Source organism: Mesoplodon bidens, assembly GCF_964165515.1.
Source record: "Mesoplodon bidens genome assembly, chromosome: 2".
In the NCBI taxonomy this organism is placed as follows: Eukaryota; Metazoa; Chordata; class Mammalia; order Artiodactyla; family Ziphiidae; genus Mesoplodon; species Mesoplodon bidens.
In genome coordinates, this window is record NC_138177.1 from 135,656,023 (window position 1) to 135,728,111 (window position 72,089).

General features: G+C 40.1%; 1 protein-coding gene across 4 annotated transcripts; it reads left to right on the plus strand.

The window, feature by feature from the left end:
- Window positions 1-10,580: 10,580 nt before the first annotated feature.
- CYP2J2 (cytochrome P450 family 2 subfamily J member 2) lies at window positions 10,581-48,829 on the plus strand. Of its 4 annotated transcripts, XR_014015154.1 has the most exons (10): window positions 10,581-10,805; window positions 21,052-21,214; window positions 24,001-24,150; window positions 24,544-24,704; window positions 27,288-27,464; window positions 29,278-29,419; window positions 32,424-32,611; window positions 35,668-35,806; window positions 41,268-41,635; window positions 48,390-48,829. XR_014015154.1 is itself a non-coding variant. In XM_081225675.1 (9 exons), the coding sequence occupies exons 1-9, from the start codon at window positions 10,596-10,598 to the stop codon at window positions 41,444-41,446; spliced, it is 1,509 nt and encodes a 502-aa protein (XP_081081801.1). In that variant the 5' UTR covers window positions 10,581-10,595; the 3' UTR covers window positions 41,447-41,738. The 4 variants fall into 4 exon arrangements, 3 of the variants coding, with proteins under 3 accessions (XP_081081801.1, XP_081081802.1, XP_081081803.1); XM_081225675.1 differs by lacking the exon at window positions 48,390-48,829 and having other exon boundaries at window positions 41,268-41,738; XM_081225676.1 differs by lacking the exon at window positions 48,390-48,829 and having other exon boundaries at window positions 41,353-41,738.
- The last annotated feature ends 23,260 nt before the right edge of the window (window positions 48,830-72,089 follow it).

Consider the following 72,089-nt stretch of genomic DNA (forward strand, 5'->3'; position numbering starts at 1 on the left):
ACCCCAAAACACACCACCAGACATGGACCTGCCCACCAGAAAGACAAGACCCAGCCTCATCCACCAGAACATGGGCACTAGTCCCCTCCACCAGGAAGCCTACACAACCCACTAAACCAATCTTAGCCACTGGGGACAGACACCAAAAACAACGGGAAATACAAACCTGCAGCCTGCAAAAAGCAGACCCCCAAACACAGTAAGATAAGCAAAGTGAGAAGACAGAAAAACACACAACAGGTGAAGGAGCAAGATAAAAACCCACCAGACCTAACAAATGAAGAGGAAATAGGCAGTCTACCTGAAAAAGAATTCAGAATAATGATAGTAGAGATTAACCAAAATCTTGAAAATAGAATAGGCAAAATGCAAGAAACATTTAACAAGGACCTAGAAGAACTAAAGATGAAAAAGCAATGATGAACAACACAATAAATGAAATTAAAAATACTCTAGATGGGCTCAATAGCAGAATAACTGAGGGGGAAGAACGGATAAGTGACGTGGAAGATAAAATAGTGGAAATAACTACTGTAGAGAAGAATAAAGAAAAAAAAATGAAAAGAACGGAGGACAGTCTCAGAGGCCTCTGGGACAACATTAAATGCACCAACATTCGAATTATAGGGGTTCCAGAAGAAGAAGAGAAAAAGAAAGGGACTGAGAAAATATTTTAAAAGACTATAGTTGAAAACTTCCCTAATATGGAAAAGGAAATAGTTAATCAAGTCCAGGAGGCACAGAGACTCTCATATAGAATAAATCCAAGGAGAAATACGCCAACACACATATTAATCAAACTGTCAAAAATTAAATACAAAGAAAACATATTAAAAGCAGCAAGGGAAAAACAACAAATAACCCACAAGGGAATCCCCATCAGGTTAACAGCTGATCTCTCAGCAGAAACTCTGCAAGCCAGAAGGGAGTGGCAGGACATAGTTAAAGTGATGAAGGAGAAAAATCTGCAACCAAGATTACTCTACCCAGCAAGTATCTCATTCAGATTTGATGGAGAAATTAAAACCTTCACAGACAAGCAAAAGCTGAGAGGGTTGAGCACCACCAAACCAGCTTTACAACAAATGCTAAAGGAACTTCTCTAGGCAAGAAACACAACAGAAGGAAAACACCTACAATAATGAACCCAAAACAATTAAGAAAATGGGAATAGGAACATACATATTGATAATTACCTTAAATGTAAATGGACTAAATGCTCCCACCAAAAGACACAGATTGGCTGAATGGATACAAAAACAAGACCCATATATATGCTGTCTACAAGAGACCCACTTCAGACCTAGAGACACATACAGACTGAAAGTAAGGGGATGGAAAAAGATATTCCATGCAAATGGAAACCAAAAGAAAGCTGGAGTAGCAATTCTCATATAAGACAAAATAGACCTTAAAATAAAGACTATTAGAAGAGACAAAGAAGGTCACTACATAATGATCAAGGGATCAATCCAAGAAGAAGATATAACAATTGTAAATATTTATGCACCCAACATGGGAGCACCTCAATACATAAGGCAAACACTAACAGCCGTAAAAAGGGAAATTGACAGCAACACATTCATAGTAGGGGACTTTAACATCCCACTTTCACCAATAGACAGATCATGCAAAATGAAAATAAATAAGGAAACACAAACTTTAAATGATACATTAAACAAGATGGACTTAATTGATATTTAGAGGACATTCCATCCAAAAACAACAGAATACACATTTTTCTCAAGTGCTCATGGAACATTCTCCAGGATAGATCATACCTTGGGTCACAAATCAAGCCTTGGTAAATTTAAGAAAATTGAAATTGTATCAAGTATCTTTTCCGACCACAATGGTATGAGATGAGAAATCAATTACAGGAAAAGATCTGTAAAAAATACAAACACATGGAGGCTAAATAATACACTACTTAATAACCAAGTGATCACTGAAGAAATCAAAGAGGAAATTTAAAAATACCTAGAAACAAATGACAATGGAGACACGACAACCCAAAACCTATGGGACACAGCAAAAGCAGTTCTAAGAGGGAAGTTTATAGCCATACAATCCCACCTTAAGAAACAGGAAACATCTCGAATAAACAACCTGACCTTGCACCTAAAACAATTAGAGAAAAAAGAACAAAAAAACCCCAAAGTTAGTAGAAGGAAAGAAATCATAAAAATCAGATCAGAAATCAATGAAAAAGAAATGAAGGAAACGATAGCAGAGATCAATAAAACTAAAAGCTGGTTTTTGAGAAGATAAACAAAATTGATTAACCATTAGCCAGACTCATCAAGATAAACAGGAAGAAGACTCAAATCAATAGAATTAGAAATGAAAGAGAAGTAACAACTGACACTGCAGAAATACAAAAGATCATGAGAGATTACTACAAGCAGCTCTATGCCAATAAAATGGACAACCTGGAAGAAATGGACAAATTCTTAGACATGCACAACCTGCCAAGACTGAATCAGGAAGATAGAGAAAATATGAACAGACCAATCACAAGCACTGAAATTGAAACTGTGATTAAAAATCTTCCAACAAACAAAAGCCCAGGACCAGATGGCTTCACAGGCGAATTCTATCAAGCACTTAGAGAAGAGCTAACACCTATCCTTCTCAAACTCTTCCAAAATATAGCAGAGGGAGGAACACTCCCAAACTCATTCTACGAGGCCACCATCACCTTGATACCAAAACCAGACAAGGATGTCACAAAGAAAGAAAACTACAAGCCAATATCACTGATGAACATAGATGCAAAAATCCTCAACAAAATACTAGCAAACAGAATCCAACAGCACATTAAAAAGATCATACACCATGATCAAGTGGGGTTTATTCCAGGAATGCAAGGATTCTTCAATATACGCAAATCAATCAACGTGATACACCATATTAACAAATTGAAGGAGAAAAACCATATGATCATCTCAATAGATGCAGAGAAAGCTTTTGACAAAATTCAACACCCATTTATAGTAAAAACCCTCCAGAAAGTAGGCATAGAGGGAACTTTCCTCAACATAATAAAGGCTATATATGACAAACCCACAGCCAACAGCGTGCTCAATGGTGAAAAACTGAAAGATTTTCCACTGAGATCAGGAACAGGACAAGGTTGCCCACTCTCACCACTCTTACTCAACACAGTTTGGGAAGTTTTACACACAGCAATCAGAGAAGAAAAGGAAATAAAAGGAATCCAAATTGGAAAAGAAGAAGTAAAGCTGTCACTGTTTGCAGATGACATGATACTATACATAGAGAATCCTAAAGATGCTACCAGAAAACTACTAGAGCTCATCAATGAATTTGGTAAAGTAGCAGGATACAAAATTAATGCACAGAAATCTCTTGCACTCCTATATACTAATGATGAAAAATCTGAAAGTGAAATCAAGAAAACACTCCCATTTACCATTGCAACAAAAAGAATAAAATATCTAGGAATAAACCTACCTAAGGAGACAAAAGACCTGTGTGCAGAAAATTATAAGACACTGATGAAAAAAATTAAAGATGATACAAATAGATGGAGAGATATACCATTTTCTTGGATAGGAAGAATTAGCATTGTGAAAATGACTCTACTACCCAAAGCGATCTATAGATTCAATGCAATCCCTATCAAACTACCACTGGCATTTTTCACAGAACTAGAACAAAAAATTTCAAAATTTGTATGGAAACACAGAAGACCCCGAATAGCCAAAGCAATATTGAGAACGAAAAACGGAGCTGGAGGAATCAGGCTCCCTGACTTCGGACTATACTACAAATCTACAGTAATCAAGACAATATGGTACTGGCACAAAAACAGAAAGATAGATCAATGGAACAGGATAGAAAGCCCAGAGATAAACCCACGCACACATGGTCACCTTATCTTTGATAAAGGAGGCAGGAATGTACAGTGGAGAAAGGACAGCCTCTTCAATAAGTGGTGCTGGGAAAACTGGACAGGGACATGTAAAAGTATGAGATTAGATCACTCCCTAACACCATACACAAAAATAAGCTCAAAATGGATTAAAGAACTAAATGTAAGGCCAGAAACTATCAAACTCTTAGAGGAAAACATAGGCAGAACACTCTATGACATAAATCACAGCAACATCCTTTTTGACCCACCTCCTAGAGAAATGGAAACAAAAACAAAAATAAACAAATGGGACCTAATGAAACTTCAAAGCTTTTGCATAGCAAAGGAAACCATAAATAAGACCAAAAGACAACCCTCAGAATGGGAGAAAATATTTGCAAATGAAGCAACTGACAAACGATTAATCTCCAAAATTTATAAGCAGCTCATGCAGCTCAATAACAAAAAAACAAACAACCCAATCCCAAAATGGGCAGAAGACCTAAATAGACATTTCTCCAAAGAAGATATACCACCTGCCCACAAACACATGAAAGAATGCTCAACATCATTAATCATTAGAGAAATGCAAATCAAAACACAATGAGATCACCTCACACCAGTCAGAATAGCCATCATCTGAAATTCTAGAAACAATAAATGCTGGAGAGGGTGTGGAGAAAATGGAACACTCTTGCACTGCTGGTGGGAATGTGAATTGGTACAGCCACTATGGGGGACAGTATGGAGGTTCCTTAAAAATCTCCAAGTAGAACTACCATATGACCCAGCAATCCCACTACTGGGCGTATACCCTGAGAAAACCATAATTCCAAAAGAGTCATGTATCAAAATGTTCATTGCAGCTCTATTTACAATAGCCTGGAGATGGAAACAACCGAAGTGTCCATCATCGGATGAATGGATAAAGAAGATGTGGCACATATATACAATGGAATATTACTCATCCATAAAAAGAAACGAAACTGAGCTATTTGTAGTGAGGTGGATAGACCTAGAGTCTGTCAGAGTGAAGTAAGTCAGAAAGAGAAAGACAAGTACCATATGCTAACACATATATATGGAATTTAAGAAAAAAATGTCATGAAGAACCTAGGGGTATAACAGGAATAAAGACACACACCTACTTGAGAATGGACTTGAGTATATGGGGAGGGGGAAGGGTAAGCTGTGACAAAGCGAGCAAGAGGCATGGACATATATACATTACGAAATGTAAGGTAGATAGCTAGTGGGAAGCAGTCGCATAGCACAGGGAGATCAGCTCAGTGCTTTGTGACTGCCTGGAGGGGTGGGATAGGGAGGGTGGGAGGGAGGGAGATGCAAGAGGGAAGGGATATGGGAACAGATGTATATGTATAACTGATTCACTTTGTTATAAAGTAGAAAACTAACACACCATTGTGAAGCAATTATACTCCAATGAAGTTGTTTTAAAAAATTGATGGAAGATCTAAATAGACATTCAGACTTTTCTTCAAAGGAGACATACAGATGGTCAAGAAGCACATGAAAAGATGCTCAACATCACTAATTGTTAGAGAAGTGCAATCAAAACTACAATGAAATACCACTTCACACTGGTCAGAATAGTCATCATCAAAAAAATCTACAAAAAATAAACGCTGGAGAGGGTGTGGAGAAAAGGGAACCCTCTTACAGTGTTGGTAGGATGTTAATTGATATAGCCACTGTGGAAAACAGTATAGAGTTTCCTTAAAAACTAAAAATAAACTACCATATGATCCAGCAATCCTATTCCTTGGCATATATCTGGAGAAAACCATAATTCAAAAAGATACATTCACCCCAATGTTCACTGCAGCACCATTTACAATAGCCAGGACATGGAAGCAACCTAACTGTCTTCTCTGGGTTTAACTCAGTCTTTTATATAATTCCATTTTGTCTTCTGTCTTAGCATATTGATTAAATTTTTCTTTTTCTAAATTTGTCCAGCAGTTGCCCTAGAGTTCATAATACACATTTTCTAGTGACCCAAATCCACTTTCAGGTAATATCAAACTGCCTCATCAGTAGTGAAAGTATACTTTATAACAGAGTATTCCTAATTCCTTCCTTCTGTCCCTTACAACATTCATATCACTTATTTATAAGCTATAATCACTGAATACATGGTTAATATTTTTATTTTGAACAAACTTATTTATCAGATCAATTAAGAAAAAGAAAACAAAATATTTATTTTACTTTGTTTTTTCTAATGCTTTTTTTTCCTTTATACAGTTCTGATTTTCTGACCTGTATTTTTTTCCTTCTTTCTGAAGAACTACTTTTTACCTTTCTTGTAAGGCAGATCTACTAGCAACAGATTCCCTCAATGTTTGAGAAAATCTTTACTTCTCCTTAACTTACAAAAAAAAATTAGATATTTAGGATTTCTTCTACAAAACCATTTTGGCAAATATTAAAATGTTATACAGTTCTGCATCTGTGGATTCAACCATCTGTGGATTCAACCAACCAAGGATTGTGTAGTGCTGTAGTATTTACTATTGAAAAAAATCTGTGTATAAGCAGACCCTTACAGTTCAAACCCATGTTGTTGTTCAAGGGTCAGCTGTACTTGCAATTTGAACATAATAATATAAACACAAAAGACAAAATATCCACTGTTAAACACTGATCCTCCATGACTAACTATTTAAATATTGTGTGTTTTATAGAAAAGGTTTTTCAGATTTTTGTCAATACTTGTAGTACGTACTTTTATTCTTCACCAAAATCTTCAACAAATCTAAAAGGCTGATATAAAAAGCAGTTGTTTTTTTTCTTCTTGGATATTCTAAAACATGTTAGCTTAGATTACCCTTTAGATTTTCAGGGCATTAAAGATATACAAATAAAGTACAGAAGAATATTTGTTAACACATTTAGATTAAGTTTGTTCACAATTATTACAGGAAGCCCTTCAACTCTCAGATAATGAGAAAAAAAAATCCTGATGGGCCAAGTTATTTCTTTCTAAAAATAATATACCACATCAATTTTTAAAATAAATCCTTGGACTTCCCTAGTGGCCCAGTGGTTAAGAATCCGCCTGCCAATGCAGGGGACTCACGTTCAATCCCGGGTCCGGGAAGATCCCACATGCTGCAGAGCAACTAAGCCTGTGTACCACAACTACTGAGCCCATGTGCCACAACTACTGAAGCCCGTGCGCCACGACGAAGAGTAGCTCCTGCTTGCAACAACTAGAGAGAAAGCCCACGCACAGCAACGAAGACCCAGTGCACCCAAAAATAAAGTTAAATAAATAAAATAAAATAAATACTTAAAAGCATTCAGAAAACATTTGTCTTTTAAATGTCAAACAATGTATTTATGTGGTGGAAGAAGATATAAAAGACAACTATAGAATTTTAAAATTTCAAAATAAGAAATTTTCAAATTAAGAATTTATTACTGTCATTTAGGAAATATGCCTTACTTTTAAACTCAAATTCACTTCAAGTACTTGACATATAATTTAATACCAAAAATAATCTAGCTAAAGTACTTCTTAATATTTATACAGTGTAACCTCTGGATAGACAGGTTTCACATAAGAGTTTTCAATTAATGCTGAAATAAATCACTTTATAGTAGTAATCACAATTAACTCATAATCAATTACCAATTTATCTAGGAATTCATGTGGCATAAGAATAAATGAAGGGACTAATCTGATAATTTCCCAGCATGCAATTAATATTCCACTTAGTTGCTTTACATGCTTTCATGTGTGTGACTTGATCGACAAAAAATATGTACACAATATCAACATTTTTCTTTTTCTTTCTTCCTTTTCTTTCTTTCTTTTTTTATTTTGTTGTTGTTTTTAAAGAGCAACTCAGTGATTTGGGGGATCAGTTGGTACAAGACAGAGAACATAAAGGGAAAAGTATAAAGTACAAAATAACACTGAACACCAATACCAGTAATCACCTCATTATTGTTATAACTAAGGATATTATTAATTTTGTGTTATTCACTTTTCTTTAGAACATAAAGTCAGTAACTTGAACCTGAGGTATAGACACAATACACACACAACCTTATACAAAATACTTTTTAAAGTCATACTACATTTTAAAATATTAGGAACCAAATACCTGTGTTGACTTGTATTTTAACTTAATGGAACAAGAAGAGAACAATATTCAACCAGGGAAGGTCATACTGATCATGGTAAAAGCTCTTAAGGTGGAAAATGTCTTTTTTTCCCTTTGTACTTACCACAGGCTATACAATGTCCTAAGAGTATTCATTATATGAAAAAATATTAATCACAGCTTTGAGACCTTACTTCAGAAGGAACCAAGGAGAAAGCAAATTAGGTGAAGCTTCATCTTTGTTTTCAAAGAAGTGTTCTTAATCTTTCTTCTTGTAGAAGAAGTTTAAATCAGTTTATTATAAATATATCGAAACCATTACCTTTTTAGGTAAAGTCCAGCACTTGATTTATACAAAGTCCATGAAAAGAAGTCAGTAGAGATCAGCTAATCTTAAATGTTACATCATCCATTCCAGCCCATGGCAGAATCTCTCACTTGCAGCATTGTTTAAATGCAAACAAAACAAAACAAGACAAACAACCCTGCCAAAAAAAAAAACCACAGAAGACAAAAACAAACAAAAAAGGGAAGGAAGGAGATAACAAACCTAAATGTTCATTGATATGGAAATGGGTAAATAAATTGTGGTGTAAAAATAGAACTAGCATGTGATCCAGGAATTCCACTTCTGGGTATTTATCTGAATAAAATGAAAATACAGAAGATGATGGCATCCCCAAATTGCTTGCCGCACTATTTACAATATCGGAAATACGGAAACAATCTAACACCCATCAATGGATGAATGAATAAGAAAAATGTGGGATCTATATATATTTTTAAGGAAATCTTACCATTTGCAACAATGTGGTTGGACCTCAAGGGTATTATGCTATGTGAAATGTCAGACAGAGAAAGACAAATATTATATGATCTCACTTATATGTAGAACCTGAAAACAGAGACAAAAACAAACAGAGCTCATAGATACAGACTGGAGGTTGCCAAAGGCCAGGAGAAGGGGATGGGTGAAATCGATGAAGGGGGTCAAAAGGTACAAACTTCCAGTAATAAAATAATCATCTGTATGTAAACTATTGCACGGTGACTGTAGTTAATACCGTATTGCAAATTTGAAAGTCGCTAAGAGAGTATATCTCAAAAGCGCTCATCACAAGAAAAAAAAAATTGTAACTGTGTATATAGTATTGGTTGTTAGCTAGACCTTTTGGGTGATCATTTTGCTCAGATGAATCATTGTGCTGTACACCCAAAACTAATACAATGTTATATGTCAATTATACCCCCCAAAAAATTGTGGGGTAGTGATAGAACTACATAGCTGTTAAAGTGAATAAACTAAAGCCACGTGTATCAACCCAGATAGGCTCTCAAACGCAAAGTACTGAGAAAAAAAATCGATTGTAGAATTATTTTAGAAACAGCATTTATATAAATATTAGAAACACTGCATGGATGCATAACAACTATAGTGAAACAGGAAGATGTGGACTGGAAGGATAAAAACTTAAAAACTAAGCTCTGACTAGTATCTCCCTATAGACTTTGGAAGATAGAAAAGAGACTTGAATGCTCTTTTCTTTTCTTTTTAAAGAAATATTTTAAGCAGGTTGTCTATATATATGTTGAGAATCTGAGTGTGTGCTATACTATTCCAGTACTATGCTTCACGTTTTGAGTATCTCACAAATGGTGAGACACAGGTAGGCACACAGGATAGCATAGAAGGTTGGAACCTGGGGTCCTACACCATCTTGAGGCTTCAGAGGAAGAATCTCACTACGCAAACCAAAAAGGACAAGGACTAAGACACCTACCTTCAATGTTCATTAAGCACCTATTAAAGACTAGCCTCAGTGTTAGAGCTTTGATGTAATGCTTCTTAAACTTCGAAACAGTTACAAATACAGGGCCTCCTTTAAATGTGCTGCAGACCGGTGGATTCATTTATTTACCACGTATTTGATATTAACCTCTGTCTCAGTTTCTGCAACTGCAAGATGGAACGAAGCGTATCTGTATAAATTGTCAGAATTAAGCTATTCATCTAAAGAAGTCTGGTATTATAGTAAGCGCCCAGGAAATATCAGGTGCTGCTGTTTTCCTATTTTATTACCAGGCGCGGTTCCAGTCCTTTGGTGAGACGGTGATAGAAAAACACAGAGCTCAAGTGTCCGCGGCCCTCTCTGAGATGCGATGACATAAACCCAGGAGCCCCGGTGGTCTCACAGAGAGACAGGCTCTCTAACTAGCTAATAAAAACGCTTGTAGCCAGGCCATTTCCGAGACCCTTGCTGTTCTCCCAGGAATCCGGCCACAGGCATCTGGTGGGCGGCAGGCGGGCTGGGAGAAGGCAGAGGGAGTAGAGGACCGGGTGGAGGCGGGTTGGGGGCGCGGCAGGAGGCGCGGCCTGAGGAAGAGCCCAGACGGGTCATGCAGACCAGGTTCCCAGGGTAGGGGCGCGGCGGAGTGAGGGTTGGAGAGGGGGGGCGGGGCAGGGCGGGGCGGGGCCGAGGGCAGGCGGGGAAGGAGGGCAGTGCTGGCAGCTTAGAGGCTGAGAGCCGCCGGGACCTTCGCTGGACCAGACCGCGGAAGAGCGAGCCGAGGTCGCCGCCATGCTCGCGGCGGTGGGCTCCCTGGCGGCTGCCTTCTGGACCGCTCTCCGTGCCCGCACTGTCCTGTTGGGGGCCGTCGCCTTTCTCTTCTTTGCTGATTTCCTCAAAAGGCGGCGCCCGAAGAACTACCCGCCGGGACCCCCGCGCCTGCCCTTCGTAGGCAACTTCTTCCATCTGGACTTTGAGAAGGGGCACCTGTCGCTTCAGAGGGTAGGAGTGGGCGAAGGTGCCAGGGCCGCGTCCTGACCCTGATCTGCAGGACAAGGGCCATTCCGGGTACCGAGGGCGGGAGGCTGGGGGGCTCTGAGGCTAAAGAGGGCACCCGGGTAGCTTTGAGCCTCGCTCTCCTCACCAGCCACCGGCATGATTCCACTTCTAGGGATGAAATTTTGTTAACTGTTTACTATTTAAGTGTGCCAGACACGATATGTTCTTTAAGTCATTTAATTGTGTGTCTTGTTACATATTATTGGGACATTATATTTATAATATAATCACTTTGTATTTTTAATATTATTATCCTTGGGGGGAAAAATCCGGTACTTTCCCTCTCGGAGGCTCCGTTTCCCATGTGTGAAATGGTGATACTTCTACCTAAATCCTCACCGCTTTTCAACTGAATTGCTCCCATCCCCACAAGGAATGAGCCCCTCACATTCAGCCTTCTCGCCCTGCAATCCAGTCTCACTAAAGTAATCATTTTAAAATGTCATTCTTCTGCTTAGGCTTTCTCAAGGCTTCTTGCTGCTTCCCAGCTTTCAGACTCCTTAGGGAGCCACTTGGAAATCTTGCTGTAGCCTCTTTCCACTTCTTTATAATCATCTTCCATCAGGGCTGCCTAACTGTGGCCACTCTGAATTCCTTAGAATTCCCTCCAACATCCAGCACTTTCTCAAGCATTTTCAGCTGCTTCCCTGACTCTCAGCACAGGTACCTTGCTGATAGACAACACTGTGATAGGTGGGTGTGAACATTAAATAAAACAATGAATGGTCAATATTAATACAGCTTATTATAGGTGCCCAACAAATAATAGTTCCCCTTTCCCTAGAAATGCCTGGAACACTTTAAACACAAGCCTATAATATAAAGTCAGATCAGATGGAGAAGGTTTTTATCACTTTCTGGGAGAAACACACATTTGGTACAGGATTAGTCTACAGAATTTTAAAGCTAGGCACCTAAACCCATACCCTTCTTTAATAAATGTGTTGTTTAATTTCCAATATTGGGAGATTTTCCTGTTTTCTTTCTGTTAGTGATTTCCAGTTGGAGTCCATTATGGTCAGAGGACATATTTTGCATAATTTCAATTTTTTAAAAATAAGTTAAGGTTGGTTTTATGACCCAAGATACAGCACCATGCATACTTGAAAAAAATTGTGAATTCTGCCGTTGTTGGGTGGAGTGTTCTATATTGTATGTCAATTAGATATAATTAAATGACTGCGTTCTTTAGTTCTTCTGAACCCTTGTTGACTTCTTGTCTACTGATTCTATCAGTTACTAGGAGAGGGTTGTTAGCTTGTTCTTCTATGTCTCTAGTCAGTTCTGGTAGTTTTCATTTGTGTATTTGGCAGCTCTTTTAGATGGTGTATACACATTAAAATTGTTATTTCATCTTGGTGAATTGGCTCTTTATTATGTAATGTCACTCTTTATCTCTGGTAATTTTCTTTGCCTGAATTTTACTTTATCTGATATAATATAGCCACACCAGTTTCTTCTGATTAGTATTTGCATAATATATGCTTCTCCATTCTTTTACTTTTAATCTACTTATACCATTTTATTTGAAATGAGTTCCTTGTAAATAACATATAGGTGGGTAATTTTTTTTCATTCTGCCAATATCAGACATTTGATTGGTTAATTTAGATCATTTATATTTAATGTAATTATTGATTTGTTAAAACATAAGTCTGCCAATTTATTATTTGTTTCCTATTTTTCACTTTGTTTTTTACTCCTCTGTTTCTCCTTTCCTGTCTTCCTGTGGGTCACTTGAACATTTTTTGAGAATTTCATTTTAATTTTTCTATAGTGTTTTTGAGTATATCTCTTTGTATTGTTTTTAAGTGCTTGCTGTAAAGATTACATGCTATGTGTACATAACTTATTGCAATAAGTATCAACAGTTTACCACTTCAGGTGGAATACAGACACCTTAAAACTCATTAGGTCCTTTTACCTTCCCCCACTTTATAATATATAAATTGTCTTAAATATTACCTCTACAGACATTGAGAACCACCTCAGACAGTATTATAATTTTCTTTTAACTGTCAAACATGATTTGTTAAATTCAAGAAGAGAAGATTAGTCTACAGTATTTACCCATTTATTTACCCTTTCTGTTGCTCTTTCTTTCCTAACTGAAGAACTTTCTTTAGCTATTCTTTTAGAACTGGTCTGCTGGCAAAAAAAAAAAAATATTTCACCTTCTTTTCTGAAGTATATTATCACTGGATATAGAATTCTAGGTTGACAGTTTCTTTTATTAATCCCTTGAAAATGTGCTACCTCTTTCTGGCCTCTCTAGTTCCTTATGAGAAATCTGCTGTAATTTGAATTGTTGTTCCCCATGAGTAATGAATTGTTTTCCTCTGCATGCTTTCAAGAAGTTTTCTTTGTTTTTATTGGTTTCAGAGATTTGATTATATGTCTTGGTGTTGAATTCTTTGGATTTATTGGGTTCACTCGCAACTTCTTGAATCTGTAGGTTTTTCTAGTACCAAATTTGAGAATTTTTCAGCCATTATTTCTTCAAATATTTTTTCAGGTCCATGTTTTTTTCCTTTCCTTCTGGTACTCTTTGGCACTGATTGCACAACTGACAGATCTTTTGTTATTCTAATATCAGTCCCTGAAGCTCAGTTGTTTTATCTTTTCTCAATCTATTTTCTCTGTGTTGTTCAGCTTGGACACTTTCTATTGATGTCTTCAATTTCACTGATTATCCTGTCATTACCACTCTGCCACTGAGTTGCTCTATTGAGTTTTTTGTTTACATTATTGTATTTTTCAGTTCTAAAATTTCTCTTTGGTTCTTATGTATATTTTCTAGTTCTTTGTTAAGATTTTCTATTTAAAAATTTTTTTGAGAGTATAATTGTTTATTGAAACATTTTCAATAGCTGGTTTAAAATCTTTATCCTATAATTCCAACATCTTTATCATCTCAGTATTAGTTTCAACTCATTCAATTTGAGTTTTCTCTGGTTCTTGGTAACATGAGTAATTTTGGACTATATTCTGGACATTTGGTGTATTTTGTTATGTGACTCTGGACTCTATGTAAATCTTTTATTTTGGCAGATAGTCAATCTGTTTATGTTCAGAATGTTCACTTTTGTGGATTGTGGTTCAAATGTCAATTTAGGTTATAAAGTCTTTGCAATGCTATACTGGTCTACCGCACTTATGTGTTGTCCACCCCGATAGGACTCCAACCCACCTTCTCATCAGTGCAGGCTGGAGAGAATGAGGATGGGGACAAAAGATTGGGGCCCCTCTGAGTAGGGTAACCTCTTCCTTACTGCAGGGGGTGGGGGGAAGTCAGTAATCTAACCATATCATCTCCATGGGATACAGGTGCCTCCTTATTTCTGTAGAGTGGTAGAAATCAGAATTTTGCCCACTGACTACTTCAAGGAGTCTCTTTACTGTAGTTCAGGGTTGATAGTCACAATTCAGCTCATAGAATCATCAGGGAATGGGCACCGCCTTATTGCAAAAGTAGGATGAAGGCAAGTTTCCATGCATCTTCTTCACTGCTGTAGCCCCTCATTAAGATGTGGGAGGGTCACATCTCTTATGGTATTTGTCTCCAGAAAAGGAAGGTAGAAAGGTTGAAATGTTCTGTCCTGGTGGACCACCCTTTATCTGGTCCTTTGACTACAGAGAACAGGGTTTTATTGGTGTTACTTTTTGTATGTGTCAGTATCATGATGATGAGGAGGAGTAAAATGGGATGCTTTTACTCACTCTTGTCTGGAATTAGAAACTTGGTCTGTGCCCTTGTTTTACCATTAAGATAGATATGACTAAAGAGGTTACATGATTTGCCTCATGTCATAAAACTGGCCAGGGATGAAACTGAGGCTAGGGTCTTATCTCTGGCCCAAAGATTTTTCATCAGAAGTGTTAAATTTTATTTTATATAGGTTTGCAATGAAATATTTTTGGCTGTAAAAAAATGGAGTTAAATGGTGTGATTTAGTTGTAATTAAATTTACATTCCAGCAATTTGGAAACATTAAGTACCTATCATTAACTACCTATCATTACCTATCTATCTATCTTTACTTACCTATCTATCATTACCTATCAGCTATAACATTAAACAAGGACTTGGACACAGGACTATTTGACTCATATACCTATTCTCTGACTTATGCTACCTGACTTTTCACGATGTAGTTAGAGGATAATTGACTTACCCAGGGGTTCATTTATCCAACAGACATTTATGAAGTGCTTATTATATGACAGGCACAGTACAAGACAGTGTATGATGAAATGTGTGTTACAAACTTTCGATAACCAAATGAGATATCATGAGGTGTGATCACTGTGAATGGGAAGCCCTGGGGATAACCTCTATAGAATGTTGAAATAAATTTGGCTGAACTGGAAAGAAATGTTAGGCAAGTGGTTATATGGAGTAAAGTGGACAGGAGATTTTTAAATGGGAGGAAGTGACATGAGCTAAAACAAAGTGAGAGGGCCGTGAAGAAACTGGCCTATTTGTATGGTGTGATGGGAACCATGAACCATTCTTGTTTTTCCCCTTTTTTTCTAAACTTCCTCTACCACAGCTATATGTGCATGTATTTAAATAAGAGAAAATCTTATTGGACTAAAGTGGGAGAATGGTAAATAAGGTGGATAAATGTATTATGAGGATATACATTAAGCTGCTTATAATTAAAAGGCCCCAAAATACAGTGGTATAAAAAAGGAGGGAAATTTATTTCTCTCTCAGAAGTGAGTTCAGATGTAGGCAGGAAGACCAGGGTAGGAAGGCTGCTTTGTACCACAAGGCCATCCAGAAACCCCAGTTCCTTCTATCATGTTGCTCTCATCCTACAACATCTTCATGTATGAGTTCCAGTCCATGGACAGGGGAAAGGAGCAGGTGGTGAGAAGCAACTTTTCTTTAAGGACATGACCCAGAAGATGCACACATCACCACTACTTATGTCCCATTGGCCACACCTGGAGAAGCTGAGAAATGTGGTTTTGATTGGAAAGTCATGTGGCCAGCTAATATTTAGGGAGCTTCATCACTCAGAAGGAGAGAGAGAATATCTTCATGCTTTCAGTTAAGGATGAGACATACAGAGAGAGTTAGGAAGAGCCCAAATGTATGACCACCAGCTAGGCACTAAATCTCTGTGCTTCTTTTTCTGAAAACAAAGAATACATTGTAGGGTTATTATAAGAATCAAACAAGTTCATGAATATCAGTTTACTGCCAGGGTGCCTAGCACATAGTTGATGCTTCTTTCTATATCTATCACCCTCCTCCTTTCTTCAAAAATTTATAGTAACAAACTCAAGGAAAAGCCAGTTGAGGTTGCATACCCTGTCTGGCCTGATTGCTGTGTGGGCTGCATTAATCCACTCTCTAGCCACTTCCCCTCCATTCCTTTGTCCAGATCTAATGAGAGTCCTTTTGCCAAAATATACTCCCAAATATATCAATAACAATAAATAATTTTATAATTTTTTTTAGTATTATGGTTACTTATCCCCACCATCCCAACGATGGGAATTAGTAATATCCCCCATTTTATAGATTTGGAAACTGGGACACAGAGAAGTTAAATAACTTGACCGAAAATCACATAGAAAGTGAAAGCAGAAGCTGGATATAAATGGATTTGTATGACTTCAAAAATCCAAGTTCTTAAGCACTCACTGCCCTTACCTCTCCTATTCAGTTTTCTAGTTGCAAACAAAACAAGACCCAAAATATTTCACTTGACATTTGTATATCCTTGGTCTAGCTCACATTACCTTGCCAGGCTTGTTTCCCCTCTCCGTACACAAATGAGAAGGTATTTTTTCCCAGAAACCTATCCTAGCCTTTGGTCCCCTTATGTGCTTCCTGCTTTCCCCCATTTAATAATTTATTGTACAGAATGGTAATAATAAGAACTGGTTACTTATCTGTATGCCCCATTAGATTGGGGGCACCTTAATATTAAGGACCTGTACCTCCAGCACCCGGCCTTGACCAACCACAGGGTTAGTGCTCTTTAATGAACCTATATTGCAGTCAGAAAAGAGAGCTCACTTGTTCCTGAAAGCCCCCATTTTCCTGTCTTTGCATTGGTGTATGCTATTCCCACAGCCTAAAATCTTTGCCTTCACAACACATATCCTTTTTCAGGTACCCACACCTTCATTTACAATCTGGCCCAAATATCAGCTCCTCTTAGGAGCTTTCTCCCGTACCTGGAGTGGAATTCTTCTCTTCTTTCAATAGCTTCATGCCCCTTGCTTCAGCATTATAACATATATCATCTTCCACTATGCGTTAGTTTTTTTCTGTAGTCAGCCTTCCCTGAGAGGCTTTGACACTTCAGGAAAACACCATAGCATATTGATCTCTGTATTGCCCTCACATATAACTTAGCAATGGTAGAAGGTGCCTGACAACTCAGAAAGCATTTCATAAAAACCTGTTGGACTGAACTTGAATCTGATTTCCACAGGCTGTTCCCAGAAACCTAGCATAACCCCAAGAACTACCAGTGAGACCAATATTATTAGCAGGAGTTCAGAGACCCCAGGGAACTGGTGAACTGCATTTATGCATAAATGTATTCATGTGTACAGGGTTTTGCTTTACCAGATCCATGACATACTAGATTTTTGAAGGATCTTATGACTTAAAAAGTGTAAGAAGTGTTATGAAGCTTTATTCCCTATGTCCTTAGGTTTCTTTTTTGTGCTTCATTGGATAGAAACGCTTTGTAACTATAAAAGCAATACAAATGCGTTGAGTGACACATTTTGAAATACAGTTTAGCCAGTGAGAGAGAATCTTAGCTCCTTGAGCACAGAGCTCAGTGCTGGTGAGTGTTCAGAGGAACAGACACTCTCACCTACTGCTAGTGGGAATAAGAATTGATACACTCTTCCTTTTTTCCTTTTTCTTTTTTCCTGTCTTTGTTCTGTTGGCTTTTGAGTTTAAGAACTTAAATTAAGTAGAATCTTCCTCAACTTTATATCTCGTGGTTCAGTCTCTTGTCTCACTAACTCACCACTTCTAATTTTTTTTATTCTAAACATTTATTTTGCTCTACTTTATTATTTAAATGCTTCATCTTACATTTGGAATATTTATCGTTCATATGAAATTTCCTGTAACCTATTACTTTTATTTGCCTTTTATAGCTACTGTGCTATTCCTTTTCTCTTGATCTTTCTATTTTCATTTCTGATTTTAAGCCTGTTTTAGCCTCCTGAACCACCTTTTTTTTTAATTGAAGCATAGTTGATTTACAATGCTATGTTAATTTCTACTGTACAGCAAAGTGATTCAGTTATACATATATACAGGTTCTTTGTTATATTATTTTCCATTATGGTTTATCACAGGATATTGAATATTGTTCCCTGTGCTATACAGTAGGACCTTGTTGTTTATCCATCCTATTCATAATAGTTTGCATCTGCTAACCGCAAACTCCCATACCATCCCTTTCCCACACCCTGCCTTAGCAACATGTCTGTTCTCTATGTCTGTTAGTCTGTTTCTGTTTCGTAGATAAATTCGTTGTGTCAGTAGTGTCATATTTTAGATTCCACAAGTGATGTCATATGGTATTTGTCATTCTCTTTCTGACTTACTTCACTTAGTACGATAATCTCTAGTTCCATCCATGTTGCCACAAATGGCATTATTTCATTCTTTTCATGTCTGAGTAATACTCCATCATACATATGCACCATATCTTCCTTATCCATTCATCTTTCAGTGGACATTTAGGTTGTTTCCATGCCTTGGCAATTGTGAATAGAGTTGCTATGAACATAGGGGTATGTGTATCTTTCTGAATTATAGTTTTGTCCACGTATATGCCTAGGAGTGGGATTCTTGGGTCATATGGCAACACTATTTTTAGTTTTTTTGAGGAACCTCCATACTGTTTTCCATAGTGTCTGTACCTTCCTACATCCCCACCAATAGTGTAGGAGGCTGAACAACCTTATTTTTAACCTCTTTTTTTTCCCTTACACTGTCTTTTTCTTAAGAACTTGTTTGTTTTTGTACATCGAAATGTATTCTCTACCTTACAAAGTCTTCTCAGATGACACTGGGACTTACATTTACCTCCAAGTAGAGCCATTGGCACAGTGACTGGCATGGTTACTTAAGAATTGGTTGACATCACCACCGTTGGTACCAGGGCTGCAGGAGGTCCTTTGATGTATTCACGTTTACACAGTTAATCATGCCATAAAAATGTTTGATGTGGTTCTGTTGGACTAGAAATATACGTGGGCAGAGAGTTGGTAAGAGGTGAAACTCTGTAGAAGTTCATTTCAGTAAACACTACTGGAGTGCCAAGTCCCCTCCAAGAACAAGCTGAGATTCCAGGTTGTATACATTGTCAGTTAGGAGTCCTCTAGCTTAACCTGAGATTTTCAGCCATTCCAAAAATATTTTTACTGTATATTCTGAAATAGTCAAGAAATCCTTTCTGTAAAACCTAAGAAGTTCATCCAGGCATTCAGCATGATGAAATAAAAAGTCTTGATTTATACAGACCCATTCCTGCCATTTGTTAGAACAAGACGTGCAATTTTAGAGGCAGACCAGACTAAGATGGAATCTTGGCTCTGCTCTTTCTAACAAGACATTCTTACTGTGCTAGTGATGAACAAACATGGATGGAAGACTGTAGACCAATAAGACAATGGAAAGATGAAGTTCAGGCTTGGTCTTTAATATGGGAGCAGGGTGGTGGAATGAGACTAAATCCATGGTATTTGCTCTGAAGGGGTGACACAGTCCAGGGAGCTTGAGGTGACATGGGAGAGCATAAGTGCATGGCAGCTAGGGAGGTGGGGCCACAGATACCTGGAGGAAATGAGCGCTTCTGTTTGATACCACAGCCTTAGTAAGACACAGCCCTGCAGTCTGCAGGAATGGGCAGGTCTACTTAGATTTCTCTCTTGAGTAAGCATGTCAGGGAAGACTTTGATTTATGATCCTTGACTGCAGTCCAAGTATTTGCACATACCTGAACATTTGTGTACACTCCTGACACACCCACACACTCTTGCATCCTCTCTCACTCTCACTCTTCCTTTCCCAGCTCCCTCACCCTCGTTCTCACATTCATTCTGTCACATCCACTAAACTCTAAGGTCCAAGCACCATCTCGGGTTCATGGCTTTGTTCTTAAATCTTACATAATGCTTGGCAAATTTCACCAACACCCAATAGCTTTGTCACCTTGGCCTAGTTACTTCTGCTAGGACTCATTTTTCTTACTGAAAGGCAAGGAAAATCATTACTACCATAAGGTAGTTGTGAGGTTAATGAAATAAAATGTGAAAAGTTCTTATCATGGCACCCAGTGGACGTGGTTGTCTGTGACCACCAGCTCCTATCTCTCGCACATCATCCCTGTGCTCTTGTCCTGTCTGTCACGTGAGCAAGTGCTTCCATATCCCTTTGCACACAGAGCCCATTCATTCCCCAGAGGCTCGAGTGGCTGTCTGCCAGGTACCAGGGAACAAAGTGCCTTTCACATCGCTGCTCTCATTCTTCTTCACAGAACCCTTTGAGGGAAGAATAATTTTCTCCTTTTATAGCTGAGGCTCCGAACAAGTGAAGCAACTTTCCCTGGAGCTCACAGCTAGTCAACCATAGAGTTAAGATTTGCACATGGCTCCAGAACTAGTGTGCTCTTCTCCATACCTGGTCCCAGCCCTATAATGAATTTTTTGTCACCTAGAACATGTTGAGGAAGGGGACATTCTCTCCTGGTTAAACAGATATGATTTACTAAGAAGTCCATGTTCACTAAACATATCTCAGCCTTCTCTGGTGAGTCACATGTATGAATTCTCTCCCTTCACTAGATTTTAAGATGCTTGCAGTTAAAGACCTTGTTTATTTTGTTAAATCTTTAGGCCTTATTCTCAGGACTAATGGTGGATACTCACTCAATTCGAGGAAGTTGAACATATGGATGAATGTTTATAAGGAATGTCTGTGTCCTCTAGTGGATTCAGCCCGAGTCTAGTTGAGAGGAGGAGAAATGGAAACAGGTAGAAACATCCCCATCAGACCATCAGACCTAAGTGCACACACAGGTGTGCACACAGACACCCCCTCCCCCCATCCAAGCTCCCACAGCTACACAAATCCTCTATTCCTGGACACACAGACATGTGCATATTCTGTGACTATTTTACTATTTTTCAGTTTGTGAAGAAATATGGGAACCTTTTTAGCCTGGAATTCGGTGACTTGCCTTCAGTTATTATAACTGGATTGCCCTTAATCAAAGAAGTCCTTGTCCACCAGGACCAAAACTTTGTGAACCGCCCTATAACCCCTATTCGAGAACGTGTTTTTAAGAAAAATGGTAAGTTTCTTGACTAATATAAGATGTGTACGTTTGATATTCTTGTAGTCTGTGAAAGATGCCTTTGTGACTGTAATTCTCCAACACTCCCAGGGACCAGGCCCATCATAAAATTCCTGCCCCTAAAAGAAGCTGAGTGGCCACATTTCCTTGTTACAGACACCCCCTCAGGGAACCTGGCAGGGTTAGCCCTAATGTCAGGAATTTGAGAGAAGCTGCATCACCTGCATGAACTCACTCTGGCTGCTTTAATTAGTAAGTATTCACATCACTCAGTGATGTGATGTGTTTTTTAAGAAAGGCAATGCGTTCTCGCTTTCTCCTTCTGCTTTCCCATTCAGATCTCTTCCCTAGAAAAATGGATGTGGATCTGCTTCCTCCTGCTGATTATGTAATCCCTTCTTGCCTCTAGTTCCTTATGCTCTATTATTAAGGCTGTGCCCCACAAGGTATCTTAACCCTTCCACCTATATTAGAAGAGTTTGGCATGAACACTTAAAAATGATCATTAAATAAATGAACACATTTAAAAATCTAAATGAAAAACTCAGATTTATTCTTCTACCAAAGCACCATATTTTTCAGGTGCTTCTCAATTCCTCTTTGAAATATTTCATCCATTAACTGTACATCCATTCACTCTATTTATTATCAGCCATGTGAAGCCCAGTGCTAGGCACCAGTGCCAGAACAGTGAGTAGAATGACAAAATCCTGTTCTTCTGTAACTTACATTCCATTCAGGAAAACAATATCAATTACTCTAATAATTTCAGGCCTTAACTGTTATGAAGATAAGAGCAGGGTGCACTTCTTAGGTGTATCTAATCTGATTCAGAGACTCAGGAAAAGCTAATGTAAGTAGATGACACATGTGAAGAAGCAATCAGTCAGAGGGAATAGAGTATGAAAAGTCTCTGAGGTGGGAAGAATGACAGTGAACTGAGGAATTGAAAGGTGGCCAGTGTGGGAAGCACAGGGATTAAATGGAGATAATTAAATGGAGATGAAGGTGCTGAGTTTGGTCAGGAATAGTTCATGCATCTCCTTGTTAAGGATGTTGCTTTTTATCCTAATAATAATGAAAGCTCTTGAACGGTTTCAGTAGAGAAAGGAATCATCGTACTTACATGGTACATTTTAAAGACTTCTTTAGGCTGCAATGTCAAGAATGGAATAAAGGCAGCAAGAGACTATTGCAGCATTTTAAGTTAGAGAAGGTGGTGGCTTGGACTAGGGACATGGCAAGAAATGACACTACAGTAGGTTAGACCAGGAGAGTGGCCGTGAAGATATATGGATTTAAGATATTCAGGAGGCAAATCCAATGAAATGTGATGACCTAGACAGAGAGAGAATGAGGTATTGAGGTAGCTACCCAAATGGGTAGGTAAAGGAAAGGAGGAACATTTGGAGGAGCGCAAGGTGTTGGCTGGTCTGGGTGGGGCGTTGTATATGGAGCAATCATGAATTCAGTCATAGAAATGCTGAGTTTGAAATGCCTTTCAATCAGCAGAGTCAAGCAGACACTTGTATGTATGTCTGGAGCTGAGGGACAGAAAGAGCTAATGAGATTTCCCCCAAAATGGAGCATAGATAAGGGGAGAAGAGGCTTGCAGAACTTGAATGGAGAACTAGATCATTTTGAAATATAATAGAAGATGAATTAACAAAAGACATGGTAAGTTCTCTGCAGTCAGAGAATTAGGAGGAAAATTGGAGAGTGTCACGTCCTGGGAAAGGAGAGAAGAAAGAAGTGTCTCATGCTGCTGACACATCGAGATGAGGTTGAAAAGGATCCTGGACTGGACAGCAGGGAAGGCCATGTCCTTGAGGTGGTAGAGGCCAAAGGCAGATATTAGAAGGAGTTGAAGAGTGCTCTGGAAGTGAAGAAATGAAAGAAGTGTGGCCTCACCTGTATTATGAAATAAATGATCATCTACTGAACACACCAAGATGGTTTTTTTTTCCTTTACCTGTGTTGTTCTTTATGCATAGATTTTTCACTCTTTCATGCTCTTGAATGATTCATTTATTTATTTTTTATTTTTTATTTTTTTGCGGTACGCGGGCCTCTCACTCTTGTGGCCTCTCCCGTTGCGGAGCACAGGCTCCGGATGCGCAGGCTCAGCAGCCATGGCTCACGGGCCCAGCCGCTCCATGGCATGCGGGATCTTCCCGGACCGGGGCATGAACCCGCATCCCCTGCATCGGCAAGCGGACTCTCAACCACTGCACCACCAGGGAAGCCCCTGATTCATTTATTTTTTAAGGTCCAGCTTAGATAGGATGTCTCCTAAAGGCCTTGCCTCCTTATGAGTATGGATTTTGTCTGATCCCTAAGTGCCTTCTTAGTATGTTGCATAACATAATTACTTACAGTTACTTATGTGACAAGTAATCAAAACATGGGCTTTGGAGTTAGGCAGAACTGAATTTGAATGCCTGTTCAGCTGCTTACTAACTCTGAGACCTTGCAGAGTTTCCTTTTATCCCTTGTGCCTCAGTTTCCTTATCAACAAAATTGTTGGGAAGGTTGGCAGTTATGATAGGACCTACCTCAGAGAGGTCCTGTGAGTGCTAAATTACACAATGCATTAAAAATGTTAAAGTGTCAGGCATTAGAAGCAGTCAGTAAATGCTAGCCACTATATCTATTGCTTTGGGATTATTTCTCTGAATAGTTTTCAAGAGCCTTAATGCCCTTCTCCTTCCATCCATCTGATGCATTATCCCCCATGGCTCTTGTTGGCTTTCTTTTCATAATGTTGGCTTTCTTTTTCCCAGGCTTGATCATGTCCATAGGCCAGGTGTGGAAGGAACAAAGAAGGTTTGCCCTGACAACGCTGAAGAGTCTTGGTTTAGGAAGGAAGAGCTTAGAGGAGCGCATTCAGGAAGAGACCCACTTCCTCATCCAGGCAATAGAAGAGGAGAACAGTGAGTGTGTCATAGGACAGGTGCAGGGAACTGTGTCTCATTCATTCACTAACCAGGTGATTAATAAGGGTCTACGTGCCTGTCCTGCTCCCAGCACTGTGTAGGGCACTGAGGGGATAACAGTGAACAGCTAACCATGACCTGCCCTCATGGAGCTCAAGAATTAAGAATAAGATGGGCATTAAACTTATTATTGGTTTTAAATCCTGGTCATCAGTTTGACTTCCCAGGCATTGACTGAATACTTGCTGTATGTTAGACCCTGTGTTGGGTGCTGGGACCACGGTCTCAGAGGTGGTTCTGTAGGCAGTATGTCATATGTCGTGTAGAGTAGACTCTCAGGGAAAGAGAAGGAAACCAATCTGAAGGATCCATCGCTTCTTCTGCCTCTAGGACAGCCTTTCGACCCTCACTTCAAAATCAACAATGCAGTTTCCAATATTATTTGCTCCATCACATTTGGGGAGCGCTTTGACTACGAGGATAATCAGTTCCAGGAGCTGCTGAGGCTGCTGGATGAGGTCACATGTCTCGAGACATCAATGTGGTGCCAGGTGAGGCAGTCCTCACTTCCTATCTTGGATAAGGATATTGGGCTGATGTCAGACACAGATGAGCTCTTCCTTTTTTTTTTTTTTTAAGCTAACATATAACCTTTTAAAATTTACTTTAACACAAACATGTTTGTAGTCAATCTGTTGAATTTAGTATTTTACATAATATTGTTAAATATTAACTATAGACAAAGAACGTTTCTAACATTTGTGTAAGGTACAAAACTTTACATGAAGTGCGCCTATGTTGTTTTCTTTAAAAAGCACAATATTGCCATCACCTTTGTGTCTCTCCTCTCCATGTCCCTCCCTAGCCCTCCATGTCCATCCCCCCTCAGAAGTACTCTTCTTTGCCTGACTGTCCTTGGCACATTGTTTTCAGATTCATATATTAGTTGCACTTTAAAAAAAAATCTGCTTACTTTTCTATTTTATGAATATGACCCTGTTTGTTATTCTGTTCCCTATTAATAAACACTTGGGGAATTTCCAGTTTGGGGATCTGGAATGAACATTCTTGTCAATCCTTCATGTGGACACATCCACTCATTTCTCTTGCATTTACACCTGTAAAAAATACTTAAAGTTTTCCCAGGTGGTTGCACTACTTACATCTCTATCCACATTTGATATTATCAGTCTTCTAACTTTGTAGGGTATAGATTTAGAGGGGTCAAACTCACCCCATCCTTGGTGGGCCCTGCTCTCCACTTTTGTCCTGCCAGTGCTGTGAGTCTGTCAAAATCTCTACGCAGCTTCTTGGCCTCTCAGCAACATTTCTGGATTTGGAAGACACTTCTAGGGGAAAATCAGCCCCAAGGGTTTTATTTATTCTTAACAAGTATCTTTAGCTGAAGACTTATGGATCCATCACACCAATACTGATAAAGTAGTTAGCATGATTCCTGGCACATTAAAGGGACATAATGAATGTGAGCTATTATGATTGATTGTCAGTGTTATTTTTGAATAATGTTCCTTGTTCTCACTTCTAACCGTGGTAGCCCCCCATCCAGTGATTCCAGTTTCTTCCCTCCGGTTAAGACAGAACCTAGGAAGTCATGGGAGTTCAGTGGGTACCCTGCTGACTGTTCCCAGGGAACAGAAATCCTGGGAAGGTAGGATGGGGCAGTAGGGCAGGGGTAAGAAGCATTTCTTAGAGACCCAAAGTAGACCAGGCACTTTGATGGACAACTCTTCATACTTTATCTCAGATAATTTTTTACAGCAGTCCTTTAAAGATGAAATGGATCATCCTGATGCGTGCAAGCAGATATGGGAATATGTAAGCACATCCCATAGGAATCTACGGGCTCTGTGTCAAGTGCAGTATGGATCTCATGTCATTTAGTCATGAAAATAAACATCGGGCCCCACTGGCAGCTAAACTAGCCACAAATCACATCATTACTACTATTATTATGACTATTATTACCGAAGTATTATAGCTAGAAAGAAACAGAGCTAATTGTCAAACCCATGCCTGTTTCATTTAAAATCTAGGCAACTTTCTATTACCTTATGCTATCTATTTTCTACTATGTATTATTAGAGAAAATATATTCAAAGACCACTTTATTTCAGTAAAAAATATCTTAGCCACATGGAGATTACATCATAGTGGGGGCAGACAAATAAATACACCTGCATATTTAACATAGATAGATACATAGATAGATAGATACATACATAGGTATGTAGATACATAGATACATATACATAGATAGACATTTTGCACACACACACATACACACACATACACACCCAAATATATATATATACACATACTAATGATATTTGTCACAGAAAAAAATAAAACAAAATAAAGGAATGGAAAGAGAGTACCAGAAGTGCTACTAACTGTAAGATTATCAGGTAAGACAGGTCCAAGTAGGTGACATTTGAGCAGCACATTAATGAATTAAAGGAATTGAAGTTATACAGATTTCAGAGGAAAACCATTCTAGATGGAAGGAATAGCAAATGCAGTGTCCTAAACAAGAATATTTTTTTATGTTTTCACAGAGGCCAATGGGGCTGGACTTGAAAGACTAAAAGAGAGTAAGATGGCAGGGAGTGATAGCAGAGGAGGTGGCAGGAGGGTGAGAGGCCAGCTCATGTAGAGCTCCAGGCTAGGAGAATGGTGCAGAATTTTGTCTAAATGTCATGGAAAGTCATTGGAGGACTGAGAGCCAAAGAGTGAAATAATCAATTAAACAGCTAAATGATCCCTCTGGCAGCTCAGTGGAAAATAGACTGGGAATGGGGTTAAGGATAGAATCAGGAAACCTGTTGGAGGCTTTACAGCATCCACGTAAGAAATGTTGGTGGTTTGTACAAGGAAGACAAAGCACATGGAGTAGTGAGAAGTGGACCAAGACTGGTTATATTTTAGAGGGAGAGCTGAAATGCTTTGCCCGAGGGGAAAGAAGAGGGTTGAGAGAGAGAAGAAGAGCCAAGGGTGACTCCAAGGGTTAAATTTAAGTAAATAAAAGAGATGGAAAGAGAATATGGTTTCATTGTCTTCAAAAGTAGAAAACTGGCACTCCCTTGTCTCCATGACTGTTTTATTTTCTCCATCAGCTCTACAATGTCTTTCCAAGGATAATGAATTTCCTTCCTGGACCCCACCAAAAGCTCTTCAGGAACTGGGAGAAACTGAAAATGTTTGTTGGCCGTGTGATTGAAAACCACAAGAGAGGTTGGAATCCTGCTGAAGCAAGAGACTTCATTGATGCTTACCTCAAGGAAATAGAAAAGGTGAGGAAACCAGAGCTCTTACCTGAGTTTTACTCTTAAAGAGCAAATGAGGGGATTCTGGTTTCTTATTGCTGCTGTACAAAATCACCACAAACGTGGGGCTTAAAACAACACACATTTGTTCCCTTACAGTTCTAGGGGTCAGAAGGCTGAAACCAGTTTCACTGGGCTGAAGTCAAGTTGTGGGTGGGACTGGCTCCTGCTTGAGGCTTTAAGGACAGAATCCACTGATTGACTTTTCCAGTATCTAGAGGCTGCCTGTAACTCCCTGCTGCAGGGCCCCTTCCTCCGTCTTCAAAGCCATCAATGTAGCATCTTTTCTCCCACCATCCTCACATCTTCTCTTTATGACTTTCTTGCCTCCCTCTTATAAAGACTCTTGTGATTATATTGGGCCCACTGGGATAATCCAGGATAATCTTCCCATATCAGTATCATTAATTCACTATATCTACATAGTCCCTTCTGCCATGTAACATTCACGGGTTCTAGAGATTAAGACATGGACATCTTTGTGGGTCATTATTCAGCCTACCACAGGGGAGGAAAATAGAGGCAATACCTCATAGAGTGTAGGAATAACATTAACTCAGAATTGATTTATGAGTTAATTGATGAGACAATTAGAAATAAAGATAGAGGTTTAACAGCATTTGGCTTAAGGGCTTTGGAAAGCCCAAATACTGCCTTCTCAGGATCTAGTCTCTGTCCCCTGCACATATCTGAGGGAGATACACACAAAAGGAAGAATAAGTGCTGTTTCATCATTAGTCGGACCAGTGCCCAGTTACCTACCCCTTCTCCCAGCTCCCAGTGCAGAGCACAAGTGAATCTGTGTCAGTTGCCAGAGATTAGCCTCAAATGGGACGGACCTTTGCCTTCCTCCCTCATCGCCATGTCATCCGCTTTTTAATATTACTATAGGAAAGACACAGGAATAAAGCAAAATGGGATGTATATCCTTTACCATAGTAACACCTCTGGTTAACACACATCACTGCATCTGTGTCATTATCTTTGACTCATCAGATTATTCATTCGTTCTCCTGGAGTTGTCAGAAATGTGGATTTCTTTCCAACTCCACTCTTGTTTCACCTGATTGGCATTACGTTAATAGAAGCGTTGATTACTCCTCAGAGGGGGAGACATCACTTGCTATATGGTGTGCAGGTATGGGACCACAGAGGGAGGAATGTTGATGCATTGAAGCTTCTGGAGGAACGTGGCAAAGCTGCTGGAGTGCCATGAGGAATGGCTGTTGGAATCAGAGAAGTTTAACTTAAAAAGGAAAAGATTAACAGGGAGATATGAGAATTACTGTACTTTAGAGAAATTCAGTTATTCTTTCTGGTATCAGTACAAACATTTGTTGAGAATTTGCTATGTGTCCTTTCCATCTCGCATAATTCATAATGCCATCTTAAGGAGTGAGTATTGTTATTTCTATTTTGTGAAATAGGATATAAGCACAGAAAGGTTTATTAACTTGCTCAAGTCATACAGATAGTGAATGGTGTGGCTAATATTGGAACCCAAGGCTGTTTTTCCAGTGTAATACTAGATTCTCCCAAATTATGGGTGTAAAAAAATGTGTTGTGTTGTTTCATCCACCAAAGCTAATAAAAGCTTCCAGCACTTGGGGCAGGAGGACTCTAGTGATGTTGCAGTAATAAGCCTCTGCCTCCTGAGATGACCAAAGGGAAAGTTATTTCTCCTGGGCTCTCTCCTTCCACATTTTCTCTAGGATGAGGGCCCCTGTGTTGTGGCAACTAAGAACCATCTGAATAAACCAATAATCATTGTGCTTTCTAGCATAAGGGCAGCGCTACTTCAAGTTTCCACGAAGAAAACCTCATCTACAGCACCCTGGACCTCTTCTTTGCTGGAACGGAGACAACTTCGACAACCCTGCGCTGGGGTCTGCTCTACATGGCCCTCTACCCCGAAATCCAAGGTGAGCATGTCAGTGGATGGGCCTGGGCCAGGTCAGAATGGTGCCCCCTGGAACACACTGTCCCAAGGTGGGACCAGAAAATAGCATGGTAAGATGGAGAGATAGGTAGGACAGTTACTGGGCCAGGTGGGCTTGAGAACGGGAAACTTCTTCGATTTTTCTGTGAGGATTGTGATGGGTCCATGTAACACAACTATAACAGAGAGTCCCAGCCCTCAGGAAACTCCCAGTCCAGTAGGGAAAACAGTGAAGTCCACTGACATTGTGGTGAGGTCCAGGAAAGAGTTCCATTCCACTCACGTATGAAATCTGGTCACAGCCTTCCCTCCTTTTAAGTAATGTCTTCCATTGCCCTGTGGACAATGCTCATACTCCTTAATCTGGTATATCATGCCCTCTGCTGTGCCTCTTTCTGCCTGTCCAGCCTCGACTCTACCCACCCTGCATGGGGGCGTCATTAAGTCATATGTCACTTAATTTCACTGTCCTTATTTGTACCTCTGGGCCATCACACCTGCTCTTCCCTAGAAGAATAATACCAAATGTATTTCCCTAATTTCTCTGCACGGTAAACTCCTAGCTATGCTTGAAGAGTTTACTCAACCACAGCCCCTCTAAGATGCTTCCCCACACTTCTGGGAAACTACTAGCATTTCCTTCCTTTAGAGATTGCCTAATTGCACCTCCATTATTTTGCTCACCACACATTATTTATATATCTTCCCCTTAGACTGTAATCCTTTCAAGGACAGTGACTGTTACAATCATTTTTCATTTTCTGGGCCCCAGAACAGTTTAAGCACATGAAGGATAAAAACTGTTGGGATACAGTTCTGCAAACTGTGGGTAAAAGTTTATTAACAGGACATAAAGTCAATTTAGTGGATCGAGACTAACATTTTTCCCTAAATTAAAAAAAATAGATTAGGGAAATCAGAGTGCTTTCTGTGTATTAAGGATAAGGCTTTTTTTGTGAAACTTTCTTTCCTTATACATATGAATAAATGTTTGCTTTATATGTGTGTATATTTATGTTTATGTGTCCTGAGTCATGCACTTATAAAATGCACTTGTAACTGTGAATTACAGGGTTTTCTTTAAATTTATTTATTTATTTATTTTTAAATTCTCTGTGTTTTTATTTATCAGATACTTTTTTTCATAAATTTTATTTATCTATCTATCTATCTATTTATTTATTTATTTATTTATTTATTTATGGCTGCATTGAGTCTTCTCTGCTGTGCACGAGCTTACTCTAGTTGCAGCGAGCGGGGGCTACTCTTCGTTGAGGTGCTCAGACTTCTTGTTGTGGTGGCTTCTGTTGTTGCGGAGCATGGGCTCTAGGCACACGGGGTTCAGTAGTTGTGGTGCGTGGGCTCAATAGTTGTGGCTTGTGGGCTCTAGAGCACAGGCTCAGTAGTTGTGGTGCACAGGCTTAGTTGCTCCGTGGCATGTGGGATCTTCCCGGATCAGGGATTGAACCTGTGTCCCCTGCATTGGCAGGTGGATTCTTAACCACTGCACCACCAAGGAAGTCCCTTTTAAATTTAAAAGCCACCTAGTTAGCGTATTAATATAGCTTCCCTATTAGAGGCTCCAAAATAACAATGGCTTAAAATGGCATAAAAAGTGGATGCAACCCAAGTTTCTAGCGATGGGTGAATGGATAAGCAAAATGTGGAATGCAATGGAATATTAATCAGCCTTAAAAAGAAAACATTCTGGGCTTCTCTGGTGGCTCAGTGGTTGAGAGTCGGCCTGCCGATGCAGAGGACACGGGTTCGTGCCCCAGTCTGGGAAGATCCCACATGCCGCGGAGCGGCTAGGCTCGTGAGCCATGGCCGCTGAGCCTGTGCTCCGCAACGAGAGAGGCCACAACAGCGAGAGGCCCGCATACCGCAAAAAAAAAAAAAAGAAAGAAAGAAAACATTCTGACACATGCTACAACATGGATGAACCTTGAAGACATTATGCTAAACTAAGTAATCCAGTCAAAAAATGCATATTCTGTGTGATTCTATTCATATAATGTATCTAGAGTGGTTGAATTCATAGAAAGCAAAAGTAAAATGGTGGTTGTCAGAGCCTGGGGAATGTGCAAAATGGCATCCTCTTCAATGGATGTAGAGTTTCAGTTTTGCAAGATAAAAATTTCTGGAGATTGGTAGCACAACAGTGTGAATATAATTAACATTATTAAACTGCACACTTAAAATGATTAAGATACTAAATTATATATTATGTTTATTTTACCACAATTTTAAAAGTTTTTAAATATTCAGTTAAAAAAAAGAGTTTTATTTTTCTTTCAAATGAGAAACTCTAAGCTGGACTCTGAAGAACCCTTTTGGGGTCCAAGCTCTTTCCATTGTGTTGCTCTGCTGTATCTAGAATGGTGCCCTTGTTGGCACTCTCAAAGATGGCTCACATCTAAGGTTGCCTTTCCACCAGTAGGAAGGGACGAAGGAGGAGGAAGCACACACCCTTTCTTTAAGGGCCTCTTCCAAGTATTAAACATCCCCTCTACCTACATTCTATTGGTCAGAACTTAGTCACAGGGGAATCTGGGAAATGTAGTCTTTAGCTGTACAACCAGGTATCCAGCTAAAATATCTATTTTTGTAGAACGAGAAGAAAACAGATATTGGGGCGTAATTAATGGGATTTTTTTTCATTTGTTGGTTGCTTCCCTAAATCAGTTCATGTAAATCTCAAAACATCCTAAAGCGGAAGTGGATTTATCCTAAGGAATGAGAAGAGCAAACTGAGGCTCAAAGAATTTCAGTAACGTGCAGCAGAAGTGTTGTAGAGCAAGAATTTGCCACCAGATTTGTCTCACACCAGGGCCCACTTTCCATTCACATACCTCCCTGAGGAGCTAGTCTAGAGAGCCTACGATAACTTTAGCCATTTTGATCCTGGTTATTCCATTCCTTAACTTAACGAGGCTCAAGGAAAGTTATGGAATAATAGAATAATAGAACCTCCTCTGCTTTTCCAGAAAAAGTCCAAGCTGAGATCGACAGGGTGCTTGGCCAATCACAGCAGCCAAGCACGGCAGCTCGAGAGTCCATGCCCTACACCAACGCTGTCATCCACGAGGTGCAGAGAATGGGAAACATCATCCCCATGAATGTGCCCAGAGAGGTGACAGTGGACACCACCCTGGGTGGATACCACCTGCCCAAGGTAATTAGGGGCTCATTCACAGCCTCAGATCTCCAAGTTCATATTTGTAAATGGCGGGAATCTCAACTGGAAAAGTAACATGTGTTCTTGTCCTAGAGAATCACTTAAATAGGAAGAGAGATATATTATGCCTGATGAAATACTAGTTTTGTTCCCTGGGTATGATCTTAGAAAATTAGTTCAACTGGATGTTAATAGGTGTTATGGAGGGGAAGGAGGATTCCTAGGTCAACTGTGTTTAGGCAAAGCCTGGCTTTTCTTTGCTATGAGATTTCTTACTACGTGACATGCATTGTGAATATTTCTGGGGATACAGCAAGAAGCAATTCTCAGTCAGACTTTGCCATGAGGTCCATTTCTTTGCCTTGGGAGAGCTTCTTACAGGATAGGGACCTGCCAGACTTACTTTAGAAAATTCTGCTTCATAATCCTGGGTTATAGAATGTTGAAATATCAAGGGACATTTGAGACCTCCTGGGCCAACATCACATTGATGCTGGTGTTTCTAACATAATATCCCCACTGGTATTTTTCCAGCTTTGACTTACAGCCCTTTGATGGGACTGTCTCACAGGGAAAGCAATCCAATTGTGTGCAGTATTAAATATCAGAAAAGGAGAGAAAGGAACCAATGCTTTTTAAATAGGATTATGTTCCAGGACTATATAGGTTATTTTAAATGTCTTAGTCCTTGGAATAATTCTGTTATCCTCATTTTATAAATTTGGAAGCCGAGGCTCAGAGAGTAATTAATCTTGCATAAGGTCTCTCAGCTACAGTGACAAGAGTTGGGCTCCCGGAACGGAACTGTTCTGATTCCCAGCCTCATCTTTTTTGTACTACACCATGTTCTCTCCACAGGAGTTGCTTTACTTTGACTTTAAAAGAGACTCCCTGAAATATTCCTCAGTGGGTCCCTGTTAAATTCCCTGTCCTCACAAAGGAAATTCTGCTCTCACTCTGCACACCACTCTTAGGACCTCAGCAGGCAGCTCTCCTATGCCCCCTAGTGTCCTCTCTGCACACTGCACATTTACAGTCCTTTCTCCACCTTGGTGGCTTCTGTGGATCCATTAGATCCAGTTTGTCTAAGTTGCTCTGTTTGTTGTACCTGGGGATGATCTCAAGGCAAAGCCAGAGGAGCTTCCGCATTGGACACCCCTTAGTCACCATCCCTGCAGAGCCAGGAAAAGCAGCTATTCCTGCAGCAATTGCATTTACTATTTTCTTGCTGATTGATCATCTTGTGGGTGAAGGCTGAGGTAAATTATCTCACAGGTGATCTTTGCATTTTTATAGCAATTCACTTAGCTCCAGGGAATCATCCCAGCTCAACAGACTTGTTCTAATATTGATTTTTAATATTTACTGGAATTATCATCCTGGGAACTGTGAGATCCCATTGACTATACATTGTAGAGGCTAGGAGCCATAACTCTGATGTCAAACGTCCTAATTCAAATCATTGTTCTACTTCCTCCCACCCTGTGACTTTGGGCATCTTATTCAACCTCTCAGAGCTTCAAATTCTTTATCCATAAAAGTGCATTTAAATCCACCTCACAGGTGAACATGTAATGAGATCATGCATGTATAATATTTAACCTTGTGCTGACTATAGAAAGTGCTCAAAATAGCAGTTATTATTCTTTATTAATTCATCAGATGTTCATTAAGCACCTAAAACGTTTAGGGCTCAGAAAACAACTCAGAGGAAAATAATCATGCAAGTTTATAAGTACAAACCATGGTAACTGCCCAAAGGAAAAAACTCACTGGCTTTTTAGAAAGATGCAAGCTAGCTGCAATGAGGAATGGGAACAAGCACAGGCAAAGAAGACTTCCCAAAGGAAGTGAGGTTTAAGCTGAGGATTAAAGGATGGTTAAGAGTCAACTCGATGACAGAGTGGGGAGGAAGGACATTTCAGGCAACGTGAACAGCACGTTAAAAGGCACAGAAACAGCTTCCCTGGTGGCGCAGTGGTTGAGAGTCCGCCTGCCGATGCAGGGGACACGGGTTCGTGCCCCGGTCCGGGAAGATCCCACACGCCGCGGAGCGGCTGGGCCCGTGAGCCATGGCCGCTGAGCCTGCGCGTCCGGAGCCTGTGCTCCACAACGGGAGAGGCCACAACAGTGAGAGGCCCGCGTACTGCAAAAAAAGAAAAAAAAAGAAAAAAAAAAGAAGGCACAGAAATGAGTGGGAACATGTGGCATGTTTGAGAAACTGAAGGAAGCTTGATATAGTGGGAGCGCAGGCAGAAGGAGGGTCGCTCAGACAGGGAGCAGGTGATGTGTCCTTAACCTAAGAGTGATGGGAGCTATTGAAGAGTATCAGGTTCCAGGTGTGGTGGGTGGACGGGTGTGGAATGGTTAAATCATGTTCAAAGCTAACTCTGCTTTCAGCGTGTGGAGCACATTAAAGGGGAAGAGAGGAAATGGACATAGTTAGGGCTATTATAGGAGTTTAACCAAGCAAGGTGATAGCCTGGACCAGAGGGCAGTGGTGGACATAAAATGGAGGTGACAGAATCAAGAGAAATTTCAAGTACAGTTGACCAGCCTAGTTTAAGGACTGGATGAAGGCAGAATGAGGGAAAGGGAGACACTAAGGAGGACTCCTGGGTCTCTTGTTATGTATCTGGAAGGATAGTGGTTCCTTTCACTGGGCGACCTCATTCTATTATTAAACTCTCTGTAGAACGGACTAGACGTTGGAAGGAAGAGAGTGGGAGATGTCACATTTTTCTCTTATTGATGCATACATGGTCCCTCCCAAATTATACGCTGACAAGTCCCTGCAGAGATCCATTCTGCAGTCGAGTAGTCACACTTCCCCAGGTAAAATTCCCAGCAGACAATTCCAGTCCATCATGGTAAGCTGTCCCATGGCAAAGAGCAGGGTCCTAGGGGTTGGGCTCAGAGGGAGCAGACTGGGGAGGCTGAGGGAGTTCAGGGTGCTCTCAGCCTTGGTGTGGGAGCCGGGGGGACTGCCACCCCTCTGCATATGTGTGTTGTGTGGGTCAAGTCTTAACCTGAGTCCTTGCTGCCTTCTCCAGGGGACCATGGTCCTGACCAACCTGACTGCACTGCACAGGGACCCCGCAGAGTGGGCCACCCCCGACATGTTCAATCCGGAGCATTTTCTGGAGAATGGACAGTTTAAGAAAAGGGAAGCCTTTCTGCCTTTCTCAGTAGGTGAGTAGCAAGAAATAAGAGTGTGGGAACCCAGACTCTCAGCCCTTCCCTACTCTTCTCCCTGGTGTGCTTTGCTTTAGTTGGAATGTCTCCAGGTCCAACAGGAAGAAATAACTCACAACCTAAAAGTTGAGAATGTTTTATTCGGGGCGTTACTGAGGACTCTACCCTGGGAAGGCCGCCTCTCAGATAGCTCTTAGGGACTGTTCCCAAAAGATAAGGAAAGAATGAGGATATATAGGAGTTTTTGCTGGAAAAAAACCATGTAGTGAAACATCAAAAGATTACTGCTAGTCACACACACACAAAAAAAAACAGACATCTCAAGTTTATGATTTTAGTGTCTTTCTTTTTATGGGAAGATGCAAGAGTTTGGGCTCATTGAAATTATTCCTATATATGTATCCTAACACTCTAGGGCCAGTATCCTCTTTTTCTGCAGCCTGAATTCCACTCAGAGCACACCACTGGGGTCAGCTGCAGTGACTGATGGCTCATGGAGGGCAGCCTTCACTGTTTAACCGGAATGGCAAGCAGCAGTGTTCAGTCCACACCAGATAGTCCACTCCAGCATGACTTACTCTTTTTTTTTTCTTAGAGCATGTTTTTTTTGTTTGTTTGTTTATTTATGTATTTATTTTTGGCTGCGTTGGGTCTTCGTTGCTGCACATGGGCTCTCTCTAGTTGCGGCAGGCAGGGGCTACTCTTCGTTGCAGTGCACAGGCTTCTCATTGTGGTGGCTTCTCGCGTTACAGAGCACGGGCTGTTGGCGCTCAGGCTCAGTAGTTGTGGCTCACGGGCTCTAGAACAAGGCTCAGTAGTTGTGGTGCACAGGCTTAGTTGCTCCGTGGCATGTGGGATCTTCCCAGACCAGGGCTGGAACCCGTGTCCCCTGCATTGGCAGGCAGATTCTTTTTTTTTTTTAATTTATTTATTTAGTTTTGGCTGCATTGGGTATTTGTTGCTGCACGTGGGCTTTCTCTAGTTCAAGCGAGCGGGGGCTACTCTTCCTTGCAGTGCGCGGGCTTCTCATTGCAGTGGCTTCTCTTGCTGTGGAGCATGGTCTCTAGGCACACGGGCTTCAGTAGTTGTGGCACGTGGGCTCAGTAGTTGCGGCTCTCAGGCTCTAGAGTGCAGGCTCAGTAGTTGTGGCGCACAGGCTTAGTTGCTCCGTGGCATGTGGGATCTTCCCAGACCAGGGCTCAAACCCGAGTCCCCTGCATTGGCAGGTGGATTCTTAACCACTGTGCCACCAGGTAAGTCCCAGCATGACTCACTCTTGCTATTGGTTGCAACTTAGGATTCCCTGGGTGGAGCATCACCAGGACTCATGCCCTTAATTCCTAAGTCCTGGCTTGACTCTGATGGAGATTTCAGCTTCATGTTGTGCTGTCCCCCAGAGCACTGGAACAAGAGCTCAGACCCTGCCTGTCTCCCAGATAGAAGGTTAAACACTTGCCTTTTTTATAGAGTTTTAAATGTTCCAAGATCTTTTTAGGGCAACCCATTCACACAGAACTAGAAGAACAATTGCTAAGAAGAGGCTGGGGGAGGGGCAAGGAAAAGGGCTACTTGCTTCTCATTATGGGCATCACAAGTGACTCTAAGTGCCACAGGCTTAACTAGATGAGATTCTACTCTATAACAGGTCCCTGAAGAGGTCCTTTGCTGTTTCAAATTCTAATGACCCTTTAAAAACCTAATTAATACATTTACATGGTATACAACTTGAAATGTACAAAAGAAGATGCAGTGAAAACTCTCATGTTTCCAAGCCAGCCAGTTCCAAAAGGGTGTTTTAATTTATAACAATGTAAAATTAGTAAGAAAAATGTTAGTATATTCCATGTATTGAGTTAAATATGTTGCAGAGATCAATTCAACTAATTTCCCAATTTCTTAATTTTACAAATATTTCCTGAGCATCTATCATGTGTCAGGCATTCAGCCCCGAGGATATGACAATGAATGAAGTAGAAAAAAATATCTCTTAAGGAGCATGTGTTCTAGTGTAAACTTACAAGTTTCAAATTCCTATTATCACCACATTGGAGATAAGCCCTGAGGCTTGGCAGGGCCGTTTATAGCATCTAAAAAGCTATAAAGCTCACAAGGCAGAGCTAGAACTCAATGTTAACCAGGTTTATCAAACACTAAAGCCTGTGCTCTTCCTAGCAGTGTCTCCTAAAAAAGGTAACTATGCTACACTGAGTTGACACTCAGAAATTCATGATAGGTTTCTTATCATTAAATTAAATATAGATTGATTTGCTGAGACAGTATTACTTTGTTGATCATGCCACTAAAGTACAGAAAGGGAGGCCCTTGAATTTGAACCCATGTATGCGTGATCCAGAGCCCAGATTTTCCTGCTATAGGACACTGTCCTGAGTGTATCTGGACTGATTCTGATTAGATCTTCTGTGTCTTTCTTCCTCTGGTTCTATGCCACTTTTCCTCACGTTGGACAAGTCACTTCCTAACATGAAAGCAGACATGAGATATGGGAATACCTTCCAGTCCTCCTGTCTACCCGAGCTTCAGATTTCCTATTATAGTGCAAAGTTTCACCTGTGTATTTTAAGTATTATAATTATTCTTGACTCACTGATTTTTTTGCTATTGAGAATTATAACACACCCTTTTAATTACAGGTTTCATTTGCAAGCAAATTATCTCATTTAATCCTTACAGCAACCCAGTTATTAATAGTTAGACAGGCAATTGATCAGTATGCTGTTTCCAAATGTAAGGAAACTAAGAATAAGAGAGAATTGTTTCTTATTCAAGATCACATGCCCAAAGAATTGGCTGAACAGGGCCTAAGACTCAAGTTCCCTCGTTCTCATCTAGTGCTCCTTCCTGCATAATTACAAGGTAACTCATTTCCCCACTTAAAGGCCCTTCCATTTTAAGATTCAGCAAGTTCATAGCATATGTATCAATTATTACATTGCTGCATAACAAAGGTGGAAAACTCGGTGACTTAAAACAGTGAGTGTGTATTATTGCTCACGAGTCTGCAGTTGAGTTGGGAGCTCAACTGATCTTAACTGGCCTCTCTGGCCTTTTTGGGAAGTCAGCAGGCTGAAGGCGGATCTAGGATGACCTCAGCTGGGACAATGGGGCTCTTTGCCAAGTTTCATCCTCCAGCAGGCTAGCCGGGCTGGTGTTCATGTGGAAGATAAAGACCCCAAGAGGGAGAACAGGAAGCACACAATGCCTCCTAAGGGCCAGGCTGGGAACTGGCAACCATCACTCCCCCCTGCATTCTGTTGCCAGTGCAAGTCATAAGGTGAGACCCGGTGCAAGGGGAAGGGAAAGTAGCACGATTTTTATGGGAAGAGCTATGCAATCACATTGCCAATGATGGGGGTACAGGGAGAGAGGGGAAATTGGAGCCATTTTTGCAAGCAATTGGTCTCACTATCTGTCTTTCTGCCTGAGAAGAATGAAATTCTTAGAAGGCAAGCAATTTGGGGATTCCCTCAGCTGTGACAGAATGAGGCCTAGCTAAACAGTTTTCAAGAGATAGAAACCTGAAGGATGCACTGACGTAAGAAGTCACCACCACTGTCTGGCTTTCCCCCGCCCTACTCCCGGCTTTGGTGCACAGCTGCTTTGCCTCATTCAGCACTTTCTAAAAACAGCCTCCCTGAAGGGATGGGGTGTGGACAGCTCCTGCCCTTCTCCTGCAAAAGATGATCAGGTGTGGAATGAGGATACATACACAATCAGGGCAAATAGCAAAGCTGTTACTGCAAATTTATATTTTCTTTTCCTCATATAAGTTTTTCCCACTTGATCCAACAAAGCAGCAGACAGCTTCATGAAAGGCAAGAGGCTGAGTCCTCATTTTTCAAAAAAATGTTTAAAACGTCACTGGATCATAGGAGATAAAGTTAGGAAGAACTTTTCCCAAAAAACCCTAGGTCAGTGTTCTCATTTTACTAATGAGGTAATTGACCGGGTTAGTTAGTGGAAGCCTCAAGGAGAAGGTCTATGTTTCCCGTGGTCCAGGATGAAGCTTTGAAATCAAGTAGCCCTTGTTTTCATAATTTTAAAAGCAAATTCTTATCTCCTGCCTTACTGGTATCCTTGCCCAGCCACGTAATGTAGTTAGGAGAGAGATTATCTCATATGTTTGACAAGTTTGACATGTTTAGGTCTGTAAGAATAAAGGGTTTTACTCATAGCCCAGAGCTGGTTACTGGCGGAACCTGTACTTTAATCCTGGTTCCTGACTCCCTAGGTCCAGTTTTGTCACAATATCTGGATTCTTCTAGGAAAATCTTGGGTATTTACAATACATCTGATCTGGTACTATTTTAATGAAATTTCCTCATTGTACAGTTTGTGATGGGTAAAGAGATAAGGATGAGGGGAACAGAGATAAATAGGCACACGCTGGTGGGAAACAGGCACAAAACAATATAAGTACGATATAATTCTGAAGCATATTTCAATTTACTAAACACTTTTGCAGATACTCTCTAATTTTATTTCCTCAACAGCTCATTACAGGCAAGGACAAAATAAAGGCATGCGTATATAAACTATTTCCAAGAAAGTTTCATGACATGGGGAAACACAAAGTAGTAAAAGCAGCGCACAGAATTAGCTACAGAGCGTAATCCCAGTGATGGTGTGCTGGAGAATCCTTACAAGGACCACGAGGAAATATGTCAAAATGTTAACAAGGGTTCTGTCTGGATTATGAGATCTTCTATTGTGTTTATACTTTTCACAATTGTTTTTCTTTTTGTAGTGAATATATATTACTTAGGGAGAAAGTAAGTTATTAAAACACCCACAAGAGGGCTGGTGGTAGAGACCAGCGTGGGGTGCTGTTACACAATTCAGGCGAGCAGCGCGTTCATGAGGGGGAGGGCGTGGCAGAAACCGGAAGATGTGAAGCACAGGTGAGATGAGATGGCGTCTGCCCTGCGCAGGTAGCCATGGCAGAGAGATTTCCAGTCATTAAGGAGGGAAACGTGATAAAGAGAAAAGATGTCTCATACTTGAGAAACCTTGCTCCGATGTTTACTTGCTTATACTTTTCAACAATTTTCTTTTAACAATTGAGAAAAATTACCTAGAATTTTGTTCTTTGTCTGCTTTTGTCATTATTGTTTGCTAATGGATTTTTGAAAGGCCTTAGGCTAGACTTCACTTGCTAAATCAACCCAGGCCTCTGACTTCTTTCATCTACACCCTGTGCCTCACCTGTGCCTCACCTGCCTGATCACTGAAGGCGTCGGAGTGTGTGATTGTGTGTTAAGCTCGCTGGGCTTTGGTTAACTCAGGTGGCTGCGATCAAATAAGCCGAGTACATAAAGCCCCAGGGCCTAGCGGGCCCTCCATTTGCTCAGGTCTCACAAGACGTGTTAGAAGGTTTCAGTCCTTGCTGGGCACAGACGCTGCCCGAACAGGTAACTCACCTTATATTTTTGTCTTTCAGGTAAGCGGATGTGCCTTGGAGAACAGTTGGCGAGAACTGAGTTGTTTATTTTCTTTACTTCCCTTGTGCAAAAATTTACCTTCAGGCCTCCAAACAATGAGAAGCTGAGTCTGAACTTCAGAATGAGCCTGACCATCTCTCCAGTCAGCCACCGCCTCTGTGCCGTTCCTCGGGCATGAAGTTGTCGGGGAGGGAGAGGGAAAGGAAAGCAGGAAGAATGGCCATGTCCCCCCAAGGCAGGAGCGCCTGCTCAGCAGTGAGGGAACAGCATGCAGTGCCTCTGAGGACAGGTCATAGGAACTGGACTCAGAGGAAACAGGATCCAAACCCCAGCTTTGCCATCTCCAGTGGAGCCTTGAGCAAATCAGGTATGTTGTGAGTGATTTGCCTCTCCAGCCAGGAAATAAAAAGAGTATAGTGATTCCTTCTCTAAAGGAAGAATTGCTGTAAAAACCAGAGTGATTTGGAAACCATAAAGCACATCATAAAAGTCATAGCTGTGATCTGCCTCCTGCCTGCTTCCTTCCTTAGACGGGGACTTGTTTCTGGCCTGTTAAGATGGCCCAGGTCAGAGTGGTGCGAAATGGTGGATAAGAGAAGTCGGTCCCTGGGGCAGCCACAGAGGTCAGCTAGAAAGGCCCTCACACTTGGTAGCACTGGGCAAGCTCATCCTGTTTCTGCCTCCGAATGGCCCCTGGGAAGTCAGCAGGGCAGGTAGGATTCGTGATTTATAGGCAGGTTTCTATGGAGAAGAAATTTCTCTGATTTACCTAAGGATACACTCCTTGGCCTCAGACCCCAGGACCAAGAAGAATGTGACCACTTTAACCAAACCTGGAAAGCAGGTTTGGGGGGAAAAATGTGGAAATATTTTCTGCCTTCAAAGTGCCTCCTAACCTTAAATCCCTTCTCAGGAATTATTTATTCCCAAGCCATTTCATACTGGATTTGACAATGTGGTGGGTGTGATCATTTCTCACAAATTGATGTCAGCTTTTGGTTGGCAAGTATTCCCTGCCTAAACACAACAGCTGAGCCTTGGTAGAACATTTTAGACCAGGAACTAGAAATGTCAGAATCCTGCTCAACCCTCCTTCATGTAGTCATTGAGGGGAGAAAATGGCATCAACTGGAAGGCCAGGTACCCCTGACAGTCCATGGGGTTTTGATGCCAACCCCCATGCAGACAAACACAAACAAACCTGGTAAACAGGCCTAAACCATACAGAAGGTCTTTTTTTTCTAAGGTGGTTAGACTTAAATAATTTAAATAGGTCAGAACAAAATGGGCCATGAAGACCTGGGGCTTTTCATTCCTGTTGCTTGAGATTCAGAGAAAAGCTAATTCAGTGAAGACCATTAGAAAGGGAAACAGGGAGAGAGGGAGGAGAGAGAATTAGAATGAGGTGGGGTGGGGGAGGGAAGAAGCAAGAGAGAGAAAATTGGTGGTCGGAGGGTGGCAGGCAAGAGAGAGACAGAGACTGAGTCTAGCTGGTGCTCACCTGAGTCTGTCTGAGAGAGCTGAGAGTATGTCTGGATGCAGTGGTAACCTTTCCTAATATGTAGGAGTTAGATTTGGTCCTTCCTGGTTGCTAGAACAACAGAAAGGGAGAACCAAAGCCACCCACCAGAGGGTACTTTCTTTGTAACCTCCTGGAAATTTGCATCTCTAGAAAACAACCCAAATGATATTTCTAGAATAAAACCAATCAAACCAGGCCTTGAACTTCCAGAACACCTGAGATCTTGTCTTCCACTTCTTTTTTTTTTCCCCTCAGTCAGCTCATCCACGTAGAAGACTGAGAAACTGGCCAAAAGACTTTCCATTATGTGCTCAGTCTCCTCAACTGTTAAATGAAGGACTTTGTTGGGTGATCTCTGAATTCCATTCCTGCGCTGCTGTTCATTTTCCGTGATTCTAAGTGGGCAGGCGTTTACCTACTCTCTGTGGAATCAATGGAAAACCCCTGGACACTCATCCTGACCTAATAGATGCAATGGGACCCAGAGCCAAGTAGAGTGTGACCACAATTAACCAGAAAGCTTGGGGACACATGACTGAGAGTAGTTGAATTTTCTGGCCATGTAAAATGTCTCCTTCTTTCCCCAAAGCTCATTGGAGAAACTGTAAAATACGAATTCTCTTCCTGTGCAAGCATGACACAAAGATTTTGTTTTCTTCCCTTTTGTAACTCTCTTGTTGCTGGTCTATTTTGGAAGCTCCTGCTCCCCTTTCCCTCTTCCTTTGTATCTGTGTCTGACACATAGGAGGCCCCCAATCCACCAGGGCCCTCCATGTGCATTGCCCTTGAGGGGGTCATGCTTTTCCTCTACCTAATGTCTCTCTCCCAATCTTGGGCATCTGCAAATTCAGCTGCTTTTATCCCCTATTACCAGTGCAGGCAGTCCTCTTGCTAGGATCCAAGATGACCCCAAGCTGGCTGTGCAACAGAGTCCACAATATGTCACATTATGACAAAGATGACATTCTGTGGAGGTCCCTCCCCAAAGAGCCCTCTCAAGAGAGCCACTGCAGTCGCCCTCACTGAGCCTATTGCCTATAGGAAGTTTCAAACCTCCATGTGGCACTCGTTCTTGTACTCCAGGAACTCCACACAGCACAGGTAAATCCCTCTTGGCTTGAAGCCTCCTCCCTGGTGAGGGGTAACTATGTCCCTCCCTCCTTTGTGGGAGGTGGGTGGGAAGTAAGGAGGACCCTCCTGTTAAAGAAAACCAGAGCTGAACAGTAGTAAAGTGTCAAAACCAGATTTCATTCACGACTATTGCAATAGAAGGAGAGAGTCTTCAGTATAGAACTGGGCTCAATTCTGCATAGAGCATGGACAGGTGGGGCTTTACAGCCAAGGAGCAGGGTGGGGTCAGTGGATGGAAAAGGACAAGGTTAAACTGACTACGCAGGAGTCTGGCTGAAGGCAGGCCCAGGTGATCAGATATTGAGGGTAAGGGTTTCCCTCTAGTCTGGCTGAGCAAGAATCTTGCTGCAACTTACAAGCCCGACAAGGACAGTCACCAAGGTCAACGCCTAGAGAGTTTAGAGCAGCCTGACTAAAGTTTACTCCAGGAGAGTCCTTTCCTCACCTTACCACCTATTATATACCCTCTTTCCAGGCAGTGGGCTACAGGGTTACAAAAGCTGTTTCCACGTACCCGTGGCAGGGCCCATACAGGGAGGGTCCCAGTGCCTTACTTTAGACCTGGGGCCTCACCAGCACTTGGCAGGGACCACTTGACTGGCAGCAACTGGGACTCCAGCTGAAACTGAGAAAGAAAGAAGCCCTTTTCCACATTCCTTTACAAATGTGCTATCCGGGCCACAATCAGACCGTGATAAATGCTATTTCTCTTTTTATGTTGAATGAAAGTGTAGATGAATGACACAGGACTCCTCAGGACATTGCTGTCTCCCAAGGTCAGCACTGTGAATGGCAGGAACAGGCCAGGACTGTAAATGTAGCAGAAATTGGAAAAATGCTGTACAGCTGTGACATACTTTACAAGGGATTCTTTGCCTAGTTTTAACTTTTACTCTATCACACGTATTCCCTGGTGTTTCTGCCATTAAGTCTCTGAAAGTAAAGTTCCAAATATATTTGTAATGAAAGATGAGCCTTCATTTTATTCTGATTAGCTTTGGATGAAAAGTCTACAACAATTCATATTTTTTTTTCCTATTCATTATGAGTCTTTTGTTCTCTGGCTGTTTTGTAGATTTTTTTCTCTTATTATTGCTCCTTAGCAGTTTGGTTATAAAGTGTCTTCGTAGAATTTTCTTTTTGTTTATCCTAATTGCAGTTCGTTGACGTTACTGGATCAATGACTTTAATATTTTGAGAACATTTGGATACATTTTGGTCTTCAAATTATTTTTCAATAAGTAAATAAATTATTTCTTCAAATATTATTTATGAACTCACACCTTGCCCCCATATACATAGGATTCAGTTTCACATATGTTAGACCCCTTGATGTTGACTTACTGGATCCTGAAGTTATGTTAATTTTTTTCAACCTCTTTTCCCTCTGTACTTCAGTTTGGATAAATTCCATTGCCCTATCTTTTTTTTTTTTTAATTGAAGTATAGCTGATTTACAATGTTGTGTTAATTTCTGCTGCACAGCAAAGTGATTCAGTTATATCTATATATATATTATTTTTCACGTTCTTTTCCATTATGATTTATTACAGGACATTGAATATAGTTTCCCTGTGCTATACAGTAGGACCTTGTTGTTTATCCATTCTATATATAATAGATTGCATCTGCTAATCCCAAATTCCCAATCCATCCCTTCCCCACCCGTCCTCCCCCTTGGCAACCACAAGTCTGTTCTCTATATCTGTGAATCTGCCTCTGTTTTGTAGGTAATTTCATTTGTGTCATATTTTAGATTCCATGTATAAGTGATATCATATGCTATTTGTCTTTCTCTGACTTAAGTCACTTAATATGATAATCTCTAGGACCATCCATGTAGCTTCAGATGACATTATTTCACTCTTTTTTGTGGCTGGGTAGGATTCCATTGTACATATATATACCACATCTTTTTATCCATCCAGCTGTTGATGAACATTTAGGTTGCTTCCATGTCTCAACTATTGTAAATAGTGCTGCTGTGAACATAGGGGTGCATGTATCTTTTTAAATTATAGTTTTGCCAGGATATATGACCAGAAGTGGGATTGCTGGATCATTTACTTTTAGTTTTTGAGGAACCTCCATGTTGTTTTGCATAGTGGCTGCACCAATTTACAGTCCCACCAACACTGTAGGAGGGTTCCCTTTTCTCCACACCCTCTCTAGCATTTATTTGTAGACCTTTTGATGATGGCCATTCTGACGGGTGTGTGGTGACACCTCATTGTACTTTTGATTTGCATTTCTCTAGTAACTAGTGGTGTTGAGCATTTTTTCATGTGCCTAGTGACCGTCTGTATGTCTTCTTTGGAGAAATGTCTATTTAGGTCTTCTGCACATTTTTTGATTGACTTTTTGTTGTTGTTGTTGAGTTGTAAGAGCTGTTTGTATATTTTGGAAATTAAGTGCTTGTTGGTGGCATCATTTGCAAATATTTTCTCCCATTCAGTACGTTGTTTGTTTTGTTTATGGTTTCCTTTGCTGTGCAAAGCTTGTAAGTTTGATTAGGTCCTATTTGTTTAGTTTTGGTTTTATTTCTACTGCCTTAGGAAGCTAAGCTAAGAAAGCATTGGTACAATTTATGTCAGAGAATGTTTTGCCTATGATCTCTTGTAGGAGTTTTATGGTGTCATATCTTATGTTAAAGTCTTTAAGCCACTTTGAGGTTATTTTTGTGTATGCTGTGAGGGTGTATTCTAACTTCATTGATTTACATACAGCTGTCCAACATTCCCAGCAATAATTGCTGAAGAGACTGTCTTTTTCCCATTTTATATCCTTGCCTCCTTTGTCAAAGATTAATTGACTGTAGCTGTGTGGGTTTTTTTCTGGGCTCTCTATTTTGTTCCATTGATCATATGTCTGTTTTTGTGCCAAGACCACACTATTTTCATCACTGTAGCTTTGTAGTATTGTCTGAAGTCTGAGAGGGTTATGCCTCCTGCTTTGTTCATTTTCCTCAGGATTTCTTTGGCAATACTGGGTCTTTCATGGTTCCATATAAATTTTAGGATTATTTGTTCTGGTTCTGTGAAAACATGGGTAATTTGATAGGGATCTCATTGAATCTGTAGATTGCTTTGGGTAGTATGGCCATTTTAACAATGTTAATTCTTCCAATCCAAGAGCATGGGATTTCTTTCCATTTCTTTGAATCATCTTCAATTTCCTTTATTAATGTTTTATAGTTCTCAGCATATAAGTCTTTCACCTCCTTGGTGAGGCTTATTCCTAACTCTTTTTTTTTTTTTGATGCAATTTTAAAAGGGATTTTTTTTTACATCCCCTTTCTGGATGCAATTTTAAAAGAGGTTGTTTGTTTACATCCCCTTTCGGATACTGCATTGTTAGTGTAAAGAAATGCAACCAATTTCTGTATGTTAATCTTTTATCCTGCTACCTTGCTGAATTCATTTATTAGATCTGGAAGTATTTGTGTGGAGTCTCTAGGGTTTCAACATATAGTATCAGTATCATGTCTTCTGCATATAATGACAGTTTTACCTCTTCCTTCCACTTTGGATACCTTTTATTTCTTTTTCTTGTCTGATTGCTGTGGCTAGGATTTCCAATACCATGTTGAATAGAAAAGGTGAGAGTGGATATCCTTGTCTTGTTCCAGATTTTAGCAGGAAGGCTTTCAGCTTTTCACTGTTGAGTACTATATTGGTTCTGGGTTTGTCATAAATAACTTTTATTATGTTGTGATATGTTCCTTTTAATCCCACTTTGGTAAGCATTTTTATCATGAATGGATGTTGAATTTTATCAAATGCTTTTTCTGCATCTATGGAGATGATCATGTGGTTCTTGGCTTTTCTTTTGTTGACGTGGTCTATCACATTGATTGATTTGCAAATGTTAAACCATCCTTGTGACCCTGGAATGAATCCAGCTCGGTCATGGTGCATGATTTTTTTTATGTGTTGTTGGATTTTGTTTGCTGATATTTTGCTGAGAATTTTTGCAGCTATATTCATCAAAGATATTGGCCTGTAATTTTATTTTTTGGTAGTGTCTTTGTCTGGTTTTAGTATCAGGGTGTTGGGGACTTCATAGAATGTCTTTGGGACTATTTCCTCCTCCATAATCTTTTGGAAGAGTTGGAGAAGGATCAGTATAAGTTCTTCTTTTTATGTTTGGTAGAATTTACCTGTGAAGCCATCTGATCCTGGACTTTTGTTTGTAGGGAGTTGCTTTTTTTGTTTGTTTGTTTGTTTTCTTACAGATTCTGTTTCACTTTTAGTGATTGATCTCTTCAAATAATCTATAACTTCTTGATTCAGTTATGGTGGGCTGTGTGTTTCTAGAAAGTTGTCCACTTCTTTAAGGTTGTCCTATTTGTTGACATATAATTATTCATAGTATTCTCTTATGGTTTTTGTATTTCTGCAATACTGGTTGTAATTTCTCCTCTCTCATATCTTATTTTGTTTATTTGGGTCCTCTCTTTTCTTCTTAGTAAACCTGGCCAGAGGTTTGTCAATTTTGTTTACCCTATTAAAGAACCAGCTCCTGGGACTTCCCTGGTGGCACAGTGGTTAAGAATCTGCCTGCCAATGCAGGGGACACGGGTACGAGCCCTGGTCTGGGAAGATCCCACATGCCGTGGAGGAACTAAGCCCATGTGCCGCAACTACTGAGCCTGCACTCTAGAGCCCGTGAGCCACAACTGCTGAAGCCTGCGTGCCTAGAGCCCATGTTCCACAACTAGAGAAGCCACCACAATAAGAAGCCCATGCACCGCAACGAAGAGTAGCCCCTGCTCGCTGCAAGTAGAGGAAGCCCATGCATAGCAACGAAGACCCAATGCAGCCAAAAATAAACAAATTTATTTAAAAAAAAAGAAAGAACTAGCTCTTGGTTTTACTGATTTTTTATATTAATTTTTTAATCTCTATTTTATTTCCTCTCTGAAATTTGTTATTTCCTTCCTTCTGCTGACTTTAGTTTTTGTTTTTCTTTTTTTCTAATTCTTATAGGTGGTGGATTAGGTGGTTTAATTGAGATTTTACTTGTTTCTTAAAGAAGGCTTGTATCTCTATGAACTTCCCTCTAAGAACTGCTTTTGCTGAATCCTATAGATTTTGTTTGGTTGTGATATCATTGTCATTTGTCTCAAGATTTTTTTTTCCTCTTTGATTTCATCATTGACCCATTGGTTTTTTAGTAGAATGTTATTTAGTCTCCAGGTGATTGTTTTTTTCTATTTTTTTAAACAATTAAATTATTTTAATTATGAAAATTTAAAAATTGAATGATTTGTAATCAGTATATATATTTTGAAGGATGCTCTCTGACTCAATAATTCTAAGAAGTTTTTGTTTTTGTCTTCTGGTTTATTTTTTTTATAATTGCTTCACAATAGTATATTAGTTTCTGCTTTATAACAAAGTGAATCAGTTATACATATACATCTGTTCCCATATCCCTTCCCTCTTGCATCTCCTTCCCGCCCACCCTCCCTATCCCACCCCTCCAGGTGGTCACAAAGCACCGAGCTGATCTCCCTGGGCTATGCAGCTGCTTCCCACTAGCTATCTACCTTGCGTTTGGTAGTGTATATATGTCCATGCCTCTCTCTCGCTTTCTCACAGCTTACCCTTCCCCCTCCCCATATCCTCCAGTCCATTCTCAAGTAGGTCTGTGTCTTTATTCCTGTTTTACCCCTAGGTTCTTCATGACATTTTTTTTCTTAAATTCCATATATATGTGTTAGCATCTGGTATTTGTCTTTCTCTTTCTGACTTACTTCACTATGTATGACAGACTCTAGGTCTATCCACCTCATTACAAATAGCTCAATTTCACTTCTTTTTATGCCTGAGTAATATTCCATTGTATATATGTGCCACATCTTCTTTATCCATTCATCGGATGATGGACATTTAGGTTGTTTCCATCTCCGTGCTATTGTAAATAGAGCTGCAATGAACATTTTGGTACATGACTCTTTTTGAATTATGGTTTTCTCAGGGTATATGCCTAGTAGTGGGATTGCTGGGTCATATGGTAGTTCTATTTTTAGTTTTTTTAAGGAACCTCCATACTGTTCTCCATAGTGGCTGTACCAATTCACATTTCCACCAGCAGTGCAAGAGTGTTCCCTTTTCTCCACACACTCTCCAGCATTTATTGTTTCTAGATTTTTTGATGATGGCCATTCTGATAGGTGTGAGAGGATATCATTGTAGTTTTGATTTGCATTTCTCTAATGATTAATGATTTTGAGCATTCTTTCATGTGTTTGTTGGCAGTCTGTATATCTTCTTTGGAGAAGTGTCTATTTAGGTCTTCTGCCCATTTTTGGATTGGGTTGTTTGGTTTTTGCTATTGAGCTGCATGAGCTGCTTATAAATTTTGGAGATTAATCCTTTGTCAGTTGCTTCATTTGCAAATATTTTCTCCCATTCTGAGGGTTGTCTTTCCATCTTGTTTATAGTTTCCTTTGCTGTGCAAAAGCTTTGAAGTTTCATTAGGTCCCATTTGTTTATTTTTGTTTTTATTTCCATTACTCTAGGAGGTGGGTCAAAAAGGATCTTGCTGTGATTTATGTCATAGAGTGTTCTGCCTATGTTTTCCTCTAAGAGTTTGATAGTTTCTGGCCTTATATTTAGGTCTTTAATCCATTTTGAGCTTATTTTTGTATATGGTGTTAGGGAGTGATCTAATCTCATACTTTTACATGTACCTGTCAGTCTTCCCAGCACCACTTACTGAAGAGACTGTCCTTTCTCCACTGTACATTCCTGCCTCCTTTATCAAAGATTAGGTGACCGTATTGCTTGGATTAATCTCTGGGCTTTCTATCCTGTTCCATTGATCTATCTTTCTGTTTTTGTGCCAGTACCATACTGTCTTGATTACTGTAGCTTTGTAGTATAGTCTGAAGTCAGGGAGCCTGATTCCTCCAGCTCCATTTTTCGTTCTCAAGATTCCTTTGGCTATTCAGGGTCTTTTGTGTTTCCATACAAATTGTGAAATATTCTGTTCTAGTTCTGTGAAAAATGCAAATGGTAGTTTGACAGGGATTGCAGTGAATCTGTAGGTTGCTTTGGGTAGTAGAGTCATTTTCACAATATTGATTCTTCCAATCCAGGAACATGGTATATCTCTCCACATATTTGTATTATCTTTAATTTCTTTCATCAGTGTCTTATAATTTTCTGCACACAGGCCATTTGTCTCCTTAAGTAGGTTTATTCCTAGATATTTTATTCTTTATGTTGCAATGGTAAATGGGAGTGTTTTCTTGATTTCACTTTCAGATTTTTCATCATTAGTGTGTAAGAATTCCAGAGATACCTGTGCATTAATTTTGTATTCTGGTACTTTACCAAATTCATTGATGAGCTCTAGTAGTTTTCTGGTAGCATCTTTAGGATTCTCTATGTATAGTATCATGTCTTCTGCAAACAGTGACAGCTTTACTTCTTCTTTTCCAATGTGGATTCTTTTATTTCCTTTTCTTCTCTGATTGCTGTGGCTAAAACTTCCAAAACTATGTTGAATAAGAGTGGTGAGAGTGGGCAGCCTTGTCTTGTTCCTGATCTTAGTGGAAATGGTTTCAGTTTTTCACCATTGAGGACGGTGCTGGCTGTGGGTTTGTCATATATGGCCTTTATTATGTTGAGGAAAGTTCCCTCTATGCCTACATTCTGGAGGGTTTTTATCATAAATGGGTGTTGAATTTTGTCAAAAGCTTTCTCTGCATCTATTGAGATGATCATATGATTTTTCTCCTTCAATTTGTTAATATGGTGTATCACATTGATTGATTTGCATATATTGAAGAATGCTTGCATTCCTGGGATAAACCCCACTTGACCATGGTGTATGATCCTTTTAGTGTGCCGTTGGATTCTGTTTGCTAGTATTTTGTTGAGAATTTTTGCATATATGTTCATCAGTGATATTGGCCTGTAGTTTCTTTGTGACATCCTTGTCTGTTTTTGGTATCAAGGTGATGGTGGCCTCGTAGAATGAGTTTGGGAGTGTTCCTCCCTCTGCTATATTTTGGAAGAGTTTGAGAAGAATGGGTGTTAGCTCTTCTCTAAATGTTTGATAGAATTCGCCTGTGAAGCCATCTGGTCCTGGGCTTTTGTTTGTTGGAAGATTTTTAATCACAGTTTCAATTTCAGTGCTTGTGATTGGTCTGTTCATATTTTCTATTTCTTCCTGATTCAGTCTTGGCAGGTTGTGCATTTCTAAGAATTTGTCCATTTCTTCCAGGTTGTGCATTTTATTGGCATAGAATTGCTTGTAGTAATATCTCATGATCTTTTGTATTTCTGCAGTGTCAGTTGTTACGTCTCCTTTTTCATTTCTAATTCTATTGATTTGAGTCTTCTCCCTTTTTTTCTTGATGAGTCTGCCTAATGATTTATCAATTTTGTTTTTCTTCTCAAAGAACCAGCTTTTAGTTTTATTGATCTTTGCTATCGTTTCGATCATTTCTTTTTCATTTATTTCTGATCTGATTTTTATGATTTCTTTCCTTCTGCTAACTTTGGGGGATTTTTGTTCTTCTTTCTGTAATTGCTTTAAGTGCAAGGTCAGGTTGTTTATTCGAGATGTTTCCTGTTTCTTTGTTTTTTTTTTTTTTTTGCTTTATAACAAATTTAATCAGTTATACATATACTATGTTCCCATATCCCCTCCCTTTTGCGTCTCCCTCCCACCCTCCCTATCCCACCCCGCCAGGCGGTCACAAAGCACCGAGCTGATCTCCCTGTGCTATGCGGCTGCTTCCCACTAGCTATCTATTTTACGTTTGGTAGTGTATATATGTCCATGCCGCTCTTTCACTTTGTCACAGCTTACCCTTCCCCCTCCCCATATCCTCAAGTCCATTCTCTAGTAGGTCTGTGTCTTTATTCCTGTCTTACCCCTATGTTCTTCATGACATTTTTTTTCTTAAATTCCATATATATGTGTCAGCATACAGTATTTGTCTTTCTCTTTCTGACTTGCTTCACTCTATATGACAGACTCTAGGTCCATCCACCTCATTATAAATAGCTTAATTTTGTTTCTTTTTATGGCTTAGTAATATTCCATTGTATATATGTGCCACATCTTCTTTACCCATTCATCTGATGATGGACACTTAGGTTGTTTATATCTCCGGGCTATTGTAAATAGGGCTGCTATGAACATTTTGGTACATGTCTCTTTTTGAATTATGGTTTTCTCATGGTATATGCCCAGTAGTGGGATTGCTGGGTCATATGGTAGCTGTATTTGTAGTTTTTTAAGGAACCTCCATACCGTTCTCCATAGTGGCTGTACCAATTCACATTCCCACCAGCAGTGCAAGAGTGTTCCTTTTTTTCCACACCCTCTCCAGCATTTATTGTTTCTAGATTTTTTGATGATGGCCATTCTGACTGGTGTGAGATGATATCTCATTGTAGTTTTGATTTGCATTTCTCTAATGAGCAAAGATATTGAGCATCCTTTCATGTGTTTGTTGGCAGTCTGTATGTCTTCTGTGGAGAAATGTCTATTTAGGTCTTCTGCCCATTTTTGGATTGGGTTGTTTGTTTTTTTGTTATTGAGCTGCATGAGCTGCTTATAAATTTTGGAGATTAATCCTTTGTCTCTTGCTTCATTTACAAATATTTTCTCCCATTCTGAGGGTTGTCTTTTGGTCTTCTTTATGGTTTCCTTTGCTGTGCAAAAGCTTTGAAGTTTCATTAGATCCCATGTGTTTATTTTTGTCTTCATTTCCATTTCTCTAGGAGGTGGGTCAGAAAGGATCTTGCTGTGATTTATGTCATAGAGTGTTCTGCCTACGTTTTCCTCTAAGAGTTTGATAGTGTCTGGCCTTACATTTAGGTCTTTAATCCATTTTGAGCTTATTTTTGTGTATGGTGTTACGGAGAGATCTAATCTCATACTTTTACATGTCCCTATCCAGTTTTCCCAGCACCACTTATTGAAGAGACTGTCCTTTCTCCACTGTACATTCCTGCCTCCTTTATCAAAGATAAGGTGACCATATGTGCATGGGTTTATCTCTGGGCTTTCTATCCTGTTCCATTGATCTATCTTTCTGTTTTTGTGCCAGTACCATACTGTCTTGATTACTGTAGCTTTGTAGTATAGTCTGAAGTCAGGGAGCCTGATGCCTCCAGCTCCATTTTTCGTTCTCAAGATTGCTTTGGCTATTCTGGGTCTTTTGTGTTTCCATACAAATTGTGAAACATTTTGTTCTAGTTCCGTGAAAAATGCCAGTGGTAGTTTGATAGGGATTGCATTGAATCTGTAGATTGCTTTGGGTAGTAGAGTCATTTTCACAATGCTGATTCTTCCAATCCAAGAACATGGTACATCTCTCCATCTATTTGTATCATCTTTAATTTCTTTCATCAGTGTCTTATAATTTTCTGCATACAGGTCTTTTGTCTCCTTAGGTAGGTTTATTCCTAGATATTTTATTCTTTTTGTTGCAATGGTAAATGGGAGTGTTTTCTTGATTTCACTTTCAGATTTTTCATCATTAGTATATAGGAATGCCAGAGATTTCTGTGCATTAATTTTGTATCCTGGTAGTTTACCAAATTCATTGATTAGCTCTAGTAGTTTTCTGGTAGCATCTTTAGGATTCTCTATGTATAGTATCATGTCATCTGCAAACAGTGACAGCTTTACTTCTTCTTTTCCGATTTGGATTCCTTTTATTTCCTTTTCTTCTCTGATTGCTGTGGCTAAAACTTCCAAAACTATGTTGAATAAGAGCGGTGAGAGTGGGCAACCTTGTCTTGTTCCTGATCTTAGTGGAAATGGTTTCAGTTTTTCACCATTGAGGACGGTGCTGGCTGTGGGTTTGTCATATATGGCCTTTATTATGTTGAGGAAAGTTCCCTCTATGCCTACATTCTGGAGGGTTTTTATCATAAATGGGTGTTGAATTTTGTCGAAAGCTTTCTCTGCATCTATTGAGATGATCATATGGTTTTTCTCCTTCAGTTTGTTAATATGGTGTATCACATTGATTGATTTGCGTATATTGAAGAATCCTTGCATTCCTGGAATAAACCCCACTTGATCATGGTGTATGATCCTTTTAATATGCTGTTGGATTCTGTTTGCTAGTATTTTGTTGAGGATTTTTGCATCTATGTTCATCAGTGATATAGGCCTGTAGTTTTCTTTCTTTGTGACATCCTTGTCTGGTTTTGGTATCAAGGTGATGGTGGCCTCGTAGAATGAGTTTGGGAGTGTTCCTCCCTCTGGTATATTTTGGAAGAGTTTGAGAAGGATAGGTGTTAGCTCTTCTCTAAATGTTTGATAGAATTCGCCTGTGAAGCCATCTGGTCCTGGGCTTTTGTTTGTTGGAAGATTTTTTTATCACAGTTTCAATTTCAGTGCTTGTGATTGGTCTGTTCATATTTTCTATTTCTTCCTGATTCAGTCTTGGCAGGTTGTGCATTTCTAAGAATTTGTCCATTTCTTCCAGGTTGTCCATTTTATTGGCATAGAGTTGCTTGTAGTAATCTCTCATGATCTTTTGTATTTCTGCAGTGTAACTTGTTACTTCTCCTTTTTCATTTCTAATTCTATTGATTTCAGTCTTCTCCCTTTTTTTCTTGATGTGTCTGGCTAATGGTTTATCAATTTTGTTTATCTTCTCAAAGAACCAGCTTTTAGTTTTATTGATCTTTGCTATCGTTTCCTTCATTTCTTTTTCATTTATTTCTGATCTCATTTTTATGATTTCTTTCCTTCTGCTAACTTTGGGATGTTTTTGTTCTTCTTTCTCTAATTGCTTTAGGTGCAAGGTTAGGTTGTTTATTCGAGATGTTTCCTGATTCTTAAGGTGGGAGTGTATTGCTATAAACTTCCCTCGTAGAACTGCTTTTGCTGCTTCCCACAGGTTTTGGGTCGTCGTGTCTCCATTGTCATTTGTTTCTAGGTATTTTTTAATTTCCCCTTTGATTTCTTCCGTGATCACTTCGTTATTAAGTTGTGTATTGTTTAGCCTCCATGTGTTTGTATTTTTTACAGCTCTTTTCCTGTAATTGATATCTAGTCTCATAGTGTTCTGGTTGGAAAAGAAACTTGGTACAATTTCAATTTTCTTAAATTTACCAAGGCTTGATTTGTGACCCAAGATATGGTCTATCCTGGAGAATGTTCCATGAGCACTTGAGAAAAATGTGTATTCTGTTGTTTTTGGATGGAATGTCCTATAAATATCAATTAAGTCCATCTTGTTTAATGTATCATTTAAAGCTTGTGTTTCCTTATTTATTTTCATTTTGGATGATCTGTCCATTGGTGAAAGTGGGGTGTTAAAGTCCCCTACTATGATTGTGTTACTGTCGATTTCTCCTTTTATGGCTGTTAGTATTTGCCTTATGTATTGAGGTGCTCCTATGTTGGGTGCATAAATATTTACAATTGTTATATCTTCTTCTTGGATCGATCCCTTGATCATTATGTAGTGTCCTTCTTTGTCTCTTCTAGTAGTCTTTATTTTAAAGTCTATTTTGTCTGATATGAGAATTGCTACTCCAGGTTTCTTTTGGTTTCCATTTGCATGGAATATCTTTTTCCATCCCCTTACTTTCAGTCTGTATGTGTCTCTAGGTCTGAAGTGGGTCTCTTGTAGACAGCATATATATGGGTCTTGTTTTTGTATCCATTCAGCCAATCTGTGTCTTTTGTTGGGAGCATTTAGTCCATTTACATTTAAGGTAATTATCGATATGTATGTTCCTATTCCCATTTTCTTAATTGTTTTGGGTTTGTTATTGTAGGTCTTTTCCTTCTGTTGTGTTTCTTGCCTAGAGAAGTTCCTTTAGCATTTGTTGTAAAGCTGGTTTGGTGGTGCTGAACTCTCTCAGCTTTTGCTTGTCTGTAAAGGTTTTAATTTCTCCATCAAATCTGAATGAGATCCTTGCTGGGTAGAGTAATCTTGGTTGCAGGTTTTTCTCCTTCATCACTTTAATTATGTCCTGCCACTCCCTTCTGGCTTGTAGAGTTTCTGCTGAGAGATCAGCTGTTATCCTGATGGGGATTCCCTTGTGTGTTATTTGTTGTTTTTGCCTTGCTGCTTTTAATATGATTTCTTTGTGTTTAATTTTTGACAGTTTGATTAATATGTGTCTTGGCGTATTCCTCCTTGGATTTATTCTGTATGGGGCTCTCTGTGCCTCCTGGACTTGATTAACTATTTCCTTTCCCATATTAGGGAAGTTTTCAACTATAATCTCTTCAAATATTTTCTCAGTCCCTTTCTTTTTCTCTTCTTCTTCTGCAACCCCTATAATTTGAATGTTGGTGCGTTTAATGTTGTCCCAGAGGTCTCTGAGACTGTCCTCTGTTCTTTTCATTCTTTTTTCTTTATTTTGCTCTGCAGCAGTTATTTCCACTATTTTATCTTCCACCTCACTTATCCGTTCTTCTGCCTCAGTTATTCTGCTATTGATCCCATCTAGAGTATTTTTTATTTCATTTATTGTGTTTTTAATCGATGCTTGATTCATCTTTAGTTCTTCTAGGTCCTTGTTAACTGTTTCGTGCATTTTGTCTATTCTATTTCCAAGATTTTGGATCTGGGAAATAGAATCTTGGATCATCTTTACCATCATTATTCTGAATTCTTTTTCAGGTAGACTGCCTATTACCTCTTCATTTGTTAGGTCTGGTGGGTTTTTATCTTGCTCCTTCTCCTGCTGTGTGCTTTTCTGTCTTCTCATTTTGCTTATGTTACTGTGTTTGGGGTCTCCTTTTTGCAGACTGCAGGTTCGTAGTTCCCGTTGTTTTTGGTGTGTGTCCCCAGTGGCTAAGGTTGGTTTAGTGGGTTGTGTAGGCTTCCTGGTGGAGGGGACTAGTGCCTGTGTTCTGGTGGGTGAGGCTGGATCTTGTCTTTCTGGTGGGCAGGTCCGCGTCTGGTGGTGTGTTTTTGGGTGTCTGCAGACTTTTTATGATTTTAGGCCACCTCTCTGCTAATGGGTGGCGTTGTGTTCCTGTCTTGCTAGTTGTTTGGCATAGGGTGTCCAGCACTGTAGCTTGCTGGTGATTGAGTGAAGCTGGGTGCTGGTGTTGAGATGGAGATCTCTGGAAGATTTTCGCCGTTTGATATTATGTGGAGCTGGGAGGTCTCTTGTGGACCAGTGTCCTGAAGTTGGCTCTCCCACCTCAGAGGCACAGCACTGACTCCTGGCTCCTCAATTTGGGATGATTTGTTGTCCATTCATGTATTCCACAGATGCAGGGTACATCAAGTTGATTGTGGAGCTTTAATCCACTGCTTCTGAGGCTGCTGGGAGAGGTTTCCCTTTCTCTTCTTTGTTCTCACAGCTCCTGGGTCTCAGCTTTGGATTTGGCCCCGCCTCTGCGTGTTGGTCGCCGGAGGGCGTCTGTTCTTCGCTCAGACACGACAGGTTTAAAGGAGCAGCCTCTTCGGGGACTCTGGCTCACTCAGGCCGGGCGGGAGGGAGGGGCACGGAGTGCGGGGCAAGCCTGCAGCGGCAGAGGTAGGCGTGACGTTGCACCAGCCCGAGGCGCGCCGTGCGTTCTCCCAGGGAAGCCGCCCCTGGATCCCGGGACCCCGGCAGTGGCGGGCTGCACAGGCTCCCGGAAGGGCGGTGTGGACAGTGACCTGCGCTCACACACAGGCTTCTTGGCGGCGGCAGCAGCAGCCCCAGCGTCCCACGCCCGTCACTGGGCTCCGCGCTCTCAGTCGTGACTCACGCCCATCTGTGGAGCCCCTTTAAGCAGCAATCTTAAACCCCTCTCCTCGCGCACCAGGAAACCAAGAGGGAAGAAAAAGTCTCTTGCCTCTTCGGCAGCTCCAGAGTTTTCCCGGACTCCCTGCCAGCTAGCTGTGGCTCATTAGCCCCCTTCCGGCTGAGTTCTCGCCGCCAGCCCCAGTCCTCTCCCTGCGCTCCGACCGAAGCCCGAGCCTCAGCTTCCAGCGCCGCCTGCCCCGGCGGGCGAGCAGATAAGCCTCTCGGGCTGGTGAGTGCCGCTCGGCACCGATCCTCTGTGCGGGAATCTCTCCGCTTTGCCCTACCCAGGTATGTGGGGAGTTTCTTGCCTTTTGGGAGGTCTGAGGTTTTCTGCCAGCGTTCAGTAGGTGTTCTGTAGGAGTTGTTCCACGTGTAGCTGTATTTCTGGTGTATCCGTGGGGAGGACGGTGATCTCCGCGTCTTACTCTTCCACCATCTTACCCGGAAGTCCTGTTTCCTGTTTCTTAAGGTGGGATTGTATTGCTATAAACTTCCCTCTTAGAACTGCTTTTGCTGTATCCCATAGGTTTTGGGTTGTCGTGTCTCCACTGTCATTTGTTTCTAGGTATTTTTTTATTTCCTCTTTGATTTCTTCAGTGATCACTTGGTTATTAAGTAGTGTATTATTTAGCCTCCATGTGTTTGTATTTTTTACAGCTCTTTTCCTGTAATTTATATCTAGTCTCATAGTGTTCTGGTCGGAAAAGATACTTGATACAATTTCAATTTTCTTAAATTTACCAAGGCTTGATTTGTGACCCAAGATATGATCTATCCTGGAGAATGTTCCAGGAGCACTTGAGAAAAATGTGTATTCTGTTGTTTTTGGATGGAATGTCCTATAAATATCAATTAAGTCCATCTTGTTTAATGTATCATTTAAAGCTTGTGTTTCCTTATTTATTTTCATTTTGGATGATCTGTCCATTGGTGAAAGTGGGGTGTTGAAGTCACCTACTATGAATTTGTTACTGTCGATTTCCCCTTTTATGGCTGTTAGTATTTGCCTTATGTATTGAGGTGCTCCTATGTTGGGTACATAAATATTTACAATTGTTATATCTTCTTCTTGGATCAATCCCTTGATCATTATGTAGTGTCCTTCTTTGTCTCTTTTAGTAGTCTTTATTTTAAAGTCTATTTTGTCTGATATGAGAATTGCTACTCCAGCTTTCTTTTGATTTCCATTTGCATGGAATATCTTTTTCCATCCCCTTTCAGTCTGTATGTATGTCTAGGTCTGAAGTGGGTCTCTTTTAGACAGTATATATATGGGTCTTGCTTTTGTATCCATTCAGCCAATCTGTGTCCTTTGGTGGGAACATTTAGTCCATTTACATTTAAGGTAATTATCAATATGTATGTTCCTATTCCCATTTTCTTAATTATTTTGGGTTCGTTATTGTAGGTCTTTTACTTCTGTTGTTTTTCTTGCCTAGAGAAGTTCCTTTAGCATTTGTTGTAAAGCTGGTTTGGTGTTGCTGAACTCTCTCAGCTTTTGCTTGTCTGTGAAGGTTTTAATTTTTCCATCAACACTGAATGAGATCCTTGCTGGGTAGAGTAATCTTGGTTGCAGGTTTTTCTCCTTCATCATTTTAAATATGTCCTGCTAGTCCCTTCTGGCTTGTAGAGTTTCTGCTGAAAGTTCAGCTGTTAACCTCTTGGGGATTCCCTTGTGTGTTTTTTGTTGTTTTTCCCTTGCTGCTTTTAATATGTTTTCTTTGTATTTAATTTTTGACAGGTTGATTAATATGTGTCTTGGCATATTTCTCCTTGGACTTATTCTGTATGGGACTCTCTGTGCCTCCTGGACTTGATTAACTCTTTCCTTTCCCATATTAGGGAAGTTTTCATCTATAATCTCTTCAAATATTTTCTCAGTCCCTTTCTTTTTCTCTTCTTCTTCTGCAACCCCTATAATTCGAATGTTGGTGCGTTTAATGTTGTCCCAGAGGTCTCTGAGACTGTCCTCAGTTCATTTCATTCTTTTTTCTTTATTCTGCTCTGAAGCAGTTTTTTCCTCTATTTTATCTTCCACCTCACTTATCCATTCTTCTGTCTCAGTTACTCTGCTATTCATCCCATCTAGAGTATTTTTAATTTCATTTATTGTGTTGCTCATCGTTGCTTGATTCATCTTTAGTTTTTCTAGGCCCTTGTTAAATGTTTCTTGCATTTTGTCTATTCTATTTCCAATATTTTGGATCATCTTTACTGTCATTATTCTGAATTATTTTTTACGCAGACCGCCTATTTTCCTCTTCATTTGTCAGGTCTGGTGGGTTTTCATCTTGCTCCTTCACCTGCAGTGTTTTTCTGTCTTCTCATTTTGCTTATCTTACTGTGTTTGGGTGTCTCCTTTTTGCAGGCTGCACGTTGATAGTTCCCATTGTTTTTGCTCTCTGTCCCCAGTGGCTAAGGTTGCTTCAGTGGCTTCTGTAGGCTTCCTGGTGGAGGGGACTAGTGCCTGTGTTCTGGTGGATGAGGCTGGGTCCTGTCTGGAGGACAGGTACACGTCTGGTGGTGTGTTTTGGGGTGTCTGTAGCCTTATTATTATTTTAGGCAGCCTCTCTGCTAATGGGTGTGGTTGTGTTCCTGTCTTGCTAGTTGTTTGGCATAGGGTGACCAGCACTGTAGCTTGCTGGTCGTTGAGTGAAGCTGGGTGCTGGTGTTGAGATGGAGATCTCTGGGAGTTTTTCTCCATTTGATATTATGTGGAGCTGGGAGGTCTCTTTTGGACCAGTATCCTGAAGTTGGCTTTCCCATCTCAGAGGAACAGCACTGACTCCTGGCTACAGCACCAAGAGCCTTTCATCCACAAGGCTCCTCAATTTGGGATGATTCGTTGTCTATTCATGTATTCCACAGATGCGGGGTACATTAAGTTGATTGTGGAGCTTTAATCCACTGCTTCTGAGACTGCTGGGAGAGATTTCCCTTTCTCTTCTTTATTCTCACATCTCCCGGGTCTCAGCTTTGGATATTGCCCTGCCTCTATGTGTAGGTCACTGGAGGGAGTCTGTTCTTCGCTCAGACTGGACGGGGTTAAAGGAGCAGCTGATTCGGGGACTCTGGCTCACTCAGGCTGGAGGGGAGGGAGCGGTACAGAGTGCAGGGCATGCCTACAGTGGCAGAGGCTGGTGTGACATTTCACCAGCCCGAGGCGTGCTGTGCGCTCTCCCAGGGAAGCCATCACTGGATCTTGGGACCCTGGCAGTGGCGGGCTGCACAGGCTCCCTGGAAAGGGGGCGTGGACAGTGACCCGCGCTCACACACACAAGACCTGTGCTCTTGGCGGTGGCAGCAGCAGCCCCAGCATCCCACGCCCATCTCTGTGGTCCGTGCTTTTAGCCGTGGCTCGTGCCTGTCTCTGGAGCTCCTTTAAGCAGCGCTCTTAATCCCCTCTCCTTGCGCACCAGGAAACAAAGAGGGAAGAAAAAGTCTCTTGCCTCTTCGGTGGGTCCAGACTTTTTCCCAGACTCCCTCCGGGCTAGCCGTGGTGCACAAACCCCTTCAGGCTGTGTTCACGCTGCCAACCCCAGTCCTCTCCCTGCACTCTGACCGAAGCCCGAGCCTCAGCTCCCAGCCCCGCCCAGCCTGGCGGCTGAGCAGACAAGCTTCTCAGGCTGGTGAGTGCCGGTCAGCACCGATCCTCTGTGCGGGTATCTCTCCGCTTTGCTCTCTGCACACCTGTTGCTGTGCTCTCCTCTGCTACTCTGAAGCTCTCCCCCTCCGCCACCCACAGTCTCTGCCTGCAAAGGGGCTTCCTAGTGTGTGGAAACCTTTCCTCCTTCACGGCTCCCTGCCCCTGGTGCAGGTCCCGTCCCTATCCTTTTGTCTCTGTTTATTCTTTTTTCTTTTTCCCTACCCAGGTATGTGGGGGAGTTTGTTGCCTTTTGGGAGGTCTGAGGTCTTCTGCCAGCATTCAGTAGGTGTTCTGTAGGGGTTGTTCCACATGTAGATGAATTTCTGGTGTTTCTGGCTCTGACTCTGGCTCTGGCTCTGGCTCTCACTCTGGCTCTCGCTCTCTGATTGTTTTTTTCTTGTTTCTTTTTCTGTGGTTGATTCCTAGTTTCACACAATTGTGGTCAAAAAAGATACTTGAAATAATTTCTATACTCTTAAATTTGTTGAGGCTTGTTTTGTGCCCTAGTATGTAGTCAATCCTAGATAATATTCCATGTGCACTTGAAAAGAAATGTGTATTCTGTTTTGGGTTGGTTTGTTTTTTTGGATATAATGTCCTGAAAATTTCAATTAAGCCTAACTGTTCTATTGTATCATTTAGGATCTCTGTTGCCTTATTGATTTTCTGTCTAGAAGATCTGTCTATTGATGTAAGTGGGGTGTTAAAGTCTCCTACTATTATTGTATTCCTGTCAATTTCTCCTTTTATATCTGTATTTGTTTTATGTATTTAGGTGCTCCTATATTGGGTGCATAATGTTGATGAGTGTAATATCCTCTTCTTGTATTGATCCTTTTATCATTATATAGTGTCCTTCTTTATCTTTCTTTAGAGCTTTTGTTTTAAACTATATTTTTTCTGATATAAGTAATGCTACAAGTGCTTTCTTGTCACTTCTCTTTGCATGAAATATCTTTTTCCATTTCCTCACTTTCAATCTATGTGTGTCCTTTGCCCTCAAGTGGATCTCTTTGAGGCATAATGTTGTAGCTTCTTTTTTTGTTTTGTTTTGTCTTTTTAATCCAATCTGCCAGTTTGTCTTTTGATTGGGGCATTTAGTTCCTTGACCATTAAGGTAATTATTGATAGGTATGTATTTATTTCTATTTTAAACCTTGTTTTCCTGTTGCTTTTCTATTTCTTATATGATCCTTTTTCTTTTTGTTTTTCCTTTTGTAGTTTGAAGATTTTCTTTTGTGTTATGCTGTGTTCTCTTCTTTTTGGTTTTTGTGAATCCGGTGTATGTTTTTGATTTGTGGTTACCCTGTTTTTCAAGTATGTTAAACCCTTCCTATATCTACTTGCTTTACACTAGCAGTCATATAGGCTTAAACACATTCTGAAAAAAAAGTCTATGTTTTCTTACTCTCCTCCCCCACATTTTATTATTTTGATGTCCTTTTTTACATCTTCATGTTTTACCTTTTGCTGTTCATTGTGGTCATCATCAATTTCACAGAATTTTTTTAATTTTTATTTTTCTTAAATGGATGTACTGGCTTATTTAAGTGATTTACTTTCCAATTGTGATTTTTCTCTTTCCTGTAGATTCTTGCTTCTTTTCTATTTAGAGAAGACCTTTCAGTATTCCTTTTAGGACTGATTTAGTAGTGCTGTATTCTTTTAGTTTTTGCTTGTCTGAGAATTCTTTATCTCTCCTTCTATTCTAAATGATAATCTTGCTGGTTATACTATCCTAGGTTGCAGATTTTTCCCTTTCAGAATTTTGAATATATCTAGGCACTCCCTTCTGGCCTGCAACATTTCTGTAGAGAAATCAACTGATAGCCTTATGGGGGTTCCCTTGTAATTAACTCTTTTCTTGCTGCCTTTAGAATCTTCCCTTTCTCTTTAATTTTTGCTGTTGTAATTATGATATGTCTTGGTGTAGTTCTGTTTGGGTTCATCTTGTTTGGGGCCCTCTGTGCTTCCTGTACCTGGATATCTGTTTCCTTCTTTAGGTTTGAGAAGTTTTCAGCCATAATTTCTTCAAAGATATTTTTGATCTCCTTTTCTCTTTCTTCTCCTTCTGGAATCCTTATTATGCAAGGGTTCCTATTATCCCATGGGTCCCTTTTATTGCTTTCATTTTTTTTTCAATTTGGCTTTTTTTCTTCTGTTCTGATTGGGTGATTTTGATTATCCTATCTTCCAGATCACTTATTCATTCTTCTGCATTATTCAATCTGCTATTTATTCCCTTAAGCTCAGCTTTCGTCTTGGCAAATGAATTTTCTAATTTTTCTTGGTTCCTCTTTATTGTTTCTAGTTCATTTTACAGTAATCTGCATTTCTATCAGTATCCCTTCTTAATTCCTTCAATATTCTCATTATCTCCTTTTTGAACTCGATGTCTATTAGACTGAAAAGGTTTCTTTCATTGTTTGTTCTTTCAGGGGAATTCTCTTGATTTTTTAAATTGGGAGTGGTTCCTCTGCTTCTTCATTTTACTTACATTTCTCTTACTTTATGAATTTAGGAGAAACAAGTATCTATTGTAGTCTTGGAGGGCTATTTTTTTGTGGAAGGACGCCTGTGTAGCTTGCATGGGTTTAATATTTTTGGTGCAAGGGCTGTTTTAGTATTTATGCCTGCTGCCTCTTTCCTCAATGTGTGCTGGCCATTATCCCCTTGATGGGGGTATGACTGGTGTTATGGTGACTAGAGCCTGCACTGGATGTTGAATGGGGCCTCCGCTTTGCTCTGTGGTTGTCAGGGACTGCTCCCTAGTTGTTGGAGTAGAAGCCCTAGATCCATTTCTAAGCTGCAGTATTAAGTAGGCAGGATTGGAGCGCTCCCTCTGGAAGAGGAGCCACTGATTATTCCTTTGCTGGAGCTGTCCACCAGGGAGTGCACTCTATGGTGTCATCTGTCACCCATTGTGTGGGCTTGCAAAGTATACTGTTGTTATCACTACCCTTGGCCCTGCCTCCACTGTGGGAATGCAGGCAATCATACCTGGTGTCCTTCAGGCTCTGTGTTCACAAAGCCACCAGAGTAGATCCATAGGCACCCATCCACTGAAATCAGGTACCAGGACTGCTGTATTTGCATGCCTGGTCCTACAATGGGATCTATGGAAGCAGCCCAAACCTTGGTCTCGCTTTCAAGTGCACGTGCCCACAAAGACTATAGCTGCTAAGCCGGACCAGTCCCAGCCACAGGAGTACCCATTGTCCACTCTGATGTCCTGAAGGTGCTGAGTTTACAAAGCCAGTCATGGTGGTGTGGATCACACAGCTGTGGGGAAAGAGCTCTGCTTTCAGCCTCACATCCACACGTGGGCAGCCCGCTGGCATTGGCACTTGCATGCTCCCAGAGCTTGTAGAGGCAGCTCCGAGAAAGGGGCTGCTATGGCAGGCCCCACCTCTCCCTTCACTCACGCATTAACAATGGGGTGGCAGTGGCAGTGCATGGTGGCTGTGAGCACACCAAGAGTGAGGCTGCTGTGGTGGACCCCACCCTTCCCTTCATATGCCTCTTAATGGTGCTTTGCTTCTATGGTGGGCTGGGCTTCTTCTGCAGACACCCCTGGTTGCAGCCCATGCCACACTCCAGCCCCTTCAGGCTGTCTCCACACAGCTAACCCCAGTCCTCTCCCTGGGTCTGTCTTCTGAAGCTTGTTTCAGCACTCAACCCCTGCATGTACTAGCAGGCACACATCTTAGGCTGGGGACTGCAGCAAAGTAGCATGGATCCTCTGTGCTATTCTCTCTCTGTTCAATCTGAGACAAACAGGCTGCTTGCACTCTCCAAGCCTCTGAATTTCCCTTTCTGTCCTGGCTGATCTCTCCTCTGGTAAGGGAGTTTCCCAGGGTGTGGGAACCTTTCCTCTTTCACAGCTCCATCCCAGGGGCACAGGTCCTGTCCTGCTTCTATCTTTTACTTTTTCCCCTTTCATCCTACCCAGTTATGAGGGAGATCTTTCTTGCATTTCTGGGCATCTGAGATTTTCTATCAGTGTTCAGTGGGTATTCTGTGAGAATTGTTCCACCTGTAGATGTATTTTTTATGTATTTGTGGGAGGAGTTGAGCTCCACATCCTTCTATTCCGCCATCTTGATTCTTGCTCCTATTGCCCTGTCTTTAAGTTCCTTTTTTAAAAATTTTTATTGGAGTATAGTTGATTTTCAATGTTTGTTAGTTTCAGGTGTATAGCAAAGTGAATCAGTTGTATATATATCCACTCTTTTAGATTCTTTTCCTATATAGGCCATTATGAGTATTGAGTTGAGCTCCCTGTCCTATACAGTAGGTCCTTATTAGTTATCTCTTTTATATATATGGTAATATGTATATGTCAATCCCAATCTCCCAATTTATCCATCCTCCCCTTACCCCCTGGTAACCATAAGTTTGTTTTCTATATCTGTAATTCTATTTCTGTTTTGTAGATAAGTTCATTTGTACCCTTTTTTTAGATTCCACATATAAGTGATACCATATATTTGTCTTTCTCTGTCTGACTTACTTCACTCAGTATGACAATCTCTAGGTCCATCCATGTTGCTACAGATGGCATTATTTCATTCTTTTTTATGGCCGAGTAATATTCCATTGTATATATGTACCACATCTTCTTTATCCATTCATCTATTGATGGACACTTAGGTTGCTTCCATGTTTTGGCTATTGTAAATAGTGCTGCAGTCAACACTGGAGTGCCTGTATCTTTGCAAATCATGGTTTTCTCTGGATATATGCCCAGGAGTGGGATTGCTGTATCATATGGTAGCTCCATGTTTAGTTTTATAAGGAACCTCCATACTATTCTCCATTGTAGCTGTACCAATTTACATTCCCACTAACACTGTAGGAGGGTTCCCTTTTCTCCACACCCTCTCCAGCATTTATTGTTTGTAGACTTTTTGATGATGGCCATTCTGACTAGCGTGAGGTGACACCTCATTGTACTTTTGATTTGCATTTCTCTAATAATTAGCAATATTCAGCATCTTTTAATGTGCCTATTGACCATCTGTATGTCTTCTTTGGAGAAATGTCTATTTAGGTCTTCTACCCCTTTTTTAATTGGGTTGTTTGTTTTTTGAAATTAAACTGCATGAGCTGTTTTTAGATTTTGGAAATTAATCCCTTGCCTGTTGCATCCTTTGCAAATATTTTCTACCATTCTATGGGTTGTCTTTTTGTTTATGGTATCCATTGCTGTGCAGAAGCTTTTAGGTTTAATCAAGTCCCATTCATCTATTTTTTTTAATTTTCATTGCTCTAGGAGGTGGGTTCAAAAAGATATTCCTGTCATGTATGTCAAAGGGTGTTCTGCCTGTGCAATATTGTAAGAGTTTTATAATATCCAGCCTTACATTTAGGTCTTTACTCCATTTTTTTTCTTTTTCTATTTTTTATTGAAGTATGGTTGATTTATAATGTTGTGCCAGTCTCTGCTGTGTGAGTCACAGCAGAGTGACTCAGTTATACACATATATACTTTTTTTTAGGTCTTTGATCCATTTTGGGTTTATTTTTGTATATGGTGTTAGAGAATGTTCTAATTTCATTCTTTTACATGTAGCGGTCCAGTTTTCTCAACACTACTTTTATTGAAGAGACTCTCTTTTCTCCGTTGTATATTCTTGCCTCCTTTGTTGTAGATTAATTGACCATAAGTGTGTGGGTTTATTTCTGGGCCTTCTTTTGTGTTCCAATGATATATAAGTCTTCTTTGTGCCAGTACCATACTGTTTTGATTACTGTAGTTTTATACTATAGCCTGAAGTCAGGGACCCTGATTCCTCCAGCTCCATTCTTCTTTCTGAAGATTGCTTTGGCTATTCAGGATGTTCTGTGTTTCCATAGGAATTTTAAGATCTGTTTGTTCTAGATCTGCAAAAAAATACCATTGGTAATTTGATAGGGGTTGCATGGAATCTGTAGATGCAAATTTACCAAATTTATTGATGAACCCAAGTAATTTTTTGGTAGCATCTTTAGGATTTTCTATGTATAGTATCATGTCATCTGCAAACAGCGACAATTTTACTTCTTTTCCAATTTGGATTCCTTTTGTTTATTTTTTCTTCTCTAATTGCCATGGCTAGGACTTCCAAAATTATGTTGAATAAAAGTGATGAGAGTGGACTCCCTTGTCTTGTTCCTGTTCTTAGAGGAGATGCTTTCAGCTTTTCACTGTTGAGGATGATGTTAGCTATGTCATATATGGCCTTTATTATGTTGAGGAAGGTTCCCTCTATGCCCACTTTCTGGAGAGTTTTTAATTATAAATCGATGTTGAATTTTGTCAAAACCTTTTTCTGTATCTATTGACATAATCATATGGTTGTTATTCTTCAATGTGTTAATGTGGTGTATCACATGGATTGATTTGCAGATATTGAAAAATTCTTGCATCCCTGTGATAAATCCCAGTTGATTATGGTGTATGACCCTTTTAATGTACTGTTGGGTTCAGTTTGCTAGTATTTTGTTGAGGATTTTTGTGTCTATGTTCATCAGTGATATTGGCCTGTAATTTTCTTTTTATGTGATATCTTTGACTGGTGTTGGTACCAAGGTGATGGTGGCCTCATAGAATGTGGTTGGGAGTGTTCCTTCCTCTGTAATTTTTTGGAATAGTTTAAAAAGGATAGATCTTAACTCTTCTCTAAATGTTTGGTAGAATTTACCTGTGAAGCCATCTGGTCCAGGACTTTTGTTTGCTGGGAGTTTTAAAATCACAGTTTCAATTTCTATGCTTGTGATTGGTCTGTTCCTATTTTCTATTTCTTCCTGGTTCAGTTGTGGGAGATCGTACCTTTCTAAAAATTTGTCTATTTCTTCTGGGTTGTCAATTTCATTGGCATATGTTTGCATGTAGTAGTCTCTTATGATCCTTTATACTTCTGTGGTATCTGTTATAACTTCTTTATCATTTCTAATTTTATTGATTTGAGCCCTCTTCCTTTTTTTCTTGATGAATCGGGCTAGAGGTTTATCAGTTTTGTTTATCTTTTCAAAGAACCAACTTTTAGTTTCATTAATCTCTTCTATTGTTTTCTTTGTCTCTATTTCATTTATTTCTGCTTTGATCTTCATGATTTCTTTCCTTCTAGTAACTTTGGGGTTTTTTGTTCTTTCTCTAGTTGATTTAGGTGTAAGGTTAGGTTGTTTATTTGGGATTTTTCTTGTTTCCTGAAGTAAGATTGTATTGCTATAAACTTTTCTCTTAGAACTGGATTTGCTGCATCCCATAGCTTTTGGATCATCATGTTTTCATTTTCATTTGTCTCTTAGGTATTTTTCCTCTTTGATTTCTTCAGTGATCCATTGGTTGTTTAGTAGCATATTGTTTAACCTGCAGGTATTTGTGTTCTTTGCAGTATTATTCTTGTAGTTGATTTCTAATCTCATAGCATTGTGGTCAGCAAAGATGCTTGATATCATTTCAATGTTCTTAAATTTACCAAGGCTTGCTTTGTAGCCCAAGATGTGATCTATCCTGGAGAATGTTCTGTGTGCACTTGAGAAGAATGTGCATTCTGCTGCTTGTGGATGGAATGTCCTCTAATTTTCAATTAAGTTCATCTGGTCTAATATGTCATTTAAGGCCTGTATTTCCTTACTGATTTTCTGTCTCGATGATCTGTCCTTTGATGTAAGTGGGGTGTTAAAGTCCCCCAATATTATTGTGTTACTATCAATTTCTCCCTTTATGGCTGTTAGCACTTGCCTGATAAAGTGAAGTCCTCCTGTGTTCTGTGCATATACATTTACAATTGTTATATCTTCTTCTTGGATTGATCCAGTGATCATTATGTAGTGTCTTTGTTTCTTGTAGCAGTCTTTATTTTAAAGTTTATTTTGTCTGATATGAGTATTGCTACTCCAGCTTTCTTTTGATTTCCATTTTCATGGGATACCTTTTTCCATACCCTCACTTTCAGTCTGTATGTGTCCCTAAATCTGAAGTGAGTCTCTTATAGACAGCATATATATGCGTCCTGTTTTTGTATCCATTTAGCCAATCTATGGCTTTTGGTTGGAACATTTAGTCTATTTACACTTAAGGTAATTATTGATATGTATATTCTTATTGCCATTTTGTTAATTGTTTTGGATTTGTTTTTGTAGGTCTTTTCTTCTTCCCTTCCTCTTTTGTTTACTTCTCTTATGATTTGATGACTATCTTTAGTGTTGGCTTTGGATTTCTTTTTTGTGTGTATATTTATTGTAGATTTTTGGTTTGCAGTTCCCATGAGATTTTAATATAGAAGTCTATATATATACAAGGTTGTTTTCAGTTTCTGGTCTCTTAATTTCAAATGCATTCCCTGTATCCTGCATTTGTACTCTCTTCTCATCATTGCTGGTTTCGATATCATATTTGTGTACAGATGATTTCCTAACTTTACTGTATGTTTGCCTTTACTTGTGAACTTTCCCATTTGTAATTTTCTTGTTTCTAGTTTTGGCCTTTCTTTTTCTGCCTAGAGAAGTTTCTTTAGCATTTGTTGTAAAACTGGCTTGGTGGTGCTAAATTCTCTTAGCTTTTGTTTGTCTGTAAAGTTTTTTATTTCTCTGTCAAATCTGAAAGAGAGCCCTGCTGGGTAGAGTATTCTTGGTTGTAGGATTTTCATTTTTATCACTTTATATATATCATGCCACTCTCTTCTGGCCTGCAGAGTTTCTGCTGAAAAATCAGCTGATAAGGTTATAGATATTCCCTTGTATGTAGTTTGTTGCTTTTCCCTTGTTGCTTTTAATATTTTCTCTTTGTCTTTAATTTTTGTCAGTTTTTGTCAATGTGACTCAGCATGTTCCTCCTTGGGTTTATCCTGTATGGGACTCTCTGCACTTCCTGGACTTGGGGGACTGTTTCTCTTCCCAGGTTAGGGAAGTTTTTAGCTATTTTCTGTTCCAGTATTTTCTCAGACCCTTTCTCTCTTCTCCTTCTTAGACCCCTATAATGCAAATGTTGTGTTTAATATTGTCCCAGAGGTCTCTTAAACTCATTTGAGAGACTCAAAGCTCTCTTAAACTCTGAAATGAGTTTAAGAGACCTCAAGTCCTCATTTCTTTTCATTCTTTTTTCTTTATCCTGTTCTGTGACAGTGATTTCCACCATTCTGTTTTCCAGCTCACTTATTTGTTCTTCTGCCTCAGTTTTTCTGCTATTGATTCCTTGTAGTGTATTTCTTATTTCAGTTATTGTATCATTCATCTGTGTTTTGTTGTTGTTGTTTTTGTTCTTTATATCTTCTAGCTTTTTGTTAAACATTTATTATATCGTCTCTGTCTGTGCCTCCATTCTTTTCCCAAGATCTTGGATCATCTTTACTGTCATTACTCTGAATTCTTTTTCAGGGAGATTGCCTATCTCTGCTTCACTTAGTTGTTCTTTTGGAATTCTATCTAGTTCCTTCCTCTGGAATATATTCCTCTGCCATTTCATTTTGTCTAACTTTCTGTGTTTGTGGTCCCACAGGTGTTTGCCCTCTAGTGGGTGAGGCTGGTCTAAGAGTGTTGTGAAGGCTTCCTGGTGGGAGGGACTAGTGCCTGCCCTCCGGTGAGTGGTGCTGGGTCTTGTCCCTCTAGTGGGCAGGGCTGTGTCAAAGGGTGTGTTTAGAGGTGGTCATGGGCTCAGGACGACTTTAAGCAGGCCGTGTGCTGATAGGTAGGACTGTGTTCCCTCCCTGTTAGTTGTTTGGCCTAAGATGTCCCGGCACTGGAGCATAAGGGCTGTTGGATTGGGCCAAATCTCAGTGTCAAAATG

Coding starts and splice junctions, on each gene's coding strand:
- CYP2J2 (XM_081225675.1), top strand. CDS start 10,596: ATGCTCGCGGCGGTGGGCTCCCTGGCGGCTGCCTTCTGGACCGCTCTC. Junction 24,151..24,543: donor GGCAATAGAAGAGGAGAACA/GTGAGTGTGTCA, acceptor TTCTGCCTCTAG/GACAGCCTTTCGACCCTCAC. Junction 35,807..41,267: donor CTTTCTGCCTTTCTCAGTAG/GTGAGTAGCAAG, acceptor TTTGTCTTTCAG/GTAAGCGGATGTGCCTTGGA.